The 60,948-nt window shown below is 52.5% G+C and overlaps 2 protein-coding genes and 1 long non-coding RNA gene across 5 annotated transcripts; 1 reads left to right on the top strand and 2 right to left on the bottom strand.

Annotated features, from left to right (window-relative positions):
* Nucleotides 1-5,888: 5,888 nt before the first annotated feature.
* Nucleotides 5,889-10,118, bottom strand: LOC113188178 (uncharacterized). The gene is made up of 3 exons (XR_003301510.2): nucleotides 10,005-10,118; nucleotides 8,541-8,714; nucleotides 5,889-7,433 (listed from the first exon to the last, which is right to left on the bottom strand). It is a non-coding gene; the product is annotated as an uncharacterized LOC113188178 (long non-coding RNA).
* Nucleotides 10,119-13,276: 3,158 nt separating this feature from the next.
* On the top strand, nucleotides 13,277-42,836 carry Bcl9l (BCL9 like). Of its 3 annotated transcripts, XM_026396318.2 has the most exons (10): nucleotides 13,277-13,807; nucleotides 20,142-20,199; nucleotides 29,074-29,175; nucleotides 30,427-30,812; nucleotides 31,409-31,528; nucleotides 35,685-35,895; nucleotides 36,057-36,141; nucleotides 36,224-38,516; nucleotides 38,901-39,182; nucleotides 39,565-42,836. In XM_026396318.2, the coding sequence occupies exons 3-10, from the start codon at nucleotides 29,150-29,152 to the stop codon at nucleotides 40,656-40,658; spliced, it is 4,497 nt and encodes a 1,498-aa protein (XP_026252103.2). In that variant the 5' UTR covers nucleotides 13,277-13,807; nucleotides 20,142-20,199; nucleotides 29,074-29,149; the 3' UTR covers nucleotides 40,659-42,836. The 3 variants fall into 3 exon arrangements, with proteins under 3 accessions (XP_026252103.2, XP_026252104.2, XP_026252105.2); XM_026396319.2 differs by lacking the exon at nucleotides 20,142-20,199; XM_026396320.2 differs by lacking the exons at nucleotides 20,142-20,199; nucleotides 29,074-29,175.
* Nucleotides 42,837-44,289: 1,453 nt separating this feature from the next.
* Nucleotides 44,290-45,372, bottom strand: Cxcr5 (C-X-C motif chemokine receptor 5). Its single transcript, XM_026396343.2, has one exon. The coding sequence runs from the start codon at nucleotides 45,247-45,249 to the stop codon at nucleotides 44,290-44,292; it is 960 nt and encodes a 319-aa protein (XP_026252128.2). The 5' UTR covers nucleotides 45,250-45,372.
* Between the last annotated feature and the right edge of the window lie 15,576 nt (nucleotides 45,373-60,948).

Raw genomic sequence — 60,948 nt, 5'->3', positions numbered from 1 at the left:
TGCAGCAGAAGTGAGCTGATCCTGGAGCTCCTTCCCAGAAGGGGTATGAGGACAGAGACCTGGGGTCTCCAACCTAGTGGCTAAAGGACCCAAGAGAACTGTGACTTTTTTTTTTTTTTTTTTTTAGTTGTAGATGGACACAATACCTTTATTTGTTTTTATTTATATGCGATGCCGGGAATCAAACCCAGTGCCTCACACACCCTAGGCAAGTGCTCTACCACTGAGCCACAACCCCAGCCCTGAACTGTGACCTTTAACCCCTTTTAGAGTCCAGCATTTCCAACTCTCCAATCCAAACAGGGTCTTCCAGGTTAGAGTGTGACCCAAACCAGTCCCCAGAGTGAACAGGGAGATGTTTCATGAGAGCTACCAGGAAAAAGAGCAAGACATGATGGGTAGGGGCCAGGAGAGCTTTTAAATCTGGCCCCAATTCCTTCTCCTGAGGTGGGTAGGTGGTCTTGTCATGCCTCTCCAGGCCACAGCCCTAAACATGGCCTTCTTCCACCTTCCCAGGCCCTGTTTGATATGCACATCAGATATGGTGCCCTTTGCAAAACTGTTATTTGTTCAGAAGCCCAAGGAGGGGGAGGGAGGGAAGGCGCTGCCTCCTCTTTCCTCCCTCCTCCTCCTGCCACTTCTACTTGCAGGGACCTGCAGGCAAATACCAACCCCAGTCACTCTCACTGGCTAGCTACACAGGGCTGCCACTTCCCCAGCTCCCCACATAGCTGTGTTCAGAGTTTCTCCTCAGCTGCCGGAAACGGCCTGGCCTCTGAGCTTCCCACTACCCACCACAGGGCCTCTCAACCCCAGCCCAGCCTGTTCCCCAAGCCTGGAGCTCAGAGCTCCCCTGTGCCTCCCAGAGTCTGAGCCTGGCTGGCTGTGACATATTTGCCTCATGTCTCCCCACTTCTCTGTATCTCTAAGAATAGAGGCAGACCTTGCATTAATCCATTCTTTGAGCAGCTCCTATGACCTGTAAGGGTGCAGGAAAAACCAGGGAGAGGGGAAGCAGGCTCCTGAGGTAGGCAGTGGGCTAGGAGAGCAAATGTCTCTGGAACAGATGGGCCAGGGCTATACCTCCTGTCGTCTGCTACTTCCAGCTAATGACCTTGATCTCAGTTTCCTGTCTTTAAATGGAGGTGGTGGCAAGGACGAATTAAAGGAGGCAGCAAGTGCCCAGGACAGTTGGGCACATAGTAGGAGCTTAAAACAAATTCCTCTCTCTTGCTCTTTGAGCCTCTGAAGAAGAGGTAGGATCAAATAAACCAGGGCCCTTGGAGAGAAGCCTCCAAGAGGAAGGGCCACCTTGGGGGATAGGGACACAGGTCTATTCTATTTCACTCCAGGGAGAAGGGCTGAGCTGTGCCTGAGCCCTGGGCCCCTCCTGTGCTGCTGCTCTTGTGTTCCTTGCCTGGCTGGGGAGGGGGAGAGACCCTCGGGAAAGGTGTTCCTCACAGGTGGAAGGAAGTTTGGTGGGGAGCCCGATGTGGCAGAGTGCCTCTGGGCCTTCAACACCCGCCCCCCACGGACTCCCCCAACTCATAATCCGATTTATATTCCTATTCCCTCCTCTGGACCTGTCACCATGGCAACAGTTTTCTCAGTTGCACTTCATCAGCTTGTCGGCAAATCTTTTTTTCTGCCCCCTCCTTCAGTCTCTCTTTCTTCTTCGTCTGGGGGTCTGCTTTTCCGTGGACTCAGGGTGCTCACCTGTGTCCTTATCGCTCAGCTTCTCCGATTCTCCTTTGCTCCTTAAGGACACCCTGCATCCTCTGTCCAGACCTCTTTCTGTAGCCTCCCTCCTGTCTCTTCCTTCTCAACTCCACAACTGTAGCAACCAGTGGGGGTTAGACAAGAACCTGTGTCCCTCCTGCTATCAGGGCAGAGAAGGGAGAGCCCTGGAGGGGCAGAGTTAAGTGGGGTGTGGGTCTGTCTGCAGTGATGCAGTTGGTGGGTGGCCTGTTCATCTCTGGCCAGGGGCTGGGAACAGTGGGGAGGGACAGCAGTATTGGGCAGTTTCTTCTTCAGCCCTGTCAGAATCATGATGGCCCTGGGGTGACCTGTGAGGCACTGCCCTTGGTTTGCTTCCCAAATCATTGTCAGAGACCTCAGCCAACGCCTACAATTACCACTGACAAGGGGTGCTTCCTGAAAACCCGACTGTGGCCAACTTCTCTCCCTCCCAAGTTCCAATCAAATCTCTCCACCTCCTCACCAGTCACACCTATTAGAATATCCTACTATCATGTCTAATTCAATAACCCTAAACATGAACTGTCTTCCCCAAACCATCATCCCTCTTTGTACTCCCCTGTCACTACTCAATGTAAAAATCTTGGTGCTTCCTGTTGATATTTCGCTTCATGTCCTGTAACTTTCACAGGAAGCAGCATGGTGTCAGCGTGCCAGGGTATAGGTACCCCTCTCTGTCATTCTCCGTAGTCCAGAGTGTATCAATTCTCCTTGTGAAATGCCATTCATATCTGCCTCTGTTCCTTTGCCATTTCAAGTATATCACCCTACACCAAACACCCAGCAAGCCATCCTAGGCCCTCACTGCTGTCCCTGAGGTGGATGCTTCTCTTTCGCCTACTGTAATCCCTACTCAGAAATCAGCCCTGTCTTAAGCACAGCTTTCTTCTCCTTCTCCTCACCCCTCCTTAGTTTTCTTCTTCCTGTATTGAGCACCTTACCTTGTTCTATGTTCTACGCTCTTCATATGTGGAATCCCGATCTTCATAATACTTTATAAATGAGATATTATCCCATTTTAATGAAGAAGAAATCAGTGCTTGGAGTGATTGATTTCTTCGATGCTCTTCAGTTAGTAAGCCAGAGCCAGAACTCAAATCCAGATTTGTAGAGTTCCCAAGGTAGTGTTTTTTACCCATATTACTCTTCTACTCAAACACTTCTGAGCCTATTTCCTTATTTTTCCATTAAGCTTTCAAGGCTTATCTGATCTGACTCCATCCCATACAAATATGTCTCCTACGTATGTATACATATATCTTGCTTTTCTTCCTTTCTTTCTCTCTTTCTTTCTTCCCCTCCCTCCCTCCCACCCCTTTCTTTCTTTCTTTCTTCAAGCCAGGGCACTCTACCACCTAACTACATTCCCAGCTCTTTTTATTTTTATTTTATTTTGGGACAGGTCTTGCAAAGTTGCCCAGATTGACCTCAAATATGATCCTCCTGCCTCAGTCTCCTGAGTCAATCTTGCTACTTCTCAATGTGACATGAATTGGTATCAATGAAAAACATCTGTGCACTTTAGGGATTGTTTTCATCTCTGTCCTGTTAATTATTTTGATCAACACCTTAAGTGAAGAATCACAATTCACAGATAACAAGCCTGGAAGGATAGTAGACATTGAAAGACAGGATAAAGATCCATAAATTGGCTCCAAGCATAGAATGGTAGGTAAACCAAATAAGATGAAATGTTCAGAAATGCTAGTAAGAGCTGGCACAGTGTTGCAAGCCTGTAATCCCAGTGGCTCGGGAGGTTGAGGCAGGAGGATCACAAGTTCAAAGCCAGTCTTGGCAACTTATCGAGGTGCTAAGCAACTCAGTGAGACCCTGTCTCTAAATAAAATACAAAATAGGGCTGGGGATGTGGTTCAGTGGTTGAGTGCCCTTGAGTTCAATCCCTGGTACCAACAAACAAACAAAACAAAACAAAACAAAAACGTAAGACCTTAGTAGCACATAATGGGCCAGGCATGACCTAGAGGTAGTTTCAGTGAAAAAGAATCAGGGTTTCAGTAAGAAATATTTTGCTGGGGCTGGGGATGTGGCTCAAGCGGTAGCGCGTTCACCTGGCATGCGTGCGGCCCGGGTTCGATCCTCAGCACCACATACAAAGAAAGATGTTGTGTCTGCCGAAAACTAACAAATAAAAGTTAAAAATTCTCTTCTTTCTCTCTTTAAAAAAAAAAAAAGAAATATTTTGCTGGAAATATGGCATTTGGAATAAAGGACAGGACAGACACTCCTGCTTTACTCTGTGTTGGTCAGATGTTATCATGAAGTCACTGTTTAGTGAACTGGAAATGTTTGAGCTAAAGAAGATAAGAGTCAGGGTCACTGAAGCTCAAATATGTGAAGAATTAGACTTACATTGTGTGACCCCCATGATATAATACATGGACCACCAGGAACTCAAAGTGAAGTTCAGCTCAAAGTGAAGTTCAGCTCAAAGTGAAGTTCAGTTCAGTGGAGACCACTGGGAGACAGAGTTCAGCTCAGAGGAAGGAAAAGCAGATGCTCATAAATGAAATGGGCTGTCTTGGGAGGCAATAAGCTCTCCATTCCTGGGGATGTTCGAGATGATTCTGGGACACTGCTTGCCAGAAATGTTGGCAGGGAGTTCCACACCAGAAAGAATTTGAACTTGGTAGTTTTTTTTTTTTTTAAACAATTTTTAAAAAAATATTTATTTTTCAATTGTAGTTGGACACAATACCTTTATTTTATTTATTTTTATGTAGTGCTGAGGATCGAAACCAGGGCCTCACACATGCTAGGCAAGCGCTCTACCGCTGAGCCACAACCCCAGCTCCTAGGTAGTTGGTTTTTGAGGTCCAAGAACAGGATTGCTCCTGCTTGTGCTCTTCTTGTGCCCTTTACCCGGTCCTCTGTGCTCCCTGGTACCCACCTGGCCTCTCCTTCCAGACTCAGGTCAGTTTCCTCATTCTCCATCTCCCCGAGCTTGCAACCTGAACTGACTGCATAACCTCCACACCTTTTCATTATTTAGCATTCTTTATTGTTCTTTCATTATCCCCATCTCATTTGCCCCTAGAGGGTAGATACCTATGTTATCTGTGACAGGATAAAACTTCCTAATCATTAGTTGGATACAGTAGTGCAAATCTGTAATTCCAACTATTTGAGAGGTTGAGGCAAGACCATCACAAGTTCAAAGTTGGCCTGAGCTACTTAGTAAGACACTGAATGAAATAAAATAAAAAGGTTTGGGGATGTAGCTCAGTGGTAGAGCACATGCTTAGCAGGTGTGAGACCCTGGTTTGATCCCCAGTACTACAAAACAAACCAAAACAAAACAAAACAAAAAACTAAAAAATTGACTGCCCCCAGCCTTCCTCTGCCCCGCCTCCTCTCACCCCCAAGATAATTTTATCCCTCACCTGTTGCTGGAAATCTTGTCTTGGCCTGCTCCTCCCAGGGCTTTTGTAATACAGAACTAGGAGACAGGACAGTAGGTGAGAGGGGGGAAGAAAAGAAGAAAATAATGAAAGCGGAGTGTCTCCACTAATCCATGCAGTGTGCAAGTGGGAGATGACAGTGGACAGAGGAAGACAAAAGCTCTGTTGACTACCAAGGACCGAGGGGCTGATTTGGAGTTTTCAGAGTGACCGTGACTGTTGCAAGGTGTAGCAAAGCAGCAAAAGAAAGGGAGTTTGAACACATGTGGTTGTAGGTTATGAACTGGACAGCCTTCCAAAGATACAAGTAAAACCTAGAATTCAGTTTTACAATTATGATCAGTGTTTGGGTTGTAGGGGTCCAGAATAGATTCAGCTCACACATCCTGTAACTTTCATAGGACTAAGCATAGTACCATGGTGTAAGTGCCCTAGTTCATAGCACCCCAGTCCCTGCAGATAGCACACACATGGTCCTGAGGCTGTGGGATCCTGAAAAAAGACACTCACTCTCTCTCTCTCTCTCTCTCTCTCTCTCTATATATATATATATATATATCTTTTTTTTTAGAGAGATAATTTTTTTAATATTTATTTTTTAGTTTTTGGCAGACACAACATGTTTGTTTTTATGTGGTGCTAAGGATTGAACCCCAGCCGCACACATGCCAGGCGAGCGTGCTACCGCTTGAGCCACATCCGCAGCCCCTCTGAGCTATGTTTTTTAAAAACACTTCCCAAGCTTGGATTTCAAGTTACAAAAGGCCTAGGAGTTAGGTTATGGGTCTCAACAGAACTTGAAGGCTAGGGAAGTTAATCAGTGTTAATCAGTTTACTTCAAGTCACAGACCAGGTTTTAGGTCTGACTGGTACTTTGACTATGCCTGGCCAGGGCTTTGTCCATAATCCAGGGAAGCTTTTAAAAAATGACCCAGGGGTCTATATGCGTGTCAATAGGGTTAGGCTTGGAGAAAAAAGGGGGTACCTGGGAGACTAGCAGTTCTGAGCACCACGTCCAGGCTCTGGGGGGTCCAGATAAGGAGGCCAAGCCTGCCTTCCCAGATCTTATGGCCGCACAGGGAAATGAGCCAGACACAGGAAGAAGTCCAATGGAAAGTTGGAAACAAGTGCTATGGTGGTGTCGTGGAAAGAGTCTGGATGTGGAATTAGACTTCCAGCTATCACTCATCCACCACGTGATCTCAGGCAAGTCCTTTCACCAGTGTGGAAGCCTTTCACCTCTTAAAAATATCAGTTCTGTAGTGCTACATATAAAAGTAATGTAAGCACTGCCCCCCAAAGCACTCTGCTCCCAGAAGTATCTCAGAAAGGCTCTTGCCTTTAACACAAGAATTAAATGGCAAGAATTATGTTCCCAGGACTTAGAACTGCCAGACCAGTGGGCAGCAGGCAAGGAGTAGGGTTGACTGGTTTCGACTTCTTTTGAGGATCCTGCCTCTGATAACTTCTCCTAGCTTTATGCTTATTTATTTTGTGGTGCTGGGGATCAAACCCAGGACCCTGCACACACTAGGCAAGCACCTGCTTCTGGGTTTAAGAACTCTGCCCCCTCCCCATGCTGGTTAAAGCTAAGTGTTTATCCCTCTCAACAAGCCTGCTATCTAATTGTGGTCTTCAGAATAAAGATCTTGGAGCTAAATTCAACCCATCTTTCTTTCTTTTTAATATTTGAAGAAAACCAAGATCTTGCCTGAGAGGTAGGTTAAAAAAGAACAAGAAGAATGAAGTAAGGCCCAGAGAGTGGGACTGACTAGGCTGATGTCACATACTCTGGACTCTCAGGCCCATCTTCTTTCTTTGGGGACTTGGAGAATTTATTAGCAAGGGATTTTATGGAAATTAAGCCTTAGTGATCTCTTATGACATCTGGTCTAGACCTCTTGCTGCAATCCTGTCTATCTTTGGAACCCCAGTGAGATATGCACTGTCTGCCTGGATTGAACCACACCTGAGGCTTGTATGAAGTCTCAGTTCAGATGGTGATCCACACTGCAGTTACCCAAAACACGGGTAAGGTCTTTCCTAAGTGCTCCCTAACCCCTAATTACACTGAATTGAAATCCTCTGTTTACCTGTCTGTCCCCAGCTAGGCTGTCAGCTGTGTAAGAGTAAGGACCTTATCTGTTTTGTCACTAACATATGTCTAGTTCTAGTCCAGTGCCTGGCACATAGTAGATCTCAATAGGTATTTGTTGAATGAATAAGTAGGCAGAGTCCACCATCAGAAAGGAGTTCCTGGAAGAAAAGGCAAATAAGTTAGATATCACAATGTACAAAATGACAGAATTGTCTCCTATTGGGTGAACTGCCTATGCAGGTACCGTAAATCTTAGAAGACAGTAGAAAATGAGAAGAGAAGCCAGGTGCGCCTGTAATCCCAGCATCTTGGGAGGCTGAGGCAGGAGGATTGGAAGTTCAAAGCCAGTGTCAGGATAAGTGAGGTATAAGCAACTCAGTGAGACCCTGTCTCTAAATAAAATACAAAATAGGGCTGGGGATGTGGTTCAGTGGCCAAGTGCCCGAGTTCAATCCCGGGTACCAAAAAAAAAAAAAAGAAAATGAGAAGTGAGGCAATTGAAGATGGGGGTGGGAGGAGAAAGGGAACCCTTCAAATCCTTGGCTTTGCTAACCTGAGAGGGCTTTTAGATGGGAAGAGATGCAGCCATGCTGGGAATAAGAGGAAGTGGCTGTGAGCTCCTAGGCTCCAGCAAGGAGAGTCTTTTTATGGGGCAAGATCCAGAAGATGGCTTCACTTGAGGGGAGGGAAGCTTAAGGAACAAGGTAGGAGCTGGTAGGAGCTTTGGACCTGGCCTGAGGGTTGTATCTGATGCTGGGATTTAAAGGGAGTAGGAGCTCTGAAAAGGCCTGGGGCAAAAAAGGAAAGGTGTGTGTGTGTGGGGGGGGAGGGCAGCTTCCTCCTCTAACCCCCTCTATTATATGGAGATCCGGAGAGGTCAGGACTTGGTGTCTTCTGCTTTATTCCATGCCCTCCTTCAGGTGTCTCTAATACTTGGGTCCTGTAAGTAGAGTTCCTAGGATAAGGATATGGAAGCGCCTGGCAGTCTTCTGAGTGGGGACAGCACGATAGGCAGGGATAGTGGGAGCTCCCTCTCCGCACCCCCTAGAAGGATCTCTCTCCCTTGGAAGAGGAGGACTTTTAGCTTCTTTTAGCTTTAGTTCACAAAGTCGTCCTTCCGCGAACCTCCACGTGAACAGACTTTTGCCAAAGGTTGCTAAGCCTGATCTAGCCACCAGGGGGCAAAAGGAAAGCAGCCCTTAAGGTCAGCGTCCCCCGTCTTCCCCACCCACTCGCACCTGAGGCCAAGAAGGGCGGTGCCTCACCTGGCTGTCACTTTGAGCCCGGTAGCTTCGTTAACTCCTTCCTGCCTAGTCTGCAGTACCTCTCGGGCAGAATCATTCGTAGCAGAACTTGGGGGACAAATCTGACAGAGGAGGGGGTCTAGGTAGAGGTGAAGTCAGATTTTCCAGGAACTCAGTTCCTTGTGCTAGCTGGACCTGGGGAAGGTAAACGTTCAGTTGGGTAGCTAGCCCCTCAAATGGGTGCAAGAGCCTGTCAGTGAAAGAGGCAAGGACTGTGGTCACCTGAGAGGGGGCCTTAGAGGAGGGATATAGAGGAGAAAGCTCAGGTAGCTTCCAAACCCAGACTTCCGGGCTCCCAGCAGCCTTCTATCCGCCAGGGGCCCCCGGCCCCAACTAGTGGGTGAAGGCGGGGAGGGTGGCCAGAGAGTGGAGGACCGACACAGAAGATGGGAGCGGAGAGGGTAGACGGTTAAGATTGGGCAAAAAGTGGACTGGATTTCACAATTCCAGGTGCGCGGCTTTGCGTGTGGCTCCTCCTGTACCAGGCAGCCGGTCAGGGTCTGACCAGCACAAGTTCCGGGATGGCGTTCCGGGCCACAAGGTGTTAAATTATGGGTGGGAGTGGGGTCTGGAGTCCCTCCCTCCCTCCTTCCTTCCTTCGCAGCGTCACCATCGCAGACTCCACCGAGCTGGAGTGCAAGGAGTTAAGTCTGCCCGCAATCTGCAAGACTGGAGCCTGAGAGGGGGAGGGGGAGGAGGGGGGAGAGCGGGAGAAGGGGGAAGCAGACTGCAGGGAGACAGCGCCAGGAACCCCCTCCCCAGGGACCTGGCCCCTGGGCCCCCAGCCCCAAAAGAGGCCCTGCCCACCCGGGGTCGTGCTCTCTTCCCTCGCCCTGCCCCCGCCCTACAGCTTTGTGTCCCCAGGAGGGTGGGCTGCAGGATTTCCAGCCAAGCCTTGGCTGCCTGCTCAGTTTTTCCAAACCCTCCAGTCGGGGAAGGCGGGAGCTCTGTCAGGATAAGAGTCCCTCCCCCGCTGCCCCCGTCGGCCCCCTCTCTCAGCCTCCCGTTTCCTGCCCCTGCACCTTTTCCAAACTCCTTTCCCTTTCCAACCTTGGCCCCTGCGCCCCCTAGCCCCACCTCTGTTGGCTCCCAAGTTCCAAGTTCAGGTTGGAGGGGATCTAGTGGATCCCATAATCTTAGGCGCTGGTAAAGCCACACTCCACAAGCCGACCCTGAGACCTAAGGGACGCCGGCGCGACTCCCCAGCCTGGCGCCCGCCCCATCCTAGAACACGGCCCCAGGCCACCAGAGAAGGTGGCTCTGGGATCCCGCCCCGGGATGGAGAAGGTGCTTGGGACGCCGGCAGAGCTGGGCAGCAGGCTCTGGGCTGCAGGTGCCAGGTCCTACAGCAGGTTTCGAGGAGGGGGCAAAGTGTTCCGAGCGCTGGCACGGTTCTGTCCAGCAAGTCTATTATATAATAATCACCATCTATCAGGAAGCCAGGAAGCCAGGCAGCTGGAGAGAGTAGGGAAGCCAGGATGCCCGGATCTGCTCTTCCTCCAGGGCCCAGGAAGGTGTCTCCACCGAGATGGGGGTGAAATGATGTGGGGGGTCGAGGGGCAACTGAGGGGCGTCAGGCAATCCGACTGCTGCCTCGAAAACCCCGCCCTCATAACGCTGACTGACAGTACGCTGAACCAATGATTGAAGTCATTGTGGGGCTCCGGGTTAACCCTTTCTTGGGTCCACGGTTGCTTCAGCGCGTGGAGTAGCTTCCCAGGAAATGCTCCCCTGGCCCGACCCGCTCCCACCTTCTCAAGCTACTAAACGATCAGATGAGGAATGTCAGCTGGAAGATCGGTTCTTCCCAGTAATTCCAGTAACAGGAAGATACGTAATTTCAGATAATAAGCATCGCTAGGGCCTCCCCTACTCCCATCCCCAAAGTAAATAAATTATAACACAAGATGTGGTTGTGGGTACACACTGTGTTTCCAGAAAAGGCCCCTAATGGCGCTGGCACAGCCACAGTGAGCCACGAACAGGCACCCTCACACACCCTTACCCATGCCGGCACGTCCACCCACAAATGCCCACACCGACTCTCGCTGACACACCTGTGACATCCCTCGTGACACAGTGACACACAGATATACGGAAACACAGTGGTTCCCCGAGTTCTCCAGTAGAGGGAGCTGCTCGATTCCACCAATGGGCCGCTCGCCTCTTTTTTTCGCTCCAGGGTTCCACCCAGAACTCGTGGCTGCCCAGAGCTCTGCTCGGCATCTCGACCTGGAACCTACGCTGGGGGAATGAGTCACAGCCCCACCCTGGGGAGCGCTCCGCTCCACATGGCTGCTCCACAGAACATACCGAACACTCTTGAACTTGACTGTGTACCACATTTGAGACCCCTTGCAACAAGTCCACCATCATCCCTACAAACATTGTTTTCTGGACCTACTATGAATTGAACTTGTGCCAAAAGGATCCGAAAAGGCCCATGTGGCTTGTCATATACGTGATACTGACCCAAGTAAATGGAGTGGACCCTCCTAAAAACTATTATGTTTTAGGACCGGCCCTCTGCTTTGAGATCCAGTCTATCCCCTGGGGATCCTGGAGAAAAGAAAAGAAATTAAACCCTAATTCCCAGAGCCAGGTACTATCCTAGGTGCTGGGATAGTCACTCTGGGCTTCAGTTTCATCGCCTTTAAATGAAGATAAGACTTTTTTTTTAATATTTATTTATTTATTTATTTTAGTTCTCGGCGGACACAACATCTTTGTTGGTATGTGGTGCTGAGGATCGAACCCGGGCCGCACACATGCCAGGCGAGCGCGCTACCGCTTGAGCCACATCCCCAGCCCCAAATGAAGATAAGACTTAACTCAGAATTATGACGTTTCAACCCCTAACCTAGCACAATTCTTAGTAGGCACTTGGGAAAGTTTTGTTGATTGGATTAAAGCATGATAGTGAGATAATGTTCATGAAAGTGCTTTGTAAACTGTGATTGTGTTAGGCACACAGGAAAGGTTATGTTATCATCTGTTTGTCAGGGTATCTTCATCCCCCTACTACACACACATTTGAGCCTCCCCAGACCTTGCTCAGTACCTAGTTTCTGGAACCATCAATCCATCAAGTCAAGATTTACTGAAGTTCCACTATGAACCTAGCCAGGACTTGAGCCAACCTTGGGTGAACACAGAGGATAGAAGGCATAGTCTGAGCCCTTAAGAATCTTTTGGCGGGCTGGGGATGTGGCTCAAGCGGTAGCGCGCTCGCCAGGCATGCGTGCGGCCCAGGTTCGATCCTCAGCACCACATACCAACAAAGATGTTGTGTCCGCCGAGAACTAAAAAATAAATATTAAAATAAATAAATATTAAAATATTAAAAATTCTCTCTCTCTCTCCTCTCTCTTTAAAAAAAAAAAAAGAATCTTTTGGCACCAACCAGACATACACACAGGAGAAACAAGGAAAATACAAGTAAGCATTTAGATGGGTGGTGCACAAATAATAGGTGGTCAGAAGAGAGGGAGGTCACTGGAGCTAGAGCTTTCTGGAGAGAGAGGACAATGGGAACAGAAAGGAGCAAATAGACTTGTTAGTTTCATTTCCTTCTGAAATAGTCAATGCTTATCAATTGTTGGTATTAATTCTGGGTGGGTGGGGAAGGTATCCAGGGATAAAGAAATCCAACTTCTAGTCCTGGGCTTACCATGGTCTAGTTGTGTAATCCTGAGTAAATCCTTATATAATGCAAGTCTCAGTTTCCTCATCTGTGTAATGGGGCCAAAATATCTTTCTTGCAAGTTCATGATGAACACTGAAATAACATGTGATATGCTTTTAAAAACTGCCTTATAATTTCTTTTTCAATGTATCTACTATTCTATAGGTGGAGAGAGAGAGAAAGAGAAAGAGAGAGAGATAGGTAGAGAGGTAGGTGGGGGGAAGAAAGCCTTTTAAGGTTAGGAGAAATTTCTTTTGAGAAGACAAAGGTTTCACTTCCACAAACATTTTCTTACCATCCACTTTACACCCCTGCTGAGACTTGAGATGAAAATTCAGTCTATGTCCTCATGGTGTACTAGGAGAGAGAGAGAGAGAGAGAGAGAGAGAGAGAGAGAGAGAGAGAGAGAGAGAGAGATGAATAAAAGAGATGTTCAGTGCAAAATGGATGTGGGTGGGTACATTGAAGAGGGAAGCCTGTGCGGTGTGTGTGTGTGTGTGTGTGTGTGTGTGTGTGTGTGTGTGTGCGCGCGCCCAGGCAACTCCATCCAGTCCGCACATATAGTAGGGTAGGTTTGTGGGACCTCTCGCTAGCCTGGGATGCTGTTGGTGCGTCTCCTCCCCAGTCCTCAGGAATGGGTAGGAAAGAAAGACAGAAGCCCCCCTCCCCTCCCCCGGGCCAACCTGCCTCGCGCTAGCCGGCTGGGCGCCTTACCGAGTCAGACCACTGGGAGGCTGGGGGAGCCGGGTTGGGCGAGGAGACGAGCGAGATGGGGGAGCTCTTATTTTGACAGGGGCCTCTCCGGGCTCTGGTATGAAGGCAGAAGGAGGCAGCCAGAGAGCCCCGATGCTTATTCAGGCTGGGGAGAGGAGCCGAGTGGAGGGGCGAGCGAGGCTCCGGCAGTGCAAGGGAGCCCGGGGAGGCGGCGGCGCGCGGCAGAGCCAGTGGCCGGACATGCCCCGGACCCGGGGCCGCTGCACCACCGCCGCCGCCCGGAGCCAGCCGGCCGGACGCCCGCACGCCTGGGTCCCCCGGCGCCGCGCCGCCCGGGGGCTGCGACCCGGACCCTCGGCGTCCGACCAACAATAAGCGCCTAGACAGCCCCCTCCCCGCCCCGCGCCCGCCGTCCCCGCGGGCCTCGGGGAAAGTGAAAGGAGGAGGAGAAGGAAGGAAGGAAGGACGGAAGGAAGGAAGGAAGGGAGGAGGAGCTGGAGCAGGACTCCGAGCCGTGAGGTTCGGGGCCGAGACCCCAGCCCCGAGCCCCGGCCGGAGCGGGTGTGCACCCTCTCCCGCCGCTGCCCGGCGCCCACGACCATGCTCCGCCGTCGGGAGGCAGGAACCCAGGCTCCCAGCGATCCCCGGATACCCTCTCCCGGGCCGGGCTGGTACTGAGATCAAGGCATCCAGGATCAAAAGATTACCGCCTGCCCGCCCTCTCCGCACGTCCAAGTGGCAAGCAGGAGGACCCCAATCCACCCTCCGACCCTCACCTGGTCATGGCTTCCAGCTCCGGCCTGGCGTGAGGACCCCCGACCCGCGCGAGGTGAGGGGTGGGCTGGGGGCTAGGGCGAAAGTCATGGCAGGCCAGCAGCAGCGTGAGGAGGGAGATCCAGTTTGAATCGGGGAGGGGAAACACAGTCTGATTGTTTCTTGCCTTCTGGCACGCACCCCCAGACTGTTCAAGGGGAGGGGGACGCCCCCAGGGTCAGTGGAAGCTACTCGTAGGCCCCCAATTAGGTTGGCAGCCCCAAAGCATAGGGAGAAGGGCTTAGGGGCAGCCTGGGGACCCTGCCACCCTAGCATAGAGAACAAGGCCGGCCTTGGGCCAGCTGGAGCAGCGAACCCTGCCCTGGGGGCTTCTGGGAGATGTAGTCCCCCTCCCAGGCTCAACAACCCCCTGGGTCCCAGCACCCCAGCACTCCTTCCTTGGCTGATGGGAGTTTCCAGAAGGAGATGGGTTGGGGCTGGAGAGAGCTGGGGTCACCCTCTGCCCCCAGGCACTGCCTTTGAGCAGTAGGAGCCCAGAGACTGGGGGAGCCTTCTCTGCCAAGGATTCTGAGTGCTGTGGGCTTGGCTGGGGGTGGGGCAGTCACAGTTCCTTGGAGGTGTCCCTGTACTGCTAAGGGGAGGTGGCCCCTGCCTTGGTCCAAACAAGCCTTTGGGAAGAATGTGAGGAAGAAAAGTGAGACTTAGGCCTTTTTCCAAACGGGTAGTACTACCTCAGGGCTGCTGGAATTTGGTTTCAGGCAACAGGGAAGTCGGGTCTCCCCTTCTCCCTCTTGGGGGCTGAGAAGGGGAATGTCCCTTAAAGTCTGGGAGTCTGGAGGGTGTCTCCCTGGAGCAGTGAAGCCAGGATCAGCTTCTGTCTGTCTGTCCAGCTTCCTTCCTTCCGGGTTTTTCTGACACCCCCTCCCTCCCTCCTCCTCCTGTCTGCTGCTTGGGGTGTGTGTCTGTGTCCCTGTCTGGGGGGCCTCTGCTGCAGGAGGAAAGGTGTTCTTCTGACAGAGGTGAGCTGGACTTGTGCCTGAGTCCTGGGAAAGGGTCTCTGCAGCCCCCTTGATCTTTTCCCCTCCTTCCCTCCTAACCCTGGCACACTGATTTACCTGGGAAGGCTGTCTGCATTGTATCTGCCAAAATCCCACTAATGTCTCTGAGCAGCTCTTTCAAAGATACCTGGGTCTGGGGTTGGGGTGGTGAGGGCTTCCATTCTCCTTCTTCTTTCCATCTCCTTGACTCTCCAAGGAGCAGCCACTTCCTCAGGGCAGGGATTCCTCTGCTACCCCCCAGCACAGGCTAGGCTGCCTTCTCTGGGTCAGGACCATGATTTCATGGCCCCAGGGGAAGAGCATGCTGAGTCCCAGTCTTCCTGGTGTCTGTTCTGAGGCCTGGCTGATAGATGCCTTAGGACTGAGTGAGCCTGGAAGAGGAAGGTGAGGGGCAAAGTGGGAGGCAGGGATCTGGTACTAGGAAGGAAGACATTGCCTTCCCCAAGGGATCTGTCTCCTTGGCCTAGGAGGACCAGACCTGAAAGCCCAGCTTTTTGGCCACTTCCTTCTAGGGGGTTCTCAGTTACCCCAATTGGGATGAGGGTTCATGTTGGGAGAAGTGCTGGTGAAGGGCAGCAGACCTATAATCTTGGGTCCAGAGTGACTCTTGTGCCCCAGGTAGCAGGGGCTCTATAGCTGGAAATGGGTTCTAGAGGTCCATAGGAAAGCTCAGAACAAGTCTATAATTACTAGAGTGGAAAATCTGGGAGTGGGCAGATATGCAGGGTCCTAAAGAAGGATTGGTGGTCCAGCCACAGAAATCTGGGGTTCAGCACATCAGTGCTAATTTGGAAACCAGTGATTTTGCTTGCTGAAAGTGCATTGGGCACCCATGACTCTGCTTAGCTAGTTCCTGCCACCTGGTACCTGAATTAGGCAGGAGCCCTAGGCCAGTGGCTCAACTTCCATGACCAGGCAGGGCAGTAGCCTTCTGGGCAGAGGCCTAGCTGGTGGCAGTGTCGACTCAGCAAGGGCTGGAATGCCTGGCACCTGCTTTAGATTAAAGGAGATGCTGTGCAAAGGGGGGGCTGCCTGCCTTTGGGGGGAGTGGCTGGGATGGAGCTCCAGGGAGCCCTGGAGGGTGGTGGGAGGAAAGTGCTAGGGGCTGCAGGCAGCAGCAGCTCTGGCAAGAGTGGAGGGAGCCAGTGCTCACCAGCTCTACAGGCTCTCTCCAGGGAGTCTAAGTGGAGAAGCTGGGACACCACCCCCCACACACCGCCTCTGGCGCCTGCAGGCTGAAGTTCTGTCCCAGCGCCCTGGGGCAGCTCTGGGGAGCCATGGTGTCTGTGTCCAGTCTTCCCAGGATCAGAAGAGGCCCTCAAGGAGGTGGAGGGCACTGTGGGGTTCCTGCTGCCCTGATGCCATGCCCACTCTCCCCGAAGCTCTTTGGTTGCTGATAGTGAGGAACCTTAAGAGCCTGGGCACCCAAGGGTGACAGGAAAATGGCATCCCTTGCTTCCTTGTACCAGAACCCTGGGCACTGCCCTGTTGCTGACTAGAGGTGAGGGATGAATAAAGGGGGATGGCACCGTGGGAAAGTGGGCAGCTGTGGGAGCGAAGCAGCTACAGGCTGGGTGCCGCGGGCAGGGAGCCTCTGCCAGCCCGCTCTCCCTGGGGTGGGGCTGGCTGTTCCAGGGACTGGCTCAACCTGTTGAGCACCTGGCTGCTCTAGCTTGGCATCTGTGCCCCTGCCTGCCAGACCCAACAGCTGCCCACCCATAGCTACTCTGGAGGTTCACACCAGGGATCTGTGGAAAGAGACTCAGATTGGCTCTAGGGACCACAAGGGCTCTTGCCATGGCTGAGTATCTCTTCATGGAGTGCTAATTTTCCAACCTCTAAGCCCCACAGCTGAGGCTTCAGAGCTGGAAAGCCAGGGTCATGGGCTGAGGGGCCAGGTGAAGAAGGCCATAGCCTTGGAGCAGCTGAACTGCTGCATGTCACTTGGATGGGCGGCCCTGAAGGCAGCCTGGAGTTACAGCCTGGAATTTCCTCTGCTGGGTGCCAGGGCCAGGCCTCTACAGCCCCGCCCCCAGCCTGGCCTGACCTCCCCTCTCCCCCCTCCCTCTGTGAGCTCTGCTGACTTTCCCTAGAGGTTGGGGGAGGGGCAGTGAGGGTATCCTGGCTGCCATGGGAGGGGTAACTTCCTGGGTGTGGGGTATGTTGTGTTTCACTGCCTCAGTCTCCCCTAGGGGCCTCTTGTGGAGAATAGGGAAGTCTTGGTCCCTTACCCTGTCCTGAATTTGTGGAGTTCTGGAAGACGCCTAACTCTGTATGTCTGGGCTGCCCCCCACCCTCTCTGACCCCTTAGTTTTCAGCTACACTAGGGCTCTTCTAGCAGCCAGGGAAGCAGAGCCATAGGCTATCTTAGAGAAAGTGGTCACTGCCACTGTCAGTGGTAGGAGCCAAGGCCTCTCCTTCTTTGCCTCCTGTCCAGCAGCTCAGGCCCTCCCTGTCTGGCTGTGGGCCGGCTGTACCTCCTAACCTTGGTGTCTCTTTCTGGGCCCCCTTTCTAATGGTCTGGGACTCAGTCTTCTCCTGCCAGGGTTGGTAGCCCTGGGCGAGCCTGTCTTCCCCTCCCCCTCACTCTCCACCCCCCAGCCTCTACTGGGAATGGCCCTGAATCCAGCATTTCTAGCATTTCGAAACCAGGATTGTTTTGAAATCCCTGTGTGCTTCTCCACCCCCTCTAACTACCCCGCCCCCAGGGGTTGTCCTCTAATCTGACTTCACGCTGTGCGTTGTGTGGTGGCTCCTTTGAGTTTGTGTGCTAGCACATGGCCATGTACTACTTTGTGTGTATGTGGCTGTGCGTGTATCCCAGAGTAGGTGTATCTTCTGTTGGCAGCTCTGTGTGACTGGCCAGTATCCTGGATGTTTCCTGACCTCTCTTGAGCTGTCTGTACATTTGGGCATCTCTGTGGGTCTTAAGGGGCTACTTGTGAAGAGTTTGGGGTATAAGGAGATACTTTGTGCCTGTTTTCTGATTGCATGCATCTGGGGTTATCTGTGAGGAATGTGTGCTGGGGTGTGTCTGTGATGTGTGCATGTGCTTGTGCTCACACACTCACTCCTGAGCTTTTCATCTCCCCCCTCCCTGGGAACATGTCTGGGGTGTGTAGTCACAGGTCTCCTGCAGCTCCCTGGGACATGGAGTCCTCTGCCCTTTGATAGGGAGGTTTCTTGGAGTAGGGCCGAGGCGTCTGGCAATTCTGTGGTCCTTGGAGTGGGGATTCTTTGGGATAAATGGTTTTTGCCAAGAGCTGGAGTTTCTCCTTTTCCCTCTCCCTCTGCCCTTTGCTGCCAGGGGCCGGACAACACCAGTCCACCCTCTTGTCCTAAGGATACAGTGGTGGCAGTTACAGTGTAACAGTGCTCTAAAATAAAGGGCTAGGGAAAGGAGAGTGACCCCTTCACCCCTAAGAACATTTGCTTCATTGGGGACAGGGAACAGCCAACCAGAAGGAAACTGCAAGCTTGGTAGCAAATTTAAGGTTCAGAACAGTTGATTTCCCCTGCTAGGGGCAAATAACAAAATAAGATAAGACACTCATATTTTCAGCCTGAGCCAAAGACAGAGGACCATGGAATCCAGGCCCAGGCATTTGGGGTGGGACCAGCTGCTATTGTATCCTTGATCCAGGGAAGTCCTTCTTGATGTTTTATCTCATTCCCTCCTACTGCAGTTAGACTGTGTTCTGCAGGAGGGGAGGGCCCAAGGGTTTTATTTTTTGTTTGTTTGTTTCTTTTTTGGTACCGAGGTTCAAACCCAGGGGTGCTTTACCACTGAGCTACATCCCCATCCCATTTTATATTTTTTTAATTTTGAGACAGGTTCTTGCCAAGTTGCTTAGGGCCTCACCTGGTTGCTGAGGTTTAGCTTTGAACTTGTGATCCTCCTGCCTCAGAGCCGCTGAAAATATAGGCATGAGCCACCATGCCCAGCTATTTTTTGTTTCTTTTGGGCAAAGCAAGGGTGGTGATGGTGGACTTATATTTGTGTGGGATATGGGCTCTAGAAGCCCTGAAACCTTGTTCTGACTCAGTTTCCCATTCTGGAATCTCAGGCAATAACTGAATGCTTTCCTCTAGAAGTATATGTGGCAAGCCAGGGAGGAAGAAGAGGGCCAGGGAGGAAGAAGAGGGCCAAGGCAGGGGCTGTTTGTATGGTTTGAAGACCTGTGGAGACAGCAGCAGGGGTGAGCATGAGGATAGCTGTTCCTTTTAACCCCCCTCCCTGTGGCCTCTGGTCCAGGGCACAATGGGAAGGAAGGAGGGGGAGAGGCACAGGTTGGCACAATGTTCAGTGACCCAGCGGGGGGAGGGCCTTGGCAAAGACTTTTCAGTTTGTTTCTCAATCTGTCTCTGAGACACGCACACACACGTCATTGCAGACACCTTCAGGAGAGGAGCCCAGAAAAGTCACCCAGGTGTTGGTAGGATAGGGTGGTGCCAGATGGGGCCATGTGGAACCAGCCGTGTTCTTGTAGGCTGATACCCTGTGCCCTGCGCTACCGGTCCCCTAACACTGAAAGCTGAGCCCAGCCAGAGGACCCCTCCCAGCAGCCCTGGGAGCAACACAGGCTGGAGAGGGTTAAGTCTGGTTGGCAGGGACCCCCCCCCACACACACACCAGTGCAGTAAGAGAGAGGGAGGGGTGGTTAGCAGCTTGCTCTAGTTGGCGTCTCTCCCAGAATTCTTCGGAAAAGAACTCCCCTTTGACCCCCAGTACAAACTGAGCCCAGCCACCAGCTTCCCTCCCGCCTACTGTGGGAGCTTCACCCAGCCCCCTCTGTTGAACTGCTCACCCCAGGCCCTCCCACCCAGACCAGGTCCCCAGGACTTTGTGTCTTCAGGGAACCAGGGTTATAGCCAAAGAGACCACACAGGGACATAGGCCCTGCAGCTATTCTTTTTCCTGACATAGGGTAACCTGGGGGTGGCTGCATTTGGAAGCCAGGGTCCTCAGGCCTCCCTGGCCTCCCTCCCCCAGGTCCTCAGGCCAGGTCGTGGGAGTCCTCCGCCTCTCCTCTCTCCCTGTGGGGCCAAGCTCTCAGGGAGCTCTGAGGTCTTCCAGTGCTTCTCCTTTCCTGCTTCCAGGATCGGGAGGGGAGTGGCGTTGTGGGGCAACTGGGTCAGGCTTGGCTCCCAGCCAGTCCACAGAAGTCCTAGCGGGTGGGGGTTCTGAGCAGCCAGAGACTTCCTGGAGCTGCAGGCTGTGTGTACGTGTATACATGTTTATGTTGTGGGGGCGCTGGGGCTGGGGTTCTGGGAGGAGCAGGGGCATAGATTGCTGGTCTGGGGCTTCTAGTTGTGACCCTCTCTCCACAGGGAGCCCCCTTCCCAGATCACACCCTTGAGCCTGAGCCCGACACATACTTTTCCAGAGGTGAGAGGTCCATGTGCTCTGTGTGTCCTTTTTGGCCTCCCTGATCTGTGTCTGCAGCCGCTGCAGCATCCTGGCTTAGCCTCCTGCCTGGCAGTTTGTCTTTTGGGCTCCCTTCTCCTGGCTTTCTGCCTCCCCCCCTTCTCCTGCGTTCCCCTTCTCCCAGAGGAGGGGTCTTTTCTAGCTCCTATTGGGCAAATAGCCTTCAACTTAGGACTGGGAGGGATTGGGGGCAGGGCTGGGACAGGAAGGGTTAAACCTGGACTCCAGTGAAGGGCCAGTGCTATTCCAAGCTGCATCTTTCCCTGGGAAAGTGGGAGAGTCATCCCAGCCCCCCTGGAGGACAAGGTAGATTTCCCGCTCCCTGGCTTTGGCCTCTCCTGGCTCAGTCAAACTGCCAGCCACCCCAGTGTGATTTCTGCTGCCCAGGCCCTATAGGTGCACCTCACATATACAAGCACAAGCATGTGTTCGTGCGTGCGTGTGCACACACACACACACACACACAGTTTTTTTTCTCTCTCTCTCTCAGCCTCCCTCCCTCCCCTTCTTCCTTACTTAGCAACAACTCCCTGAATTCATAACAAACACTCCTGTGGGCTCCTGTTGGACTAGGGAAAGCTAAAGGAAGCCAGGGATAAGGAGGTGCTTCTCCTGGACCAACCTCAGGAAGGAGAGGCTTCTAGTCAGTTCACCTAATGGCCCCTTCCCTGCTGGAGGCCACTACCCCATGGAACAGGGAGGAAGTGGACTTGCTTTCAACTCAGGCCATGAAAAAATGGGGATCAGTGGACAGGTGTGGCTGAGCAGGTGGGTGGGGAGCAGGGCTTGAACTCCACCCTTCCCTGGCAGGTCAAACTTGACCTTTGACCCTTACCTGGGGTTTGAGAGGGACCTCAGACTCCATTCTAGCCTAGGGCATCTCTCAGCAGGGACTCTGTTCTGTTGACCTGGAAATTTGCCTTGCGACCTTGCTGACTGTTAGGGACCTGGATGGGTGAGGAGGTAACGGATTGGAGTGGGCGGGGCTGCTGCTAGTACCAAGAACTTTGCTCTCTGGTAGCTTAGGCCAGGCAGGGCACCTGTGTAGAGGGGGTGAGGCACAGTGCTTCTTTGATCTCCTCTCCTGGCAGGAACTGTGACCTCCAGTGCTGGACCTGGACTCATCGGGAACGGAGGGAGGGTGTGTGGGATGAGGATGAGAGACTGGAACACTCATTTCCATCGCAGCAGGAGGACTGATACCATGGCACATCTGCATTGTGCATTGGTTAAGAACCCAGTTGCCAAGTTCATCTAGCTCTTCTGACTATGGGCTGTATGTCTTGGGCAAGCTTCCTAATTTCCTGTTCCTCCCTTTTCTTACCTGTAAGATATGAATGATAAAAGTTCCAGGCATTGGGGCCTGTGCTTTTCGTCCCAACTACTTCAGAGGCTGAGGCAAAAGGATCCCTTGAGACTAGAGGTTTGAGAGTAGCCTGGGTAACATAATAAGCCTCTGTCTCCCTAGTAGTAGTAGTAATAACAATAATAATAGTGATACTAATAAGTACTTTTTACTAGTTGTTCTGAGGATTCAGTTATACAAGGCAAGTGAAGGACTTGAGTAAAGGCTCAGTAAATGTTTGGGATCCCCCTCCTTGTTATTTGCCAGACTCTTCACAGGAGCTCTTGACCTTCCCAGGGGCTTTAGCAGGGGAAGGCTGGAGCATGGGCCTCCAGCACTTTCCAGCACTCCTGAGTCCTCAACTCTAATACCATTCCAGACCCAACTTCTTGCTGCCTCAGTTTCCCCACTGTTGATGTCAGATGACACCTTGATTGCAAGGTTTCCAGATGGCCAGGAGACCTGGAGAAGGATAGGGAGCTATGGACTTTCTCCCTACCTCCCCACACTTTTCAGGGCTGAGCCCTCCCTCCCCCAGGCTGTTTCCTCCGTTCAGCTTCAGCACCCCTCCCACCATCCATCCCCTGCTGCTCTGTTCTTTCATCTGGCTGAACAAGACACTCAGTCCTTAAATGACTTCAATGGCTGCCTCCTCTCCTTCCTGGCCTAGGGGTCAGGGACCTTCCTTGGGGAGAAGAGTGGAGAGTGGTAGTGTGGAGCTGTGCTATGGATGGTGGTTGTTAGGCCTGCCTCAGGTCTCAGGGTTCCCTGGATTCCCTGTCTGGGCATTTTTCTTTTTCTTGAGTGTGGAGGGGCAATGCCTGGGCCTGTGTGCATAGAGAAGCCCAAGTGGGCATGCCTGGCACCTGCTGGCTGCAGAGGGTCAAGTGTACCCTTAGGTCCAGAGAGCAGCAGAGTCATCAGCATCCATGGTGTCCAGAAATTCTCCCAGGGCTGTGTGGGGGAGTGTGGGCCGTGCTGGAGAGAGTCCTGCTTTGGGGCTGGAGGTTGTAGCTCAGTGGTAGAGCATTGCTTAGCACATGTAAGGCCTTGGGTTTGATCCCCAGCACTGCAACAAAAGAGAAAGAGAAAGAAAGTAAGTTATTTAGTTCTGTCTTAGCCTGTATGCCCTGGAGCAAAGAATGCCACTGGGTGCCCAGAGCTCCCAAAGACCTTGGGATGGGAATGGGTAGTGGACGGACTGAGGCTTGGGAACTTCTGCTTGAGGAGCCCTGGAGTAGATAGTGTCACTCACAACAAGGGGAGCTATGTAAAAAGATGGGTGGAAATCTAGGGATTAATGTGGCAGAAGTGCCTGGGATACCAAGGCACCTGGGTCTGAGGCCTAGGTTTGCTGGCTGGTGCCCTCTCTGGTCTGGCACCAAGAGAGATAAGCCAGAGCCCCTGGCTATGCTCCCTTCTTCCTTCTGGAACAGAGAGGATCTCCTTCTTCTATGAGCCAGGCGTGGGGGGTGGTCAGAGATCACTGTCTGCACGGGCCATGCCTCACTGCTGGGCTGGCCATGCCTTCAGTGCCCAGCCTCTGGGGCCTGTTCCTTGGGCAGGCTGGGGCTATTTTTGGGATTGGGCTGGGGCTCTGGGGCTGGTTTCAGATGTTCCAATGTGAACAGGAGAAAATGGGAACAGATGGCTGGAGGGTTCTGATCAGCGGGTCCTGCTGGGAGCAGGTTATTTTTAGGGACTTGTTAACCCTTTGGGAGCTTCTGGGGCCACCCTGAGAGGTATAGCTCTCTCTAGCTTAGAAGAGAACAGGTCTTTTTCCTGGATCTCCCAGTTTCCAGAACTGCTTGTCAATTGCCCTTTTCTTTCTCTCAGGCCCTCCACTCTTTAAAGAAGCCCATGGTGAGTGAATAGGCCATGTTTCCTCCCAGCCCAACACTGCAGGGGGATTACCAAGGGGTCAGGCAGGGAGAGGGGTGTTTGATGGAGGGGATGCTGGTCATTGTGGAAGGGAAATCCCCTTCACTTGCCTCCTGGGGTTTTAGACACAAACCTGAAGCTAAGAGAGTGCACAACTGCTCTCTGGGTTCCTGCTTTGGGTTTGAGTATGTCAGTGAGCCTAGGGGTGCCCAGGGGCATGGTAGCAGAGGGAGCTGGCCTCCTCAAGGAGACCAGAGGAAAAGCTGAGTCTTTGTACTCGGTAACACTAATATGATGCTCATGGGCCTTGCTGACTTGGATACTAGAAGGGCAAATATCTTGACAATGCCTACTTTTACCACATGCCCATGTATTTGGGTGCTATTGCAAGAGATTAAATTAAAACTAAAATTAAAAAATTAAAGACCATCTCCTGATGGTCAGAGGAGATTCTGAGTGAATCTTAGTTATTTTATTAGTTAGTTCCACTACTGTATCTCACTCTGTAAACTTATCTTCATTTGAGAGTTGGGAATGTAGCTCAGTGGTAGAGTGTTTGCTTAGCATGTATGAGGCCCTAGGTTTGATCCCCAGCAACCAGCACACACACACTCACATACTCACACACTCATCCGCATTTTGTAGATGAGGCTTGGAGGGATGAAGGTATGGATAGGGTCTCATAGCTCAGAAGGGATGGAGTGTGATTGGCCCCTGTCTGCCTGACTGCAAAGCCAGTTCATATTCCACTATACCATGGTGCCTACCAGGATCCCAGGCTGTGGGGGCCACTAGTCTACCTCAGAGTACAGGTTTATGGAATGAGTGTGGAAAAGGAGGCCTGGGGGCAGGGGACCCTGCCTGACTCTGTTCTTACAATCCCCTAAAGCCCTTCTTGCCTGAGGGTGCCAGGACTGACACCAGAAACCCCATTTGGCCTTCCTGTCTCCCCTGCAGGAGGATCACAGGCATACATCCTGTCTCATCACCCCACCCCCACCCTGTCCTGGCCCACATGCCCCTGCTTCCTGGAGGGTCATGGCAGTCTGGATGTCAACGTGGGCAGAACTCAATAGCCCTCTAGGTGCTGCTGGTGCCAAGAGTTTAGGCCAGGCAGGCAAGGTGAGGGTGCTGGAAGGATGTGTACCTGGGGGAGAGAGCAGAGCCCGGCAGGCAGGCAGGCAGGCAGGCAGGCGTTGGGTGAGGTCCCGCCCCATGGTGTGCTGGCTGTGCCAGCAGCCTGCCCGCACTCCACTCCTCCCACAATGGCTCCATTGTTCCAAGCAGCCAGGCAGTTTGGAGGAGGTTCCTCGGCCACCCCTACCCCCCTAAACAGGGGCCAGATTAACCCCTTGGAGGACTGAAGCCAGGTGATGGCCACAGGGAGCGTCCCTGCTCTTCTCTCCCTGTTCTGAGAATCCAGGCTTGTGAAGTCACCTCCTACCCACGTGTACCATACAAGAGGCCACCTCCTGAGATACAGGTCCCCCACAGAGTAGAAGTAGCACCTAGACCCTCTCCCACCCCCAATTTAGTACAGGTGCCAGGGGGCAGGAAGTGCCAATGGGGTGGCAGGCAGAGACCAGATATATTTGGGCCCGGTGGGGCTAATTCCAGCTACCACCGCCTGCCCTACTAGCTCCTGAGCTCCTTTCCTTCCTGTGAAACCAGAGCTGGGTTGGGCCTAGCTCAGGATTTCGGTGGATTTAAAGAGGCAGCACCATCCCTGCCAGCTGGGCTTCTTCTCCCCCTCCCCAGGTAGGGTCTGGGACGGAGAGAGTGACAGAGAGCCTAGCACAGTACTCTTGCCCCGGGTTAACCCCTGGCCCTGGCCTCTGTTGGGGTACCAGGCTTTTGGCACTCCTCTCTCCCAAAGCCTTGGGCGGGTGGGGTGGGCGGGGGTGGGCTGTGGTTTCCTGTGTTGGCTGTTTGTGCCTGGCCCAGAGTGCCCGCTGCCTGCCTGGGCTTCCTGCCCTGTCTTGTTTCCTTGTGCCCCCCACCCTCTCGCCACCCCTCCCCTCAAGGGGAGGAACAGCCAGGGATTGGGCAGCAGTCTTTGGGGGCACCCCTCTGCCAGGGCATGATTACTTCCCCAGGCCTGGCTACACTGGTAATGGTTGAAGGAGCCAAGAGAAATGAGGTGACCTCAGGCCTGTCCAGGCAATGCCACTTGTCCCTGCAGGCTCCAGAAGGGACAGTGGACCAGTTTGGGCAGAACTGCCTTCCCCCAGGCACTGTGTTCAAAGATCCCAGACTGGAGAGGTCTAGGACCAGGAGTTTCCTTGGTTCTGCAGGGTTAGAGTTGCCTGACCTTACCCTGGGGCTATAGGTGGAGTGGGGCTGGAAACTCCCAGGCAAAACCTCCCAAGCAAAAATGGTTGATTTGCATGGTCTCCTTTAGCTCGGTGTGGGGGGAAATGGGGAAAGTTGCAAGGAACCAGAGCCAGGGGAAGACCCTCAGAGCCTGGAAGTCCCCATATAGAGGGTCCCTGAGCAACACCTTGGTCCTTGAGCAGATTTCCTGCTGGGCTATGAATCCTTGACCTCCCCACCCCGCTGAGTCACCACCTCAGGAAGAGGAAGTGACCTGAGTGGTAGAGGAGAGGTCTAAGGACCAGGGAGTCCTGACACCCAAGAGAAAGGAGACTTGGGGACTTGTCTTGGGGGCTGTATCTCCTTGAGCCAGAGGCCAAGGATCTGATCCCAGTTACCCTCAGTAGGGCCCTATCCTTCTTCCCTTCATGGGGTTCCTAGCTGCTCATTTTCCTCTTATAGAGGTGCCTTCACACTTTGTGTGGGTACATGGTCCCTTCAAAGCATTTTCTGGTTGCTTCTTTGGGGTGTTCCCCCCCACACCCCTGTGATGCTGAGGATGGAATCTAGGCCTTGGGCATGCTGATCAAGTGCTCTAACTTCTCAGTGAGGGGCATCTCCAGCCTGAGGGTGATTTCCAGCAGGGCAATGTGACTGACCCTGACCTGTAAGCCAGTTGGTCAACCAAGCAATTTCCCCGCTGGTGTGTGAATGCCTGCCCTGCCTTTAGCAGTCTATCCACCTGGAGGTTCTGGGCACTGAGCCTTCCTGGTTTCTCTCCTCTACCTGGGGTCAGGCCCATTTTGACCCTTAGGCAGCTGGCTCGCACCCTCTAGTTACACAGCCAGGGCAGTGATCTTAGGCTTTCTCAGCCATCTTGCCTCGAGGCACATTCTTCTGGGTATGCTACTGGCCTTTCACTCAGGTGACTTGCACCTGCTCCCTGTTTGTGAGCACATGTCGCCTCCCTCCACCTATTGCCCAAAAGTTTCCAGAGTTCCCTTCCTTTCTTTTCACTGTTTAGGGGCTCCAGACCTACTGCTAGGAAGGCCCCTTCATTGTTTAAAAACCTCCCACCAGGAATCAGCTCTCCTGCCTTCCCTGGCCAGGTCTTCCCAGTGTCTTCTGGGACTGTGTGAAGGAGGTGGGGGTCCTTGGGAGCTGGGGCCAACTCCTGAGGGGTTGAGGGGGGAGGTGTGAGATGGGAAAGTCCTGACTCATCCGTGCTTGACTCAGCTGGGGCTGGGTGGGAGCAGGGAGTGGAGGCCTAGAGGAGAGGGCAACTCAAAGAATCTTCTGGAGAGGAGCCTTAGCCTCACTGGGGCCACTGGAGAGGACTAATTTTCTACCAGCTCCTCTACAAATATTACAGGTTCCCAAATTTTGAGGTTGTTAACAGAAGTTAGTGGGTGGCCTTTGCCTTACCCTGACCCCCTTACACTGGATGGGACACAGCAACTGGAATGTAGGAAGTCTGCTTATCTGGTGTAGGCTCAGATGAACAGTCATGGCTCCCAGGTGACAAAGCAGTGCCTGAGGTCCTGTACCAATGCTGTCACCTGAACCCAAAGCAAATCATTTCCTTACCCCAGACCTCAGTTTCCTCATTGTGAAATGGGGGTAGTTTCAAAAATCTACCAGGGGGTGAGGTGAGAGCCTGGAATACCTTTCAACCATAGGCCCATCCCTAAGCCCAGGTGTCTCCAGTGACTTCTGCCTCTGCTTTTCACTGTTTTGATGGGGGCTTAGGCGCCAGGGTGGGGGTGGGTTTTCTTCCCAGCCCGGCTATGGACTTTGGAACCTTCCCTGAGGAGCCTTTCTCTCTAGAGGCACGGCTGGAGTGGGGAAAGTCTATGTGTTCTTGGGTGAAGTTAGGGTTAGACTCCCACAGGGTGGCGGGTGGGGCCCCCTCCACCCGAGGTCCCAGACTAGGCTCCCGCAGCCACACAGGGAGCTTCGGGAGTGTGCACGGGTGTGTCTGGTCGGGCCTGTCACCGGACGACGCTCCTGAGGCCAAGACTCCTCCCCTTCCCTCCCCCACCTTTTACCGGGATCTGCTGCTGAAGGAGGGGGAGGGGACCGAGCAGGGGGTGGTTGGGTGAGGCGTCTGTGTTTGTCTAAGTCTGTTTGTTGGTGTATCTATGGCCCTGTGTGTTTCTTTGTGACTGTAAAGCTCAACTTTCTATGGCTCCCTCTTAGCGGGGCCTCAGTCTTCTCATCTGCTGAATGAGTCCTTGAGCTCCCACTCGGCTCGCTGGCGGCCCGGGTGTCTGTGCGCTCCACAGCGGTCGGTGGCCCCTGTCCCAGCAGCGCTGCTGGGGCCTCCCGCATACTTCCACAGGCTGGCCGTGAGCGCGCCTCTAGTTTCCTGGGCTCCGTGCGTGTCTTTGTCTCCCTGTCCACGTGTGAGCTGTGAGAGTGTGAGTCAGAGTTCGGGTACTTGTGGGTCTCTGAGCCCCAGCCCCACGGCGCCAAGGGCCCGCCGCCGGCCGGCGCGCGCAAAGCCCCTCGCGGGACTCGTCCGTGTGTCTGTCCGCGCGCGCGCGCGGACCGCGAAGAACCACGCTGCAGCCCTGTCCTCCTCCTGCTCCCTGCTCCCTGCTCGCTGCCTCGCTGGCTATGTCGCTCGCTCGCTCTGCCTCTCCGCTGGGGCTCTGCCGAAGGGGGCGGGGTGGGGGTGCAGGGCGGGGGGAGGGGAGGCTCCTGCATTCTTGCGGTCGGGGAGGAATCTGAGCCAGCGTTACTGGTCTCCAGAAGAGCCCAGCTGCAGCCCCGGGGCCCCGCCAGGCCTCTCGCTGCCCGCCCGGGCCTGCTGGGATGGGCACGGTCTAGGCCTCGAGCTGGGGGCGGGGCATTGCCCCCCACCCCGGGCCCCTTGGCGGCTGGAGCGCCCAGGGACTGGGCGCAGCGTTGGGGCGGGGCGTGAGGGATTCCCGAGCCTAGGGTGAGGGGCGTGTCAGGGAGCGGGAGTCCCCCAGGGGCCCTGAGCAGACCTCGCGGCCGCCCCACGCGGCACCTTTGCAACCTAGCCTTTTAGTGAATTCTGCGTCTGCAGCCCGTGGGGGGCCAGGGTGGCTTGCTGGAGACTGCAAGCTCCCTGAGGGCAAGGTGCGGGAGGGATGGGGTTAGGCCTGGTCCTGAGGATCGTGACCCGATCTCGTAGTCTTCCTTTTCCAGTCCCACCCTACCTTATCCAGTTCCCTAGTCTCAGGGCTATTGGGTCCTCCCTTCTCCCCTCCCCCTCTCATACCCCCTCCCCAAGTCACAAGTTTTCTCTTTGGGGCTTGTTGCTGCAGTCCGTGCTCCAGTACCGAGTACCTGGCTGGGCCCTGGGCACGCACAGGGGCCGTAGCCCCACTGTGTGTGGGAGCCATGAGGATCCTGGCTAACAAGACAAGGTGTGTGGGTGACGTGGAGGGCGGGATGTGTGTGTGGAGAGCGGGGAAGGGAAGGGTCCAGTGGTGATGGGACCGAGCTGTGTTGGTTTGGGGAGCAAGTCCACCTGGACACCTGGCTCCCGAGCCACCAGTGGACTACAGCCGGGGTGGAGTGGGAAGAAGGCCTAGCCCCAGGCAGGAGCCGCTGTCAACCTTAGCACCCAGGCCCAGGGGACAGCGGGGACTGGCAGCCAGCTATGCCTGCTGCTTCTGGTCCCTTCTAGCTCTTCCCTCCAAAAACGGTTAGAGCAGACCCCCATCCACCCTACTGTGGGGTCCGATGGCGCCCCCTGGCCTCAGTCTAGCTGGGGGTGGAGGCTGGAGTGGGGGTGGTGCCTGCCTCCCTCCTCCTCTCCTGGAGAAGCCGGCAGACAGGGCCAGGCGGCAGCAGCAGGACAGCAGAGCTGAAATAAATCTGAGCTGGTGTGGAATGAGGGGGGATAAATATCCTCTCCCGTGATGTGATCTTTCCAGCGGCTATTAATAGGTCTCCGGGGAGGGGGAGGCGGTGGGGGGAGCGGGCTGGAGCTTAAAGGGCCCGCAGCCTAGGCTGCAGGAATCCTTGGCTTCAAGCTGCACTCCCGTCTGCTTGACACGCTGCTCCCCTCCCCCCTCCTGCTCCTGCCTGCCCGCCAGGCCTGCCGGCCCACCCTCTTCAGGTCTTCCCCTCTTGTTCTGGGGAGCTGTCTGGACCAGTGGGTACCACTCTCAAGTGTGCTTTCCCTACCTCCCCAGGGGAGTGGGGCTGGGACATGAGCAGTGCCGCACAGGTCCTGTGTTCCTTCTCTGCCTGTGTTGGGACACATGGGAGTTGAGGTTTGGGACCTCAGAAAGAATCTGAAGACAATAAACCCTAGAAGAGAGGGTGCCAAAGTATTGGTTAGGAGCTGGGGGACAGGTTTGCCAGAGAAGTTTGCAGTCTGATGGATACTGGGCCTGTAGTGGGCAATTTCTGTCAACTGCAGACCCTGGTTTTCATTTGAATTGTGGGAGCTGTGGGGAGGTTGCCCCATCTCCCTTCCCCAAGGTGGGCAAGGGCATCAACTCTTGTCTGAGGGTCCATGGAGGGAGATAGGGAATAGCTGGTGGTCTTGAGATGCTACTCATCCCCCCATATCCACCATTAATTAAGACAGGATGGGACAATTAAAATCCAGGCATACCTAGTCCCTAGTAAGGTTAACATTTCACATCTCTCCTACCTTCTCCCAGGTTACCCCACCCCAGGAGGAGAGAAGCTCCAGGGAGCCCGCCGCTGTCTCCCCGCGGCCACTGCCCCCCTGCCCCAGCCAAGCCAATGCACCCAGAAAATAAATTGACCAATCATGGCAAGACAGGGAATGGCGGGGCCCAATCCCAGCACCAGAATGTGAACCAAGGACCCACCTGCAACCTGGGCTCGAAGGGCGTGGGGGCGGGGAGCCATGGGGCCAAAGCCAACCAGATCTCACCTAGCAACTCAAGTCTGAAGAACCCCCAAGCAGGGGTGCCCTCTTTCAGCTCGCACAAGGGCAAGGTGAAGCGGGAGCGGAGCGTGTCTGTGGACTCTGGAGAGCAGCGGGAGGCTGGGACCCCATCCCTGGATTCAGAGGCCAAAGGTACCTCATTTCATTATCCTCAAAACCTTTGCAACATCTAATCCAAGCCTAAATTGGCCAGGAGACCATCTCTCTGCCCGTTTGCCTAATCCTCATCCCATGTCTCTCTAGTATTTACGTACTGGCACCTTTCCCTTATCCCCATCCCACCCGTGGAAGGGCCACACAGAATGATGGGCTTCTGGTCTCATTCTGTCCTGCCTTCCCACCACAGACCCACACACCTCCCCAAACCTCCTGGTCGCCTGGCTCCTGGCTAGTGAGAACTGTTTGGGAACAGGCACTGGGGCCTGGAAGGGTGGATACAGCTTCCCCCTCCCCCCCAGCCCTAATTAGAACCAGTTGTGGTTGGGGATTATGCTGTGCTTGGTGTTGGGGGGGGAGGGGAGACAGGCAGCTGGGGCTGGAGACAGAAATCAGAAACAAATGGTGGTGTGGTGGGGGCTATGAACTGGCAAAGTGCCCACCATGGTCTGGGCAGTGCCCTCTGGGGTGTGGCATCTGGAGAACGGGCTTGGGAGGGACCCTGGGTTGGGGAGAACAGGACCTCTGGGCATTCAGTCTTACCCCTGCCTGCCTGCATCCTGCCTGAGCAGAAGTGGCACCCCGGAGTAAGCGGCGCTGTGTCCTGGAGCGGAAGCAGCCATACAGTGGGGACGAATGGTGCTCTGGACCTGACAGTGAAGAGGATGACAAGCCCATTGGGGCCACCCACAGTGAGTGTCCATTGATGCCATGATGCTGTGGCTCATGGTTTCCCCAGGGATGGCTGCCCTAAGGAAGCCTCCTACTTGAGTCTGGGAAAAAATATCAAGAGCTAGGATTCCAGGCTTCCTCTCTCCTATCTACCTCTTAGACTGTCTCCTGAACTGTGATAGTCTAGCCTCTACCTTCCCTGCGCTCAGTGGCTGTCTCTCCTTAGGGACCCCTGTGGGGTGGGGCTCTCTTAGGTGGCTACTTTCTTGTCCAACTCACCTGAACCTTTACCATGAATTCCTGGCCTATGCTGCCATCTACTGGTCAGCAGAGAGAGGTGAGGCTCGAACCTCACTGGGAGTTTGGACAAGTTGGATCTGCTGTGCAAAGCAGTGTTAAGCCTGGATGTGAGTTGACACTTGGCTGGATCTCTGATGCCCTTCCCTAACCTCTGACTGACTCCAGCAAGTACCTGGGGTGTGTTACTAGGAAGAGGAGTGGTGGTTGTGGATAGATGCCCACTCCTCATGTTCTTTTATCGATCAATGTATACCTGGGCCTTCGTGAGTAATGGGGAGAACGGGCACAGCCACTGATCTTAGGAAGCCTGCATTAATTTATTTGGTGCTTTTCCTTCAAAATTTACATCTTTTTTTTTTTTTTATGGGGTTGGGGGCAACTTAATGCATAAGAAACTAGCCAGAAGCTGGGGATGATGCCACACACCTGTAATCCTAGTGACTTGGAAGACAGAGGCAGGAGGATCACAAGTTCGAGGACAGCCTCAGCAACTTAGCGAGATCCTGTCCAAAATAAAATATGAAAAAGGGTCTGGGGGGCTGGGGTTGTGGCTTAGTGGTAACACACTTGCCTGGCATGGGTGAGGCACTGAGTTCGATTGTCAGCACTGCAAATAAATAAATAAAGGTCCATCAACATCTAAAAAAAATATTTAAAAAGAAAAAAGGGCCTAGGGATGTAGACAGTGTTAAGCACCCTGGGTTCAATCCCCAGTACCAAAAAAAAAAAAAAAAAAACTAAAAGAAAAAAATAGAAATAAAGAAACATCAGAGAATGTTAAGTTGTGAACTTCTTGAAGTTAGGGACCATAGAAAGGAGAAAGAAAAAACATACTGGCCACTTCATTTAATCCTTACATCCTTATTGCAGAGGAGGAAACGGCAAATGTGGAATGATTGCACCATGTTGGGGAGGGAAAACAAACGCTGGCTGGGATTTCAAAGACCATCTAGTCCCAGGTCCCCTCTCTCACGTGGGACTGCCTGGTGGCCCTTGGCCTCTGGCTAAATCCTTCAATGGTAGAACCTTCACTGCTTCCTAGGAGAGGACCCCTCCCACACTTCTCATTCACTTTTGTAATATTAGACTACACCTTGTAGAAACTTTGGAAAATATAGGTAGGCGCAAAGAAATTATACTAAAATTCCATACCAAACCACAATGATTATTTTAGTTTTAATGCTATTGGATTCTTGAAGAGTTCGTAATGGAGGGGCAGAACAGTGCTGACATTAATAGCATAAGGTCAGAGATCAGACTGCCTAGGTTGCATCCTAGAGTCTCCACTTTTTTTTTTTAATATTTATTTTTTATTGTAGTTGGACACAATACCTTTATTATTTTTATGTAGTGCTGAGGATCAAACCCTGAGCCTTGAACACGCTAGGTGAACGTGCTAGGTGAATGCTCTACTGCTGAGCCACAACCCCAGCCCAACCACTTGTTATTTGTATAAATTTTGGGAAAGGACCTCAGTTTCTCCTCTATAATCTTTGCCCAGTGTGGTGGCATATGTCTGTAATCCCAGCTTGGGAAGCTGAGGCAGGAGGATTGCAAGTTCAAAGGCAGCCTCAGCAAAAGCAGGGTGCTAGGCAACTCAGTGAGACTCTGTCTCTAAATAAAACACAAAATAGGGCTGGGGATGTGGCTCAATGTTTGAGTGCCCCTGAGTTCAATTCCCAGTACCCCCCACCAAAATAATAATCTTTATCTCAAAGATAAGAGGTAAGAGGAGTAAGTTCATACATGTAACACACTTAGAACAGCATTAACTTGTATTTTTATTGTTGTACTAGAAAGTTTCTTATTGATATAAACTCTGACTCCTTCCCTATGCCTTGTAGCCAGGAGCCTGTTATGCATGCTGAGTTTATATTGTCTACTTCCCAGGGCAGCCCTCATGCATTGAGGTCTGTTCTCAGGTCTCCCCCAGGACAAACTTCTGGTTCTGCTTTTCTATGTGAAATTGGGGAAACAGGGTCCAGAGCAGAGCCAATATGTGGTGGGTCATTCCGAGGTTTATCCAAGAAGCGATCCTGATGATGAGCTGTCGGAGGGTGCCCCTAGCCTGGCACAGGGAGGCAGCTTTAGGCGGTGGTCTTGTGTTACCTGACAGTACTGTTATTGTCTGCAGGCCAGGGCCTTTGACTGGTTTATCTTGGCATGGGAATGGGTCCACCCACTTACCTAGACCCATTGATATCCAATTGTGGATCTTTTGTAGGCTAGGACTGAGAGTCAAGTTTGTGGCTATGGAATAGAACTTTTGGTGCTGAGAGTAGCGGTTCTATTCTGGGAGTGTTCCCAGTGTGTCAGCCCGTGATATTATGAAATATGTATTTGATCTTGCCCTATTTCCTGGCATACAACTCCTCAAATCTTTGGAATCTCCACAGTGATGTGTGTTTTTATATGCTAATTAGTTCACTGGTGGCTGGCAGCTCTTAGATAGCTTCTGCATGGGGACTGGTCTCTAGACAGACCAAGACAGGATTGGACTCTCTGTCCCATTCTCTAACCTGCTGGGCAGGGGAGACTGAGGGTTGAGCTGACCACCCGTGGCCGCTTTGGTATATTATATAGTATTATATAGTTATATAACTCGGTGGTTCCTGGAAGTTTGCACCTGTGGAAAGAGGGTGGAAGCTGTGCACCCCTTCCCTCATACCTTGCCCTCTGCAGTTCTTCATCTGTCTCCTTTTGTAATGTCTTTTATGATATAAACCAGTAAAGGGAAGTAAAATGTTTCCCTGAGTTCTGTGAGCTGCTTTAGCAGATTAGTAGAATCTCAGGAGTGGGTCATGGGAACGCCAGTTTGTAGGTCATTCAGAGATAGACAACTCAGGGCTTGCAGTTGGCTTGGCATTGGAATCAGGTGGGGGAAGAGGTGGTGGTGGTGGTGGTGGTATTGGTATTGTGGGCTGGAGCCTTTAACTTGTTCAATTAAATGCTATTGCAGGTAGATAATGTTAGAATTGAAATGAACTAGAGGCCACCCAGCTGGAGTCTGCTCCTGCAGAATTGATTGATTGGTTGTTGGTGGGGAGAAATCCCCACATAATTCTTGGTGACCAGAAGTCTGCATTTACTGTTTTGTGAGAGGAGAGGGAAAATAGTTTATTTTTCTACATAGCCTTTCTAACCTTCTCCATTTTTCAAATGGATTTTTTTTTTTTTTACTTGTGCCATAGTAAATATATTTCTTTGATCTATCCCTTGTACAGGCTGGTAAAATAGTGTTCCCATTGTGTAGATGAAGAAGCTGAGGCTTAGAGGGAGAACATGTCTTGTTCATAAATCACCAAGTCAGTTAGTGGTGGGGCTAGGATGAATCATTGAATCATCAATTCATGAAACTTCTTTACTTTCTCTGTGCCTGAGTTACTAGACAGTACATAGACACACACACACACAGACCACAGCAGGAAGGGTCAGAACAGCTAAGGAGGACTTTGGTATGCCTACCCTGGGTTCAAATCCTGGCTCCGCATTAGCTGGGTGTGTGACCTTAGGTGAGTCAGTTCATCCCTGCCAGGCTTGTTTCTTCCTCTGTAACCTGGAGTGTGATGCATTCCTTCCAAAGGTGTGTCGATTACATGAAATCACAACTGTAAGTATCCAGAACACCAGGCATGTGGGAGCCTATTGGTAAGGGCCACGTTTTCCCTCTCCCTCCTCTCCCTGTGGACGCCACTCTTGCCATCCTGGGCAAGGACTGAGCTTGGGCAAACAAGATTGGTGAATATACCAGACTGCAGGAACAAAGGACCCTCAGAAAGGCACTGGGAGGCAGTGGGCTTCCTGGGCAGGAGATGCCAGCTGGTTCTCCTTGCATCTGGGACACTCACCCCTTTCCTCTCCTCTCTCTTTTTGCAGATTGTAATGTAGCAGACCCAGCCATGGCGGCCCCACAGCTGGGTCCCAGCCAAACTGCCCAACTGCCCCTCAACGAGAGCAGCGCGCCAGGCCCTCCACATGGCCCCCCACCAGGCCTTCGTCCTGATGCCCCCGGGGGTGGGGGCGGGGGTGTCCCTGGAAAGCCTCCCTCGCAGTTCGTGTATGTCTTCACCACACATCTGGCCAACACGTAAGTGCCTCAGGGGAGACCAGGTCTGCTGTGTCTGCCCAGTGCCCCTCAGCCTGGGGTTCCAAGTGAGCGTGTACAGGGGGGCAGGGTAGGCTGGGTGAGGTGGGGGGCTCCCTCCTACCCACCTCTCTGAGCTGACCGTGCCTGGTTCTCTGCTGCAGGGCTGCAGAGGCGGTGTTGCAGGGCCGGGCAGACTCCATCCTTGCCTACCACCAGCAGAATGTGCCCCGGGCCAAGCTTGACCAGGTGAGTGTGGTGCCGGGTTTGGCTATGAGATTGATTAGGATGTCCCTTACCTATCTTACACTCTGCTTTTGTCCACCTGCAGGCCCCCAAAGTGCCACCCACCCCAGAACCGCTGCCCTTGAGCACACCGTCAGCAGGTACCCCACAGTCCCAGCCACCTCCACTGCCGCCGCCACCACCCCCAGCCCCTGGCAGTGCCCCACCTGCTCTGCCCCCGGAGGGACCTCCTGAGGACACCAGTCAGGACTTGGCCCCCAACTCGGTGGGAGCTGCCAGCACAGGTGGTGGGACTGGGGGCACCCACCCTAACACCCCGACTGCTGCCACCACAAACAACCCTCTGCCTCCCGGAGGAGACCCCAGCAGTGCCCCTGGCCCCACCCTGCTGGGGGAGGCTGCACCCACCGGCAATGGGCAGCGCAGCCTGGTGGGCTCCGAGGGCCTGTCCAAAGAGCAGCTAGAGCATCGGGAGCGTTCCCTGCAGACGCTGAGAGACATTGAGCGGCTGCTGCTCCGCAGTGGAGAGACTGAGCCCTTCCTCAAGGGGCCCCCAGGAGCAGCCAGTGAGGGGGGCCCACCAGCACAAGCCCCGCCTGCCCCCCAGCAGCCACCCACAGCCCCTCCTAGTGGGCTAAAGAAGTATGAGGAACCCTTGCAGTCCATGATTTCACAGACACAGAGCCTCGGGGGTCCACCACTGGAGCATGAAGTGCCTGGGCACCCCCCAGGAGGGGACATGGGCCAGCAGATGAACATGATGATGCAGAGGCTAGGCCAGGATAGCCTGACGCCTGAGCAAGTGGCATGGCGCAAGCTGCAGGAAGAGTACTATGAGGAGAAGCGGCGGAAAGAGGAGCAGATTGGACTGCATGGGGGTCGCCCTCTGCAGGACATGATGGGCATGGGAGGCATGATGGTGAGGGGGCCCCCGCCTCCCTACCACAGCAAGCCTGGGGACCAGTGGCCACCTGGAATGGGCGCACAGCTGCGGGGGCCCATGGACGTCCAAGATCCCATGCAGCTCCGGGGAGGACCTCCCTTCCCTGGTCCCCGTTTCCCAGGCAACCAGATGCAACGGGTGCCTGGGTTTGGGGGCATGCAGAGTATGCCCATGGAGGTACCCATGAATGCCATGCAGAGGCCTGTGAGGCCAGGCATGGGCTGGACTGAAGACTTGCCCCCTATGGGGGGACCCAGCAATTTTGCCCAGAATGCTGTGCCCTACCCAGGTGGGCAGGGTGAGGCGGAGCGATTCATGACCCCTCGGGTTAGGGAGGAGCTGCTACGGCACCAGTTGCTGGAAAAGCGGTCAATGGGCATGCAGCGGCCCCTGGGTATGGCCAGCAGCGGCATGGGGCAGAGCATGGAGATGGAGCGGATGATGCAAGCACACCGACAGATGGATCCTTCCATGTTTCCTGGGCAGATGTCTGGTGGTGAAGGCCTGGCAGGAACACCTATGGGCATGGAGTTTGGTGGAGGTCGTGGCCTCCTGAGCCCACCCATGGGGCAGACTGGGCTGAGGGAGGTGGACCCACCCATGGGGCCAGGCAACCTCAACATGAACATGAACGTGAACATGAACATGAACATGAACCTGAACGTGCAGATGACCCCGCAGCAACAAATGCTGATGTCGCAGAAGATGCGGGGTCCTGGGGACATGATGGGGCCTCAGGGCCTCAGTCCTGAGGAGATGGCCCGGGTTCGGGCTCAGAATAGCAGTGGCATGATGGGCGGTCCACAGAAGATGCTAATGCCTTCACAGTTTCCCAACCAGGGCCAGCAGGGATTCTCTGGGGGCCAGGCACCTTACCAAGCCATGCCCCAGGACTTGGGCAACACCCAAGACATGTTTAGCCCTGACCAGAGCTCAATGCCCATGGGCACTGTGGGTACCACTCGGCTCAGCCACATGCCTCTGCCCCCTGCATCCAATCCTCCTCCTGGGTCTGTGCATTCAGCCCCCAGTCGGGGACTGGGCAGACGGCCCTCAGACCTCACCATCAGTATTAATCAGATGGGCTCGCCGGGCATGGGGCACCTAAAGTCACCCACCCTTAGCCAGGTGCACTCACCCCTGGTCACTTCACCCTCCGCCAACCTCAAGTCACCCCAGACTCCCTCGCAGATGGTGCCCTTGCCTTCCGCCAACCCTCCAGGACCTCTCAAATCGCCCCAGGTCCTCAGCTCCTCCCTCAATGTCCGTTCACCCACCGGCTCACCAAGCAGGCTCAAGTCTCCCTCCATGGCGGTGCCTTCTCCAGGCTGGGTGGCTTCGCCCAAGACAGCCATGCCCAGCCCCGGGGTCTCCCAGAATAAGCAGCCGCCTCTCAACATGAACTCTTCTTCCACCCTGGGCAACATGGAACAGGGTGAGTCAGCTGGATAGGCCAGCGGGGTTACTGGACTCCAGTTGGGCACTTCTGTGGTGGGTAGGCATGGGTTGGGTCAGGTGGTGGTAGTGGTGTTGAACTTTGTCTTAGGTACCATGTACATGTCCCAGGCATTTTGAGGGGTCACACTTGGGACTTGGGATCTCCCCACTGCCTGGGGCCCTGAGGCTACAGGAATTGCTTTGAATATGGGTGGGCTGTGGTGGTTGTGAGGGGCCTGTGTTCAGTGGGATGTAGCTGTGCCTGGTGAAGTTAGGTGGAGATTTGGTGGGCTGACCTCTTCCTAAACCCCTATTAAGAGCAGCAAATTCACTTTCCTCTCTCCAGTCACTCCCCACTTACTTTGTCTCCCTGCTTCTATAGGTGCCCTCCCGCCTAGCGGCCCTCGGAGCAGCTCCTCAGCGCCTCCTGCCAATCCTCCCAGCGGCCTCATGAACCCCAGCCTACCATTCACTTCCTCCCCAGATCCCACACCTTCCCAGAACCCCCTGTCACTGATGATGTCCCAGATGTCCAAGTACGCCATGCCCAGCTCCACCCCGCTCTACCACAATGCTATCAAGACCATCGCCACCTCAGACGACGAGCTGCTGCCTGACCGGCCCCTGCTACCCCCTCCTCCACCATCCCAGGGCTCCGGGCCAGGTGCGAGGACAGGCAGGGGCCACCGGGAGTGGGAAGAGTGGGCATGGCCGGGAGTCGCCCCTGTGGTCGTGCTGGCGTCTCCATGCTTCCACAGGGCTCTAGGCATTGGTGTGAGGTCCGGGGCCCTGTTCCCATTCTGGTAGTCATTCAGTGAAACCCAGCCCACAGCACTCAAGTGGTCTTTTCTGCATCCCACACTGTGTCCATGGCAAATGGGGCCAGATCTTGGGCTCTTGGCTTTTAGCTTAAATTTTCCCAGTCCCTTCCCTTGCAACCAAGGGCAGCTGGCCAGTGGTAAAAGGTGGGGAGTGGGGAGAAGGACTGGTTCTGTCTCCCCCAGCTGGTGCACACAGTTCTGACCTCCTTGTCCTCTTTCTTACAGGTATCAGCAACAACCAGCCCAACCAGATGCACCTGAACTCCGCTGCTGCCCAGAGCCCCATGGGCATGAACCTGGCAGGCCAGCAGCCCCTGTCCCATGAGCCCCCACCTACCATGTTGCCCTCTCCCACCCCTCTGGGCTCCAACATTCCACTGCACCCCAATGCACAGGGGACAGGAGGGCCTCCCCAAAACTCAATGATGATGGCTCCAGGGGGCCCAGACTCCCTGAGTGCCCCCTGTGGCCCTGTGCCCAGCTCCTCCCAAATGATGCCCTTCCCCCCTCGGCTGCAGCAGCCCCATGGTGCCATGGCCCCTGCTGGGGGTGGGGGCGGGGGACCTGGCCTGCAGCAGCACTACCCTTCAGGCATGCCCCTGCCTCCGGAGGACCTGCCCACCCAGCCGCCGGGCCCCATGCCCCCCCAACAGCATCTAATGGGCAAAGGCATGGCTGGGCGCATGGGAGACGCATACCCACCAGGGGTGCTCCCTGGGGTGGCATCAGTGCTGAACGACCCTGAGCTGAGCGAGGTGATCCGGCCCACCCCGACGGGGATCCCTGAGTTCGACTTGTCAAGGATCATCCCCTCTGAGAAGCCAAGCAGCACCCTCCAGTACTTCCCCAAGAGTGAGAACCAGCCCCCCAAGGCCCAGCCCCCCAATCTGCATCTCATGAACCTGCAGAACATGATGGCGGAACAGACCCCGTCTCGGCCCCCCAACCTCCCGGGCCAGCAGGGCGTCCAACGGGGGCTCAACATGTCCATGTGCCACCCTGGACAGATGTCCTTGCTGGGAAGGACAGGTGTGCCCCCACAGCAGGGCATGGTGCCCCACGGCCTGCACCAGGGGGTCATGTCCCCACCACAAGGCCTCATGACCCAGCAGAATTTCATGCTGATGAAGCAACGGGGTGTGGGAGGCGAGGTCTACAGCCAGCCCCCCCATATGCTCTCCCCACAGGGCTCCCTCATGGGCCCCCCTCCCCAGCAGAACCTCATGGTGTCCCACCCCCTGCGGCAGCGCAGTGTGTCTCTGGACAGCCAGATGGGCTACCTCCCAGCGCCGGGCAGCATGGCCAACCTGCCCTTCTAGTCGTCCCCTTGGGGGCTGAAGCTGGGCAATATTGCAAATATGCTAACCTTAAAAAAGTTTCTTCCCTCCAGTGTTGGGATGGCCTGGGTCCAGGGTTGGGGTGGAGGGGTGGGAAGGGGCTTGTGTGGGGAGTGGCATTTGTGGAAACCAGATGTGCTGGCAGCTTAGGGGGAAGTGGCAGAGTGGGGTGGGGGATTTGGGGTTGGGGTTTGTTCAGTTTCTGCCTCCAGGACTGCCCCTCCCTTCCCTCCCGATTCCTATGGAACCTCTATTTTCCCTCTTTCTCTGCACCACCCCCACTTTCAACTACGCTTTGGGTCCTTGGGGGAGAGGTGAAGGAGAGGAAGGGTCTCCCCTTTTTGTGCCGCTTTCTCATTGCCCAAGCTCCACTTCTCTCCTCTTGGTTTCTCTGCTCCTCCCAGTTTTCCTTCTGTCTTTTCCTGCCTCATTTCCTTTCCCTGCTGACGTGGCTGACCCCTTCTCCCAACCCCCTCTGCAGGCGGCTGGCCAGGTGGGCAGGTGCCAGCCGGAGCTGTAAATAGAGCGCTGCGCTTTTGTGCTGGTTTGTGCGTGTGCTGTATTTCTGTGTTTTGATAGAAGTCACACAAAAAAAGAAACAAAGGATAAAAGAAACCCTTTCCCCTTCTTCAGATGATTGCCCCCTCCATTCCCCTGGACCCAGGGACATGCAGTCCTACACACCCACCCCTCCGTTTGTAGTGTCTCTGGGTCCATAAAGGATACCATTTCTGTCCCCTCTCCAAATAATAAGACAACAAGATGCCCACACCTAAACTGAGGTCACACCACCGAGGCTTCCACCTGGTGAGTCCTAGCAGGGCTGAGACCCCAGGGTGGCAGCCTGTCCGCTGCTGAGTCATTCAGGGAGAAACGTGTGCACGTGTTTTCCCACACCAGTGACATGGCCCCGGCTTCCTGCTGTGGAGGTCTGGGTGCCCCTGCTGCTACATCTTAGCCAGAACTTGAAGTCCTTTATCCCCAGTCTGGGATGAAGAAAAGGAAGAAGGGGCAGTATCTGGTGGCCCCCTTGAGTGGAGCCACGGATGAGGTGGTATGATGCCACTGGAACCCATGGCTGCAGTAGCCCTGGGCTAGGTAACCCAGGGTGGGGGGGCCCTGACTCTTCCAGAGGCCGCCACCTACTTCTTACCAAAGAAGGAAGGAACAGGGTTTGGCTGAGTCAGTCTGCTCCCCTCCAGCCTCCACCCCCTGAGGATGGAATGGGGGAAGTATTGGAGGGGGCTGGGGAGCATCCTGCCGCCTTGACTCTGCCTGCCCACTTGTTGGCAAGGTTCCTCTGCCCAGGCGCAGCCACTGCCTCCCAACCCCCTCTGCTCTTTCCCAGAAGAGCTCCTTGCCCGCCACTGGTCAGAGCTGAAGCCATACATGACTGGGTGTTTAGCCCCCCTTGGTCCCAGGAGTAAAAAACTTCTCCTTTTCTCACTTCCTTTCCTGCCTTGTGAGGTGGCAGGGCAGTTCCCTGGCTGAGGCCATTTATGCCCTGCCTCCAGGGCCAAGGGTCATTCTAGACAGGGTGACTTCTACCAGGTCCTGGTCCTTAGCCTTCCTGACCTGCAGGCCTGGCCTCGCCTTGGCAGCTGTAACACAAAGGGAATTCACGCCCACTTCTCCCAGTCTGGTGCTGTCCTCTAGGTCCACCATCAGCCAGGTCAAGCGCCGCTTCCTTCTCTGGGGCTGGCTGCAGGCTCCTGACTCCCTTAACACTTCCCAGGGGCCGTGGCCAGGCCCTCTGCATTGGGTAGGGGGGCACCTGTCCTCCATCTGCCCACCCTCCCTCCACCTGGGCCCTATGCCCTGGAGCCCCCACCCCTGTCCCAAGACTGCCCAAAACTATCCTCCTTTAAGTGTTTCCTGCTCTGAGGAGAGGGCTCGGACCACAAAGGGCCCAGGGCCTTCCAGGTCCCCCTCTTCTCTCACCTCCGCCACTAGCTTCCTAAGGTGAACTCCACAGGTCAGCCTTCTTCCCTCCATCCATGGCCATACCCCCAGCCATTTTGTACCATTATATAAATATATATATATAAATATAAATATATAAATACAATATGTGAAGACATCTTCTTGGTTTTTATTTTGAAACAATTTTTAGGCTTGTTCTGGGGGTCTCTGTGCTGCCTGTACTGTATTGACCTGTTTTATAGGTGCCTTTTTATTAAAAAGAGAAAATTCAGAATCCAACCTTTTGCCTTTTTGCTTCTGTGTCTGGCTCCTCCACTGCCCAGCTTGCTCTTGGATGCTGGGAGAAAAGGGGGGATGCCAGGGCTTCCCCTTCATTCTGTGGTAAGGGCACAGTCCCCCAGGCCATACTTCTGATTTCCAATGGAGGCCTCTAGTGGTCCTGACTGATTTTAGTGGAACTGGGCTATCAAGAGGGTCCCCAGCAAATGCAGGAGTCCCTGATCCTCTACCCCAGATAGAGGCTGAGAGGGAGAGTCCAGAGTGAGCGAGGAGTAGCTTCCTCTGGTTCCATCTGACTAGTATCCTCTGAGGGGCTGGGCATGGCTTCCTGGGGCTTGGGGACTTCCCTGCCCAGGTCTGCTTCTCACACTGCCCTGCCTAAGGTGACACCATGGAGTGGGGGGCTGGATGAGATGACTCCAGAGGACCTTTCCAGGGGGCCTCTGTCTCCATTCTTACTCATGGCTAAGGGTCCCCTCTGCTGTGGCCAGGACCCTCTGCTCCAATTTCCATGGCCCCATTGATTGTGAGGAGGGTGGCAAGGAAAGAACGAGTCTGCCTCCTTCCATCAGTGCCCAGAGTTCACCAGGACCCTGGATCCTGCCTCCCCTGGCCCAGTCTGGGAGCTCTCCACCCACCTCTGTCTGGTCCTGGGGCAGACAAGACAGCTGGCTTTGATTGTCCCTCTCTGGGGGCTTCCGTGGGAGTTTTTCCTTTCTTCCACCAGTCTCCTTTGCTGGCTTGCCTTCTGCTGTTCCTTAGGACACTGGCTAGCTTCCTACTTGGAGTCTGTCCTCTGTAATCCAGGACCCCTTGGCATGGGGCCAACCCAGTGCTGTTTTGGTCACTGTCCGTGATCTAAAGAAGATCAGTCCGAGCTTCCTGCTTGGTCAAGACAGCTGCAGAGTTGATCTGGCAGAATGTCCGAATTAAGGAACTAAGAATTGTTAAGGCCACACTCTGTCACTAGCTGGCCATCTCAGTTTTAATTTCTGCTCATCCCCAGTTCCAGCTTCTCCTGGCTCCACTTGGCATGGGGCATGGGAGGAGAGGTGGGTATCTGTGGCAGTCAGCAGCCCTTAAGAGGATGAGAGTATTCTGGGAGGGGATTGACTTTCCCTGTGGCCAGGGCTTTGGCCAGCTAGGGTGGGAGGTGTGTGGAGTCCTCTCAGCCCAGGGTGATGCAGATGGGTACAGAGACCTTTTGCTTTGCTTTTGATCTGCTTTCCCCTCCCTGGACTCCAGCCTAGCCTCAGGGCTGGTGGAAGAGTGACAGGGATGTCCTAGACAGAAGCTGCCTCCCTGCTGGGAGGTAGCCCATGTCACACTCAGGACCCCAGCTCCTGTTGGAAGGGACTCCACCACCACTGCCTGCCCCGAAGAAAGCAGAAACAAAGCAGGGTGCTGGGACCTAGAAGGTGGTGAGGGAGGTGGCATTCTCTGACTCAGACAGACTGCTCTTGCGCCAGCCAGGGAAGAGCTGGCACAGGGAAGCAGGGCCAGTGCAACCCAGCTTGGTCAGAAGTCGAGACAGGTCACTTCGAAACTTCACTCCAGCGAAAGTGTAGAGCATGGGGTTGAGGCAGCAGTGGGCCAGGCCCAGGAACTCGCATATGGTGATGGCCACCGGGAGAGAGCCATTCAGCTCACAGCTGTTGTCCACGGCCTTCAGTCTGGCCAGGGTGTCCAGGAAGATGACAATGTGGTAAGGTGACCAGCAGAGAAAGAAGATGCTTGTCACCAGGATGGCCACTCTGACTGCTTTCTGTCGCTGAGGGCGCCGCTGGGCCTGGCACAGTCTGTGTACCACCCCCACATAGCACCAGCCCATTACCAGCATTGGCAGCAGAAAGCCCCCAACATGGTAGAGGAAGCGGGAGGTAAACCAGGCATTGGTTTCAGCTTGGTTCTCCTGAGGGAAGGTGCAACGTGGCAGGGAGTCATTGCTGTGGGGTTGGCTGACCTTGGCGAAGAGGATCTCCGGCAAAGCGAAGAGGAAGCCTGCCAGCCAGATGGTTGCGCAGGTGATGTGGATGGAGAGGAGGCGGCGGTGACGGTAGGCGTGGACGGCATGAACGATGGCCAGGTAGCGGTCCACAGCGATGCAGGCTAGGAGCAGGCTGCTGCAGTAGAAATTGATCTTGTGCAGAGCAATCACAATTTTGCAGAGGGAGCTTCCCAGGACCCAGCCCACAGAGCCTTCAGCGATAGCAAAGGGCAGGATGAAGACTAGTAGGAGGTCAGCCACCGCCAGGTGGAACAGGAAGGTCTCCGTAGAGCTGCGCGTCTGCCGGTGCCGCTCGAGGATCACCAGCACCAGGATGTTGCCCATCAGGCCCAGGAGGAAGATGAGGCTGTAGGCCACAGGCATGAACACAGCCTTGAAGGAAGTCAGTAGGGGCCCCTCAACTGTGGAGCAGAAGTGACTTTCCAGTAGGGGGGTCTCTGTGCTGTCATTGTAGTTGGCAAACTCCTTGTACTGCAAGGACAAGGAGACAGAAGGGTGAGAAACTGAGACTCCATTTTTCCAGAGGAAGCCTAATGATGCGTATATGTTTTCTATCCCTCCAGGAGGCTTTTGGCCCTATTCTCTCATATGTCCTGCTGATGAAATTCTAATTTTCTTTGGAGTATCCTTGAACAAATCATTTTGTCATTTCTGACTTCCTTTTAAAATTCTTATCTATCTATCTATCTATCTACCTACCTATCTATTTATTATGATGCTGGGGACGAAACCTAGGGCCTCATGCATGCTAGGCAAGCACTCTACCACAAAGTCACACCCCCCGGTCTATAATTTCTGTTATTCATCTGTAAAAGGGATTAATCCCTCACAGGTTGATGATGAGGATGAAAGGGGATATATGCTGTGGATATGCTTTGTAGACTCTAAGGGATGGTGTACCTGTGACTTATTTTTTATTTATGTGTCCTTAGGTGTATGGAAGGCTGCAGGCTGGGGGACTGGCATCAGGATTGCCATTTGGAGACTGGATCTAGTTGGGACAAGGAGATAACTGTTCCAATTCTGAACAGAATAGAGGGCACTGAAACTGGGGATCCCACTGGCAGGGAGGGAGGGTGGGTACTGATGTGGTCTGCTGGTTTCTTCTTGATCTCTCCTCCTATTCCTGCCTGTCTTCATTATCATTGAAATTGTGGCAGCGACCTTCCATCTAGTTTAATCCACATAAGAAACTCAAGGCATGCCATATGACTCTTATTTTTAGAGGAGTGTTGCTGAAGATCAGGTTTGTTTGAACTCATGTTTATCTACCTCTGGAGCCAATGAGCAGCGCCACCTGGGCTTGTCTTGAAAGATGCCTGGTGAGGGCAGATGCCTATCCCTAGCAAACTCTCTAGGCGAGGTGAGCCCCGGAACAGAAAGCCCAGGGGCAGAAGGAAGTGAAGGAGGCATCAGACCAGGCCCAGGGGAGAGAGGGAGCCTGTTTTAACTGAAGGGGGTGTGCCCACTATGTCTCCGGAAGTTCCCTCCTCCCCATCCTCCTCCTCTCTCCATCAGCACCCCCACCCCAGCACTGGGGTTGTTTACCAGCTAACCACAGAGGAAGACATGGTGCCTGTTTTCATACCTTTCACTCACAGCTGCCCCTGCACCTGCTCCTCCTCACCTCCCAGATCTGTTCTTCCCACCCTCCCCATCAACCCCATCCCCGTGCAATGCAAAACCAATGATACCCAACTTTTTTTGTGTGTGTATGTGTGTGTGGTATTGGAGATTGAGTGCAGGGGCGCTCTACCATTGGGTTACATCCCCAGCCCTTTTATTTATTTATTTTACTTTGAAACAGGGTCTCCTTAATTTGCCAAGGCTGGCCTCAAATTTGTGATCCTCCTGCCTCAGCCTTCCAAATAACTGGGATTGCAGTCATGCACCACCGTGCCTGGCATAATTCCCAACTTATGTGGGTTCTAAAGACAATTCTATAAATGATCAGCCCCAGGGAGGCAGAGGTGGGTGGAGTACTCTGTCCCTTCTCTGGGTGGTCTCACTCAGCCCCCTTTCTCTGGGGAAGGGTCTTTCACAAACAGTGGGTCATTCACTGGCTGCCACAGGACTTTCTTGCCACACAGGAGCCCCAAAATGGTTCACACCCTCACTCCCAGTGGTGGGAGAGCCCATTCCCCACTTGGGTCTTTCCTTCTGGTCCCTGGAGAAGATGACTCCATGAGAAGGGGATGGGGAGATAGAGTGATGCAATGACAAAGCCATCTACTACCACCCCTAGCAGGGAGGGAGACGCCTCTTGTATTGCCTCAGTGCAGCCTTTCTTTACCCTATTGTTCAGGACTGCCATCTCTCCATGGGTCCCTTTCCTGCCAACTTCTCCACTTCTGTCCACTTCTTGCATGGAGGACAGGGTGAGTCTTCTAACACATAAATCCCAACTGGGTGGCACATGCCATAGTCCAGCTACTCTGGAGGCTAAGATGGGAGAATCACTTGATCTCACGAATTTGAGACTAGCTTGGGCAACAGAGTCTCAAAAGCAAAACAACAGCAAAGAAGCCCTCCACAAATCTCATTACATCAGTGTCCTGCTTAAAGTCCCTTCCTGGTTCCCTGCTACCTGTAAGCAGTGTTTGTTTCATTTTGTCTTTATCTATTTTTTTTCCAATTTCATATTTAATAGCAAGGCCATGATAAGAAAAAGGCTTTTTTTTTTTTTTTTTTGGTGCTGGGGATTGAACCCAGGGCCTTGTGTATGCAAGGCAAGCACTCTACCTTCTGAGCTATATACACAGCCCAGAAAAAGGCACTTTTGTGATAAGGTTCATCAGGAGAAGAATGGAGTAAGTGGAACTCTTTTCATTCACAACAAAGACAGTGCGTACTTGAAAGAAATGAGGCTTCTTGGCAGGTCTCCTTGGCAGGGAAAGATGTTCAATATACATTGCTAAATTTCAGAATCAGTTGCAGTCATTCCACACAACATGATTCTGTAGACTTAGCAAGTGCCCTTGATTATATATAGAATGGTTCGTTGGAGTCGAGGATCCAGGTTCTCCTTCTTGCTTTTGAACCAGAACTCTTCAATCTTTTTTTTTTGGGGGGGGTGGGTAGGGGGATACCAGGGATAGAACTCAGGAGCACTCAACTACTGAGCCACATCCCCAGCCCTATTTTGTATTTTATTACAGGGTCTCATTGAGTTGATTAGCAGATTGCCATTGCTGAGGCTGGCTGTGAACTTGCAATCCTCCTGCCTCAACTTTCCAAGCTGCTGGGATTACAGGCTTGCACCAACACACCCAGCTGGAACTCTTTACTCTTCATTTATTTATTTTTTGGGGGGATGCTGGGGATTGAACCCAGGGCCTTGTGCATGTGAGGCAAGCACTCTACCAAGTGAGCTATATTCCTAGCTCTTGAGCTGTTCACTCTTGACTGTGTGGTCAAAAACACATAGTTGTTTTTTTTTTTTAAACTTTGTTTTGTTTATTTATTTTTTAAAATGTGGTGCTGAGGATCGAACCCAGCGCTTCACACGTATGAGGCGAGCGCTCTGCCACAACTCCAACCCCCAACACATAGGTTTTTGTTTAAGGAAATTGTTCTATTTTCATTTGCAAGTCATGGACCTCTACAGTGAGCTCTAAACTCCTTTGAGGACCTTTAAATGCCTCCAAAATGTATATCCCTCTGATCTGTCAAACCTTATCTTCCATGTTACTGTGTTAAGTACTCTGTGCTCCAGGGATACCATTCTACCAGCTGCTGTTCCCAACACCCCACCTGCTCCTTCCACCAAAACTTTGCTCAAACTCCTGGCTTTGGCCCAGCAGGCCTGTCTCCTCAAGTTTGCCTACATAATTCCTGCCCTTCCTTCAAGATCCAACCTCCTACATACAGCCTTCCCAGTTCCTTCCACAAAATTACAGCCTTGCTTGAGGTCAACAGGACTTAGTCTGCTTTTATATTCTGCACTTCTTGCCTCTTGCATCTATCTAGGGTTCTTTTGCCTTCTTGGGAATTGTTTTCAAGAGTCATTTAATATGACCCATTGGCCTCTTACTGCAATTGAGCAGGAGGTCAAGGGGAAACAGAGGTGAGCCGTCCCCCTGCTGAGCACAGGCTTCGGGCAGGGAGGGGAAATGCGGAGGTTGAGGCAGTTAGTGGGGCCTGACTCCACCTATCTGGGCAGTGGCTGGAGCCTGGCTGCCCCATAGTTCAGGGGAGGGCACAGGACCAGCCAGCCTATCTGGTCCACAGACTCAACTTCTCACCCGCCCTTCAGAGTATCTAGGCTGATTGGTTATTGACTATTTAAAGTCAACACGTGGAACATCTCTCCAGGGACCCCATCTCCAAAGAACCCAAGTGTGTGGGAAGAGGTCTGTCTCTTTCTCCTTGACAATAGGTATTGGTTTTGCAAAGTGCCCAGAAAGAGTGGAAGATGGGAGGAAGCTGGTTTGAGGGGTACTAGAAGTTGGTAGTACATATCAGCAAGAGGTGTCAAACAGACGTTTTGGGGGTTTGTGAGTGACATGTGTTAAAGCTGCTTCTCATACACAGGAGTTCTCATTGCTCCCCCCCAAAACAAAACAAAACAAAACAAAACAAAAAAACCCTTAGTAATGCAAGGTTGGCTCTGCCCCTGGTGGAAAGAGATGAGGAGTCAGGAATCCCGAATGCTGTGGGGCCTATACTGCTTACCAGAGCGCTCGTGACTTACAACAGAGGGAGCGCAGGGTGGGCAGCTGGATGACAGGCTCACTCACTCTTTGCCATAAGAAGCAGCAGAAACCCAAGGCCCTCATGCCCACTCTGATGGCAACAGACACCCTGTTTGGATACAGACGGGGGCCCATTTGGGGCCATAGCAGCATGTGGCACCAACAGGCACCCACCAGACCACAACCAACACACAGACCAGGAACCCCTGCCCCAAAGAAGGCAAGAAAACATGAAAACTGCAGTGAAGCTGGGCACAGAGCTGGGAATCTAGTTAGAAAATTGCCATGAGTACTGGGGCAGGGTGGGGCTAGGGCAGCATCTGGCAGTAGGGTGGAGTAGGGAAGGTGGGGTGCAGAGATTCAAAGTACTTGGCCCAAGGTGGGGTCCACAAATGTTCCTCTTCTCCTTCCCTCCATGTAGGACCCAAGCCCCTCCCTGGCAATTAAGATCTCCAAACCCCGTGTGATTTCTGTGAATAATGAGGCCACCTTAATGCCATGGACTGGCCAGGATCTGCTGGCTCAGATTCTCTGTCAGCAGGTATTGCAGGGTGAGGCTGGTGGTCTAGGGCATTCCTCAGGGATCTACCCTGGCCTCTCTCCTCCTTAGCACTCTCAGTCCTGCCTGGGATGGAGACAGGGCTGGGGGATACTTTAAACGATTCAGAGTTCTCCACGAGCTGGCACCACAGGCCCAAAGTAATCAGGTGGGATTGCATGAGTGAAAATAGAAACAGGTGTGGTGGCAGAGGCCTTTAATCCCAGCATCTCAGGAGGCTGAGGCAGGAGGATCACAAGTTCAAAGTCAGGCTCAGTAATTTAAACAATTTTGCAAGATTCTGTAAATGAAAATGGCTGATACTAGTGGGTTCAATCCCTGGTACCAAAACAAAAAAAACCTCTAGTTTTTCTAAAAACAAACAAAACAGAAAAACCTAAGAAGAACCCCCCCCCAAAAAAATAAATAAATAAATAAGAGGAGAGAGACAAAGCATCAACTGTCCACAGAAAAGCAAGGGAAGAGCTGGTCACAACAGTTCGTGAGAAAAAAGACTTGGGAGTTTGTGGACTGAAAGCTTAAAATGAGTCATTAGAGTGATGTGGCTTGCAGCAAGGTAACGTCATCTCTAGGTGAACAGAAGCCTCTGATGGCAAGCCTTTGGTTGGTCTGGACAAGGGATGAGGTAGTCACTTTGCTGAGGGGTTTAGAAGACTGTCCTGGAAGGAAGTTTTCAGGTTCCAGGGGTGTAGAGTCTGGGAAAGAGAACACTGGAGTCCATGAGAGCTGTCTTCAAGAATTAGAAAGAGCCCCCGTGGGCAAGAAGGCAGGGATGGACCCTGGTGTGAGCTTCCAGGGGGGCAGGTAGGAGGAATGGGCTGAAATTAAGGGGTGGAATTTCCATCAAAGGAGGGATAACTTTCCAATGGCAAAATTGTCTAACACTGGGAAGGAGCCCTTGTAATGACAAATGTTTAAGTGCAAGTTCATGGGAAGAAATTCCTGCCTGCCCTGGGAAGGAGGAGACTGGATGTGGCCTTCAGCTGCCTGATGCGCCCAGCTCCTGTTCTGGGCTCCCGGCTCCCAGCTCGCAGCTTCCTGTTCCCATTCTGATTCTCCCATCCCTTGCCCAGGACTAGTGGTTCTCAGCATGATCTTTCCCTCCTCAGTACCAGAAGTCTTTTCTCCCCCAGCCTGTCCTGCAACCAGTGAATTTCCCAGCCCTGAGGAGGGGACAGGACTACCCACCAAGCACATGCCCCCCCCCCCCAGGCCCAACCTCAAGACTCCAAAGACTCAGTCACCCTGGGCTAGGGAGGCATCTACACACAGAAGCTGATGGATCATAGCTGTGGCCATGAGGACCACACGTGTCTCTGCATGGACATCCCAGCAGTCAAGAGCTGGGAGAGGAGCAGCCAGGGCCTCTGTCGTTTCATTCTTCAGCCGTGTGAAGGCCCAGGGGTCTGGAGGAGTGAGATTGGGCTCCTGGTGTGGATGTAGGTTTGCACCTCTTGCCCCACTCTTCTTCCTGAAGGCCCACACTCTGAAGATCATCTGAAACTCTTGCGGGTCATTTGTTCCAGCTCCTCCTTTCCTCTCTACCCCTCTTTCAGGAGCAAGCAGTCAGACCCCTCTTTCATCTCTCTACCCAAAGGGTTTTGGCCCTTAAGAGTGTGGCACTGCTCTGGCAGTGGTTTTGGGGGAGACTTTAAGCTACTTTCACCTCTGCATTGAATCTTTAAAGGGATCCCCACTTTGCACCTCAATATCAGATTGCATTTTAGGGACTGCAAAGCACCTGCAGACATGTCTCCTAGCAAGTTCTTAAAACCATCTCCTGGGATAGTGTTGATTTGAACTATTTCACCCCCCCCCCGATTCCTGAAAGAATACTCATTTTTTGTGTTCTGATTCTCCATTTCAAATACATGGCTACTTTTTTCTTTCTTTTTTTTTTTTATGGACAAATACCTTTATTTTGTTGATTTATTTTTATGTGGTGCCGAGGATAGAACCCAGTGCCTCACACATGCAAGACAAGCACTCTACTGCTGAGCCACAATCCCAGCCCCACATGGCCACTTTGAAAAGCTATCCTGCTAAGAGTGGGGTCAGATCCAGTTTGTGACACCAGGAAGGCAAGAGAAACTGACAGAATCTCTGTGGTCTGTGTGCCTGAACCTAGATTCCCCCCAATGCTGATCCCTTCCAGGATGGCCTCAGGCCTCTCCCTCATTTCTGACCCCTACAGCTACCCTGCAGTTGGGCCTTCCACTGGGTTCCTCTGGGACTTTTGAGCTGGTTGCTGTGGGGGGATCCTTCCCTGCCCCTAGGTAAAGCCCAGAAAAGCCTGAACTGGTTTTGGTTCCTCTTCTTCTCACCTCTTGGGTGAAATGTGACAGTGATGTGGACTGGATTTGTAGTCTGTGATGCTCTGATCACACTGAGGTCATGGTTGGTGGTGATGGGGTCAGGTAAAACCAGGTTCTGGGGCTTAGACCAACCTCCCCCTGTTCTATGGCAGTTGGCTGGTATGTAGGGCAGGGCTGGAGGTATAGTTCATGACCAGCCCAGGTCCTGGTTCTACCCAGAGGTAGTACTTTCTCCAATAAAACTTCTCTAGACAGGATCTTCTGTCTGTCTATCTAGACCTGTCTAGACCTACCTTCCCAACAAGGTGGCTCCCTGGCATGTCCACCCTGAGGTCCTGGCTCCTTCTTTCCAGTTCTTAGCCATCTAGATTTTTTTTTCTGTTGTATCCTTCATTTATGAAAATTAACAGCCCACCTGAGAAAAGCAGGCATTTCATTTTATTTTTTGCAGTACTGGAGAATAAACCCAAGAGCACTCTACCACTGAGCTGCATCCTAAGTCCTTTTCATTTTTTATTTTGAGATAGGGTTTCACTAAGTTGTGGAGGCTGGCCTCGAACTTGTGATCCTCGTGCCTCAACCTTCCAAATTGCTGGGATTACAGGCCTGAACCACTGTGCCTGGATGAAAGTAGGCAGTTTAAATGGTCAGAGTGATCTTAGAATTCAAGAGCAGGAAGGGAACACAGAATGGCCAGTCCTTGGTTTATGGACAAGAAACCCAGTTCCAACCCCAACACTGAAGTGTAGAACCAAATAATCTGAAAAAATGGACCAGTACTTAGTTTGGACAAAGGCAGGGAGGGGAGTAGGAAGCAAAAGGAATAGAAGAAGCTGGACGGATTCCAGAGGGAAATGTGAGCTAAGGATTCAACTGTACCCTAAGTCAACAAATATTTTCTGGGGCCAGGTGTGATGGCACATGCCTGTAATCCCAGCAGCTTTGGAGGCTGAGGCAGGAGGATTACAAGTTCAAAGCCAGCCTCAGCAACTTAGGAAGGTCCTAAGCAACTTAGCAAGACCTCATCTGAAAATCAAAAAAGGGCTGGGGGTGTGGCTCAGTGGTTAAGTGCCCCTGGGTTCAATCCCTGGTACCAAAAAATATTTACTGCAGCAAGGGGTGGCTCAGTTGACTCAGTTGTTGTGGTTTAGTATACACAAGGCCCTGGGTTCCATCCTCAGTTCTATAAAAAAACACAAACTCAAAGCAACTGTTTAAGAAGGCACTCCGGCAGGACCCTTCTGCCTGCTCTTCCAGCTCAGAGCCTCTGTGCTATGACACTGCTAAGGACAGTCTACTGAGCAGTGCTGCTCAGGGCCCTGCAGGGAGACTAGGCTGGAGGGGGACCGTCTGCATTCCCAAGGGGACAAGAGCCTCAGAGAGAGAGTATTCAGGAGGTAGGTGAAGAAGGGAGGGGGCACTGGTGGTGGCTGATTGAAGAAAGGCTCCAGAGCCTGCAGGGTTTCAGGACTCCTGGGCTCTCGGCTAGACCCTGATTGAGGGGTCCAGACACATTCAGATGCCTGGATGAGGACCACCGGCTTAAGGTGTAGCATGAAGCAAGTTGCCAGGTCTCTCTCCTTGGGATGGAGCTTTTCTACACGACATGGAACTTGCCCGGTTATCCCCCTGCCACCACCTGCCTCTAGTAGGTCACGCAGTGAAGTGAGGTGTGCAGTTAGGGGAAACTTTTGAGGTTTCTCAGAAGCCAGGAACGGCCAGATCTCCAGGTGGTTATTAAAACATCCAACTGGGTCAGGGCTTGTGGACAGCTTGAAGCTTCGGGTAGAGGACCTGGGGCTGGGGCAGGAGCACATTGCCTTGGAGGGCAGTGAGGTTGTAGGTTGATCTGGGGCACAGCCCAGACCTGTGGTTAGACTCAGGACGGCTGCGTTGGCGTGCCTCTGGGCAGTCACAGAGGGCCTGAGCTTAGAAGGAGCTCTCACTTGGCTCTGCTGTTGCTATCCTGAAATTACTAACACTTTTTCAACAAGGGGCCCTGCATTTTCATCTGGCATTGGACTCGAGAAGTCATCAGCAGGACCTGATTAATAGTTGGATTAGTTACACATCTGTTTTAACCGGTTAGATCCCAGAGGCCAGACTTGGTGTAAAGAACCTTTCCCTTCGCTTCACTTCTGCCATGTCCCACTGACACTTCCCAACCTGTGACCTGGGCAAGAAGAGAGGCAGCCTTTTCCAAGCAACTCTGGGATCACAGTGGGTAGAGTTATAGAAGGAGGGAACTGAACACCTGCTTAGGGTGAACTTAAGGTCAGGAGCCAGGGTCTGAATCCTTTATGACCTAGGCCAGAGTGCAGCTCAGAGTAAAGCCCTTTCACCAGGGATGGCCAAAGACCAAGACGAAGTTTCCAAGAAACCTTCTTAATCGGTCCTCTGCTGCCTGCATACCAGATCCCTCCTTGGGGGTCCTCCGGTCGAGCCACTTCCCACATACATCCTTCAGGAGTCCAGTGACAACCAAGTCAACTGAACCATGATGCTTCATTGTAGAGACTCAAGTGTGCCAGACCCTTTTATTGTGTGTGGTACCGGGGACCATTTTTTTAGCCTACCTAAGAAACCCTTCCAAGAATACCTTACCTCTAGAGATTCTAGTTCTTTGCAGAAGGCTACAACATGCTCTATAAGACATTTATAGAATTCACACAGGGCTCTCTCCCCAACTCTGCAACCCCTGTTCCCCAACTCTGGCCCCGGGAATCCTCTCCCTTGCTACCATCTGGTCTCATGCTTCCTTGGGTTTAGAACATAATCATTGTCTCATAGATTCCAAAGGTTACTTTCTTCTTGGCTGGGCCGTAAGTCATTTGAGGGCAAAGATTAAGTCTTCCACTTCTCCATCCAACATAGAATGTCATGCTCTGATGATATAATCATATAGCAAGAGATGAACAGCTCTACATTGATTGATTGATCGTGTAGCAGTGCCAGCCTCCCAACACAAGGACAACCTCCAAAGTGCTTTCCTGTCTAGTCCCTTCTTCCAGCCCAAAGAGGTGAGGGGAGGATTTGGTATTGAGAATGGAGAGGCAGAGTCCTGGGTCCCTGGTCATATAGCAAGTCAGGGGAAGCTGCCGGGCCTGGACCTGGGTCTTCCAACTCCTTCTAAAAGATGTCCATCAAGGGCAGCAAGTTTACTTATCCACTGGAATGGGAAATAAAACCTTAAAAGGCAAGAGCTGATGGACCTGTCTAGATTCTGTAGATCTACAGTAGAAGGGGACTCCCAAGTTGTCCTCTCTCCCTTAGACTCTGGCATAGAATATTTAGAATTCCAAGTAGGGCCTGGGCAACAGAGAGCAGCCTGCCCCTACTCACCAGGTCTCCCAGGTTGTAGTTTGTGAGGTCCATGTCGAGGGCCAGGGGGTAGTTCATGGCTGCAGCTGTGCGTCACCACGCTGGTCACTGACTGATGCTGAGAGGCTCTGCGTCTGGTGCCTATGGAGAGGTGGCAGGCGTCAGCTGCAAATTTAAACAAATGACTCGCACGCAGTCTCCTGGGGCTGCCTACGGCCCGCTGCCTGCCTTACCACTCACCAATCGTCTTTTTTTTTTTTTTCCACTGGGTCTTTTCTGTTTTTTTGAATAAAAAGGGAAAATCCCCCACAGCACCAGTGCTCATCAAGCATTTCAACGTCTTTCCTGGCAACTGTAGTCTCAACTGGGGCTTGGGACTGGCGAGAAGGCTGTCTCTCGCTTCTGTCCCTGCACCTCTGAAGCGACTTGTGCCTTGTGTCAAAAACCACAGCTGATAAGGGAAACTCCCCAAGGAAAAGCAGTAGGAGAAGCGACCTTCCAACCACCTGTCCTCCAAGCTACCTCTAGACCCTTTTCACCTTTCTTACCACCATGGTGACCAACCATCTCTGCTTGCCCAGGACTGAAAGCCCCTGGTCCTGGGGAACCCCTGAGTCCTGGGCAAACCAGGGCACTCAGTTAACCTATATGCCACCATCCTTTTGCCCAGTCAGGGGCAAACACCCTTCTCTTGCCAGCTCAAGTTTGGAAGAGATAGGTTAGGATTTTTCAAAGGGAACAACCCTAAAACAGTACTAGAAGGCAAAGGTGAAATTACCAAAGGAAAGCACAGCTTCAACATAGTCACGGGGTCATTTTCTGATTCTCAAATAACCATGTTCTACCTATGGATGAACTTGGTTGGCATATAAATCATTAACATCATAGCCTACCTGGCTTGAGAGGACGTCGGAGTTCAATCCCTGGGTTTTCTTCAAGAGGACCCTGTGGCCCAGAGAGGGGGAGTAACTTACCCAGGATCCTGCAGCTAACCAGCAGCAGAGCTGAGACTGTAGTCCCAACTCCACATTCAGCACTTCTCTGCTCCACAGGCTGCTCTGAAAGGCTCCAGGAAACCCTGGCTCTGCCCTGCTGTGGGCCTGGGCCTCTTCTTCTGTGGATCCAATTTCCCTCCAGGTCTCTTTTTTGTGGTTTTTCTTCCATGAGAGGGTCCTCATGCGTGGATGTGTTAGTCCACACTGGTGTAAAACTGATGTCTGTTCCCAGAGGGACCTGCACAGGGTATACTGTTTCTTTGCCCCCCCCCCCCCCCCGTTATCATCCTCTTCTAGCCAAATCTCATTGAGAGATCCTACCTTTTCCAATGTCTTCTCTCACCCTCTCCTCCATGTTCATCATCCCCTTTTCTTGCTTACACTCCTTGTTTCTGGTCCCACCTCACCCCCAACACATGCGTCTTTTTCGGGTTTCGGTGCTGTAATTTCTAGCTTCTTGCTGTCTGCGGTTGTTCTCCTTCCCTTCTCCATTCACTCCCCTTAAATACTGCTTTACAAGCCCAGGGTGGTGGTGCATGCCTACAATTCCTGTGATTTAGCAGGCTGAGGCAGGAGGACCACAAGTTCAAGGCCAGCCTTAGCAACTTAGTAAGACCCTGTTGCAAAATAAAAAATGAAAAGGGGCTCAGTGGGAAAGCACCCCTGGGTTCAACCCCCAGGACAAAAAAAAAACAACAGAAAAAAACTGCTGTTGAGGAGTAAGAATACTAGGACAAGGAGTCAATGATCCCCTCCAGAACTTCCAGTCCTAAAACCTGCTGGGAGGAAGTGCCTCCAAGTTTCCAGGGTCCTAAGCTTTCTGGGCCTCCTCATCCTGTCGACACCACCCACCATGCTCCTGCCCCTCCAGAACATCAGCATATTCAACGTAGCTTTTGCTACTGTAAGTACATAGATCAGGAAGGATGCAGCATAGAGACTCATGGAATCAAAAGAGACTTTCGATCTGAAGGACAAATCAGACCATCTTCACGCCACCCCCACCCTCAGCAAATATAAGATTCTTGTCACTGCATCCTCATCAGATGATCACTCAGTATAGGACAAACATCACAGGGAGGGGGTGAGAAATTTGCTCCTTTCAAGAGATATGATTCAATGTAGGATGGTTGAATGATTAGAAACTTATTCCTCAAGCTGAGTCAAAATTTGTCTTCCTGTAACTCATCCCCAGGGGTCCTGGCTGTGCCTTGGTCCAGATCATAAAGCTCCCCTTCCAATAAGTGCCTCTGAAGACAGATATCACATGCCTGTGCATCTTCTCAGTCCCCCAAAACCCCCCTCCCAACTGCCTTCAACTATTCTTCAAACACTTGGTTTCTAGGCTCCTCGTCAGCCTATTCTTTGGTCTCTGAGTGACTTCTGGGTCATGGTCCAGGTATCCTCTAAGATAAACTCTAGGAAGGTATGGGTTTCCTTGTTAAGACTCCATATTTATATAACTGCAATTCACATGATTTTTTCTGTGGATTCCCGCTCCCCTTGACAACAATGTCAATGGCTCTCATTTGTGTGGTTTTAGCTCAATGTTTCAGAGGGAGACTTTTATGACCTTGATTCAGTCATCTAGTGATGTGATGACAGCATTCAAAAGATATCTTTGGTCCATCCAAGTCCTAATAGAAAACGTTAACAGGACAAAGTCAAAGTCAAACCCTGCTTCATGTCATTAGGTACCTACTATTTTCTTTTTCTCTCTCTCTATTTATTTTTATTTTATAGTTTATTTATAATGTCTCACCAAGTTGCTAAAGGGGGCCTCAAATTTACAATCCTCTTGGCTCAGCCTCTTGAGTCACTGAGATTACAGAGATGCCCCACCATGCTTGGCAAACTTCCCTCTTTATTTTTTTTTTTTTATTTTTTTTTTTTAATATTTATTTTTTTTTAGTTCTCGGCGGACACAACATCTTTGTTGGTATGTGGTGCTGAGGATCGAACCCGGGTCGCACGCATGCGAGACGAGCGCGCTACCGCTTGAGCCACATCCCCAGCCCCAAACTTCCCTCTTTATAAGCAGTCGATTTGGAGCATTTGTTACAGTTACAGAAAGCTGACTAACACTTGATCATATGATCTTCAAACTCATAAAGCCAGACTAGCTTCCCCAAAGTAGAGAGGGCAATGCCTAAGCTACAATCCTGACTTAAAAGATGCAATGGCTGGGCTTCCTCCTGTGTGTGACAATCAGATGGGGTGGGATCCTTCCAGGTGAGGCAGCCCAAATTCTGTTTGTTTGCTATTTATGTTTCATCTATGTGGGATCCCACCACCTGCTTGGTGAGCAGCTTCACCGAGGCTGAATTGTGTTCTAGGCTTCCCATTGAAACGACCATGGGTGGCTTTGCCAAGACTGGGTTTGTGTCTGGTGTGGGTGGCTGCTTGGGATCAGCTCAGTGGAGTTTTCTGTCATTATACTTTGCTGTTCAGAGGTTATATTAAATTTCTAATTGTTCTAGATATTAGATATAATAATCACTTGGGTCTTCAGAAAAATTCAACCATTCCACAGAGGTTTGAGGTGCTGCTGTAGGGATGGTTTGGGATTTTACCCTGTTCCTTTCTTTAACCTGGTATGCTCTCCTTTGATGTGGGCAGAGACCTTGCTCTCTTCTTTCTCTGTTTCAACAATGCAGAACAGAACTCCACAAGTTACTACCTCATCAGCCTCAGGAAGAGTGGGGTGTCCCTCTAGGCCCCCAGAGAGACTCATAATAACATTCACACAGCACTTACCAATATATACAACTGACAAATTTTTTTTTTTTTTTGGTATCAGGGATTGAACTCAGGGGCACTCAACCACTGAGTCACATCCTCAGTCCTTTTTGCATTTTATTTAGAGACAGGGTCTCATTGAGTTGCTTAGCGCCTCACTAAGTGACTGAGGCTGGCTTTGATTCTCCTGCCTCAGCCTCCCGAGCTGCTGGGATTACAGGCGTGCTCCACCGCACCTGGCCTCACCTTACAATTAAAAAAATATATGTATTTTTTAGCTACAGATGGACACTATTTATTTATTTGGTGCTGAGAATCGAACCTAGTGCCCCACACATGCTAGGCAAGCATTCTTCTACCGAGCCAAAACCCTAGCCCATATTATAATTTTTTTTTAAAAAAATATTTTTTTGGTTGTAGATGAACACAATACCTTTATTTATTTATTTTTATGTGGTGCTGAGGATCAAACCCAGTGCCTCATATGTGCTAGGTAAGTACTCTCCCACTAAGCTACAATCCCCAGCCTCTACACCTTACAATTTTTAAAATTAGCTTTACTAAACTTTCATATTTCACTTATTAGGTTTTTTTTTTTTTTGTGTGTGTGTGTGTGTGTGTGTTTGCGCCAAGGATTGAACCCAGAGGCACTTAACCACTGAGTCACATCCCCAGCCCTTTTTATTTTGAAACAGGGTCTTGCTGAATTGTTTAAGGCCTTGTTAAGTTGCTGAGTCTGGCTCTCAACTCACAATCCTCCTGCTTCAGCCTCCCAAGCCACTGGGATTACAGGTGTATGCCACCTCACCTGGCTTTGTACTTATTCTTTTTTTTAAAAAAAAAATACTTCACTTATTCTTTACATTTAATTATATTTAACCCGAATCTGCAGCTATATAAGATCACACAACCTTCTAGAAGAGACTGCTTTGCTAGGGATAGAAAACTATGCCTGAACTCTTCACGGGCTGTTTATCAGGTACTTACTATGTTCCATGAGCTGAGCTAAGTTCTTTACACTATCATTTCCTCTCATCCTCTGAACCGTCTGTAAGTGTTAGATATTGGTATTACCACATTACAGATGTGGAAACTGAGTTTCAGACGGTAGTGGGAAGTAGTATAAATGTTCACAGCTCACTCAGGCAACAGGGACCCAACTGCACAAGTCAACACAGGAAGTGGGTGGTGAAGGTTGTCATTGCTGGGAGGCAGCACCCACGCATAGCTCCTCTGTCATTAGGTAACAGGTAGGAGTCCGCAGGGAGGAAACGGGCTGCAGGTGCTGGGTAGGCACATCAAGATTACTTCAAGGTAATCAGTGTATTTGGGGGCAGGCAGGGTAACCAGGGTTAGAGAGGGACTCCGGTGCTTATCTGCTGAGTACCAAGCTGAGCATTAACGAGAAGGGAGACTAACCCAGGAGCAGTATCTAACAG

This window comes from Urocitellus parryii, chromosome 4 (assembly GCF_045843805.1).
Source record: "Urocitellus parryii isolate mUroPar1 chromosome 4, mUroPar1.hap1, whole genome shotgun sequence".
Classification (NCBI taxonomy): Eukaryota; Metazoa; Chordata; class Mammalia; order Rodentia; family Sciuridae; genus Urocitellus; species Urocitellus parryii.
Note: the sequence above shows the minus strand (reverse complement) of the source record. Positions and strands in the feature narration are given on the sequence as shown.

What these genes read in the sequence shown, in the direction of transcription:
- Cxcr5 (XM_026396343.2), bottom strand. Translation starts at nt 45,249, where the DNA reads ATGCCTGTGGCCTACAGCCTCATCTTCCTCCTGGGCCTGATGGGCAAC.
- Bcl9l (XM_026396319.2), top strand. Translation starts at nt 29,150, where the DNA reads ATGAGGATCCTGGCTAACAAGACAAG. An exon ending in GCCCATTGGGGCCACCCACA is followed by an intron (nt 31,529 to 35,684) that starts GTGAGTGTCCAT and finishes CTCTTTTTGCAG; the next exon opens with ATTGTAATGTAGCAGACCCA. An exon ending in CCTGGGCAACATGGAACAGG is followed by an intron (nt 38,517 to 38,900) that starts GTGAGTCAGCTG and finishes CTGCTTCTATAG; the next exon opens with GTGCCCTCCCGCCTAGCGGC.